The 60,101-nt window shown below is 34.5% G+C and overlaps 5 protein-coding genes and 1 pseudogene across 5 annotated transcripts; 4 read left to right on the top strand and 2 right to left on the bottom strand.

Annotated features, from left to right (window-relative positions):
* The first annotated feature begins 11,267 nt into the window (after positions 1-11,267).
* On the top strand, positions 11,268-15,373 carry LOC100817360 (disease resistance protein RPV1). The gene is made up of 6 exons (XM_041010426.1): positions 11,268-11,615; positions 11,712-12,801; positions 12,969-13,244; positions 13,371-14,159; positions 14,657-15,123; positions 15,251-15,373. Exons 1-6 carry the CDS (start codon positions 11,296-11,298, stop codon positions 15,297-15,299), a joined length of 2,991 nt encoding a protein of 996 aa, XP_040866360.1. The 5' UTR covers positions 11,268-11,295; the 3' UTR covers positions 15,300-15,373.
* Positions 15,374-16,943: 1,570 nt separating this feature from the next.
* Positions 16,944-18,191, bottom strand: LOC100798587 (E3 ubiquitin-protein ligase CHIP). Its single transcript, XM_041010427.1, has 4 exons — positions 18,004-18,191; positions 17,648-17,801; positions 17,428-17,538; positions 16,944-17,340 (listed from the first exon to the last, which is right to left on the bottom strand). Exons 1-4 carry the CDS (start codon positions 18,174-18,176, stop codon positions 17,215-17,217), a joined length of 564 nt encoding a protein of 187 aa, XP_040866361.1. The 5' UTR covers positions 18,177-18,191; the 3' UTR covers positions 16,944-17,214.
* Positions 18,192-24,674: 6,483 nt separating this feature from the next.
* On the top strand, positions 24,675-30,382 carry LOC100804080 (disease resistance protein RUN1-like; annotated as a pseudogene).
* A 1,066-nt stretch (positions 30,383-31,448) lies between these two features.
* Positions 31,449-33,656, top strand: LOC100818429 (uncharacterized). Its single transcript, XM_003556984.5, has 3 exons — positions 31,449-33,234; positions 33,327-33,445; positions 33,558-33,656. The coding sequence occupies exons 1-3, from the start codon at positions 31,449-31,451 to the stop codon at positions 33,654-33,656; spliced, it is 2,004 nt and encodes a 667-aa protein (XP_003557032.2).
* Positions 33,657-33,660: 4 nt separating this feature from the next.
* On the top strand, positions 33,661-34,256 carry LOC113001038 (uncharacterized). Its single transcript, XM_026127658.2, has one exon. It carries the CDS (start codon positions 33,720-33,722, stop codon positions 34,101-34,103), a length of 384 nt encoding a protein of 127 aa, XP_025983443.1. The 5' UTR covers positions 33,661-33,719; the 3' UTR covers positions 34,104-34,256.
* A 2,344-nt stretch (positions 34,257-36,600) lies between these two features.
* LOC106796555 (E3 ubiquitin-protein ligase CHIP) lies at positions 36,601-37,299 on the bottom strand. Its single transcript, XM_041010340.1, has 4 exons — positions 37,192-37,299; positions 37,018-37,085; positions 36,799-36,862; positions 36,601-36,705 (listed from the first exon to the last, which is right to left on the bottom strand). The coding sequence occupies exons 1-4, from the start codon at positions 37,297-37,299 to the stop codon at positions 36,601-36,603; spliced, it is 345 nt and encodes a 114-aa protein (XP_040866274.1).
* Between the last annotated feature and the right edge of the window lie 22,802 nt (positions 37,300-60,101).

Below are 60,101 nucleotides of genomic sequence, written 5' to 3'. Positions count from 1 at the left end.
TGAACTGAATGAATTTGCCCTGTACGTCACGTTACTTGGAATCATCTATGTCCCTTTTGCTCTCCCTCAACTCTTTCTTCAATTTCGTGCTCCCCCCTCTCTCATTCTCTCTCTCTCTCTTTTCCTCCATTAAAGCATCCTCTTCAAGCTTCTTATCCAAGGCACATTCTTGGTGGTGAAGCTCATTCTTCCTTGTCTTATTCCCTTGTGGATGGTGCCTCCTCTCTCCTCTTCTCCTTTTCCTTTCGCTGCATCTCCATGGTGGAAAATCACCATTGAAGGACCTCATTGAAGTTCAAAGATCCGGCCTCCATAGAAGCTCTATAAGCAAGCTTCCATCAAGTGGTAATCATGGCACAAGAACTTCAAGTAGGTGCTCCTTAAACCTCCATTAATTTTTAGCTTTACCTTCTCTTCCATTGTTGTTTCTTCATTTTTCTCCATGTATCTCCTCACATGTCTTGTGCTAAATGTTTTTAACATGATTCTTTAGAGTTTTCACCGATTAAACTTTCTATAGAAGCTAGATTTGATTTTCTATGGTTCAAATTTCTTGTTCTTGTTCTTGAACCATGAATTGTGTTGAGTTTAGGTTCCTTTGAGTTTTGTCTTGTTATTTTTTGTGGCTGAAACCTAAACCATAAAATTCTTACAAAAACATTAAAGTAGAAGAAAACCTCAAAAATCTAAAGTGACTTGTTCACCTATTGTAGTTTTGTCATAGAAGTCATGTCTAGTCATGAAACTTGTCACATAAGATTTCTTATGTTGTGCTGAATTTTATTTTTCTTGTTTCTTTGTCTAACTCATTTGTTCATGAGTGTATGAAATTCTTTTAGCCTATTATTTGATTTGAGTCAAATCTTTCATGTAAATTAGTCCTTAACATGTCCATGCAAAATTCTTAGAGAGTCTTTGATTGTGAACTTTTTCTTGAACTTTTAGGTTTCCTTATAATTGTGTCTATTGTGAATTTGAGTTTTGGTGATTGAATTGCTGCCTGAAATTTTGATCCTAAGTGAATATTAAACTCCTAAAACTGTGATAAACAAGCCTAGTGAGTTCAACATACATAGGAAGGTTGAAAGTAACCCCAAGGCAATCAATATTCCATGCTAAAAAAATCAAAATCTGAAATCGCTGGTGGTGGCAGCTTGAACATATGAACTTGTAAAAACTACAAAGAATTGGTCACTGTGAATTTTGAGCTGAAATTTTTACTGAATTTTCCAGACATCTAGAAAAAAGTTATAAAAAGGAACCAAGTGATTTGGATAAAATAAAAAAATACGAAAAATCACTCAAGTAGGCAGAAAAATCAGTATTCAAGAAAAATAAATAAGGTGAAAGGGAAGTGTGCTTGTTGTTTTGGCTCACAATTTATTCTATAATTGGTGCCTATTTTATACCAATCTTAGTTCTGAAATTTAAATTGAAAATTAGTGTGAAAACAAGTGCCAAAGCTAGAGGTTTGTTGAGTCTTTTTTTGTTTTTTTACTCTACTCTAAAACCATTCTAAGTTTCTTTTGAGTCCTAGCTTGCTTCTATATGCTTTTCATTGCTTTAATTGTTGAATAATCCTTGAAAAATTGTCTTGTTATAAATCCATAAGTTTCACTTTCATTTCATTTTTTTCTTTGGTTATTGCTTGTCTCTTTGTTTCCTTGTTTGTGAGTTGCCATATAGGGAATTTGAAAAGAGGATTGGTGCCATCCCTTGAAGAATTTGACTCAAGAAGCAAGGGAAAAACCACCTTAAGAGCTATTGGACTAAGAAGCACTCCAATTTGAGTGAATCACCAAAGAGAGAACAACCACCAAAATTGAGGACCTTGTTGTAATTTTGTAATTGACAATTACTTACTTTCATTGCTTTCAAATTTTGTAACAAAAAAGCCTTTCATTGGAAGTAAGTTGGGAGCCTCCAATAGGTCACCCTACTTCCATTTGTGTGTAACAATTTTAGGCAATTTTCTCTTAGGATTCTGAGTGTTTTGTTGGGAACCTTAAATGTGGTCATCCAAACACTCTTAGGATTCGCCTAGTTTACATTTCTTGCTTACTTTCATACCTTATTTCCTTTACCTTCCATTGTCAAACCACCTAGATAGCTTGCAATTTACCAATTAGTTTTTTCCTTATCTTTCACACCTCTTTTAGTGTTTATTTTGGCTAGTTTCAACCATAGTTTCCTTTACCTTTTGTTTTCAAACCCCCAACAAGAAAGAACCATAACTTAGGAACCAACATGAGTCTTCATTCTTCATCTAGTGTTAATGGTGAGGGTTCTACTCCTAAGGACCCCTTGTATAAGATATTAGATGAGTTGAGATCCCTTAAGTTATGGAAAGAATAACAAGAGAGAAAAGAAAAAGGTAAAAAAAGAATGGAAGAAATAAGTCAAGATGAAAGAGAGAAAATAAGAGAGGAAGAAAGAAGAAAAATAATGAAAAAAATGAAAAGAGAAAAATATGCCTCCTATAGTAGTCATGACTCTTGCAAGAGTTTAAGTGAAGAACTAAGAGAATATTATAGAGGGCGCCATAGTTCACATACTAAACATCACTCCCAAAGAAGAGAAAAGGATATAAGGCCTAAAGAGGTTAACATTAGCCTCCCATATTTTCGTGGAAAAAATAATGTTGAGGCCTACTTAGATTGGGAAATGAAGATTGAACAACTCTTTTGTTAGTGCTTAGCTTTACTGAGTTTTAAAAGATTGGCTAAAATTTTGTTAAAACATAAGCACTTAGACAATGAAGGAAAGCTGGAGTTGCTGCACATGATGTCAAGGAATCAGATCGGGCTGCACAATGCACAAGGCAAGATAAAATGTCAAATGAAGAATTGAAGCTGCAGGATCCACGATGTCGGATACAATGTCCAGGACATCCTGCCCGAAAATACTGGACACATAAATCTGTTAACAGATTGTGCAGGATCCACGATGTCGGATACAATGTCCAGGACATCCTGCCCGAAAATACTGGACACATAAATCTGTTATCTCTTTAACAGATTATTGTGCAGTTAGCAACAGATTAGACGATCTATCTCTAGGAACGAATTAAAAGATAATTAAAGTTCGAATTACAAACTTGAAGAGTTCGTTCAGGGATTAAAAGATTAAAGATAAAAACTAGAAGATCAAACTTTATCTTTTAGATCTTTAAGTGCAGATTTTCAGGAGAATGATAGATCTCATCCAGCGCAAGTAGTTGCAGCCCAGATACGCACACTGCTATATAAACATGAAGGCTGCACGAGTTTTCTACCAAGTCCGAGATTGAAGAGTTATTTTGTGAGTTTTTGGAACTTGAGTGTTTTGTGAGCCACCTTGATGTCACCCTAACATCAAGTGTTGGACCTGAGTGTGTAGAGTTGATCTCTATAGTGTGTAGAGTTGATCTCTTTTGTTCAGAGAGCAATCTCTGGTGTGTCTTTGATTTAATTGTAAACACGGGAGAGTGATTGAGAGGGAGTGAGAGGGGTTCTCATATCTAAGAGTGGCTCTTAGGTAGAGGTTGCACGGGTAGTGGTTAGGTGAGAAGGTTGTAAACAGTGGCTGTTAGATCTTCGAACTAACTCTATTTTAGTGGATTTCCTCCCTGGCTTGGTAGCCCCCAGATGTAGGTGACGTTGCACCGAACTGGGTTAACAATTCTCTTGTGTTATTTACTTGTGTAATCTGTTCATACTGTCAAATATAATCTGCATGTTCTGAAGCGTGATGTCGTGACATCCGGTACGACATCTGTCATTGATATCAGAATTTCATCTTTGCTTGCCATCATATTAGCGAAGAGGGAAAACTTCCATTGGCTACCCTTAGCTTTCAAGGGTATACCCTCTTTTGGTGGACTTCCCTTGTTAGGGAACGAAGGATTCATAAGGATCCTCCAGTAGAGTATTGGAATGATCTTAAGAGTGCCCTTAGGAAGAGGCACATTCCCTCCTACTATGAAAGGGAGCTTATGGACAAGCTCCAAAGGCTTAAACAAGGGAGTGTGAGTGTTGAAGAATATAGGCAACAAATGAAACTACTCTTTTTAAGAGCTAGACTTAGGGAGGAGGAAGGAACAAGCATAGCTAGGTTCCTTAGTGGGCTTAATATGGAAATGAGGGACAAGGTTGAACTCCTTCCATATAGGGACCTAGATGAGCTAGTCCAACTTTGTATAAGAGTCGAGCAACAACTTAAAAGAAAGCCTTCTTCAAAATCTTATGGCTCTCACTCTTATCCAAGGAAGGACCAAGCCCAGCGAATTTTGGCGACTAGACCTTCAAAACCCAAGGAAGATAAGGGTAAGACCATAGATAAATACACCCCTAAGACTAGTTCCCAGGAAAGGACTAGCAACATTAAATGCTTCAAAAGTCTTGGGAGAGGTCACATTGCCTCTCAATGCCCCACAAAGAAAACCATGATCATGAGGGGTCAAGACATTTATAGTAGTCAAGAGGAGACTACTTGTTGCCCTTCCTCTAGTGGAAGTGAAGATGAAGTAAGGGGTGAAGAGTCTAGTGAGGAAGTCTACCCCCATGAAGAAGGTGACCTCTTAATGGTTAGAAGGCTCCTTGTAGGTCAATATTGTGATCTATCTCAATCCCAAAGAGAGAACATCTTTCATACAAGATGAAAAATTTTATATAAAACTTGTTCTCCCATTATGGATAGTGGATCTTGTTGCAATTGTTGTAGCACAAGATTAGTTTCCAAGTTGAACCTCACTATCATTCCCCACCCAAAACCTTATAAACTTCAATGGCTCAATGAGCAAGGGGAAATGATAGTTAACCAACTAGTGAAGGTACCTTTCTCTATTGGGACATATAAGGATGAAGTTAATTGTGATATAGTTCCCATGGAGGAAGGACATATCCTTTTAGGAAGGCCGTGGCAATTTGATTGGAAGATCATTTACAATGGCCTAACAAATGATATTACCCTCACCCATCTTGGCACTAAATTTGTGTTGCATCCTCAAACACCTTCACAGATGGCCAAAGATCAACTAACTATGAAAGATAAGAGGGATGAGGAAGAAAAACTAGAAAAAACAAAAGAAAAAGAAAGATAGTAAGGCCTTGTCTTCAAAGGCCAAGGGGAAGGAAAAAGAGGAAAAGGATTCCTCCAAGAAGATTGTTAAGAAGGAAAATCATTTTGCAACAAAAGGTGATATTAAAAGAGCATTCCTTCTTAAACAATCTTTCTACCTTCTCCTATCAAGGAAAACATTCCTTAGCACTGTCACAATTCCTACATTTGAGACCTTACCCCCGAAGGTCCAAGAACTCTTACATGAATTTGGTGATATATCTCTCAAAGAGATACCCCCTGGGCTACCTCCTTTAAGGGGAATAGAGCACCAAATAGATTTAGTCCCAGGAGCAAGCCTTCCTAATAGGCCAACCTATAGGACTAACCCTCAGGAGACTAAGGAGATAAATTCTCAGGTTAAAGAATAGTTGGAGAAAGGCTGGGTCCAAGAGAGCCTAAGCTCATGTGCTGTGCCAGTGTTGTTGGTGCCCAAAAAGGATGGTACATGGAGAATGTGTATAGATTGCAGGGCCATCAACAATATTACTGTAAAGTATAGGCACCCCATTCCTAGACTTAATGATTTTCTTGATGAGTTGCATGGTGCCAGCATCTTTTCGAAAATTGATCTTAAAAGTGGTTATCACCAAATCAGAATGAAAGAGAGGGATGAGTGGAAAACCGCTTTCAAGACCAAGTTTGGTTTGTATGAATGGCTTGTGATGCCTTTTGGGCTCACAAATTAACCAATCACCTTTATGAGGCTTGTGCATCATGTCTTTAGGGATTTCATAGGTAGATTTGTAGTCAAATCAATTTGGGCTCACTAATTAACCAAGCATCTTTATGAGGCTTATGCATCATATGTTATCAAATCCTAAAATTTGAGCTCCTAGGGAGCAAAGCAATGTGTGTCTCCTAGAGAGGGCATCAGCTACCATATTTTTTTTTACCTTTTTTGTATTTGATAACATATGGAAATTGCTCTAGGTACTCTACCCATTTTGCATGCCTTTTGTTTAACTTTCTTTGCCCTCTAATGTACTTAAGTGATTGATGATCACTATGAATGACAAATTCCTTGGAAACTAGGTAATGTTCCCAAGTTTGGAGGGCTCTAATTAAGGCATAAAGCTCTTTATCATAGGTGGAGTAGTTGAGGGTGGCACCATGAAGTTTTTCACTAAAATAAGCAATAGGGTTCCCACCTTGTAACAATACAGCTCCAACTCCCACTCTAGAGGCATCACATTCTAGCTCAAAAGTTTTAGAAAAGTCAGGAAGAGCTAGAACATGTGCCTTAGTAAGCTTTTCTTTAAGCAAAGCAAAGGCTTGCTCTTGTTTTTCACCCCAGGTAAATGCCACATTCTTCTTCACCAACTCATTGAGAGGTGAGGCAATTGTAGAGAAATTAGGAACGAACATTCTATAGAAGCTTGCTAACCCATGGAAGCTCTTAATATCTCTGACACTTTTTGGGGTGGGCCATTCTTGGATGGCCATGATTTTCTCAGGCTCCACTTGGACTCCATTTCTACCAACAACAAACCCTAAGAAAACTATATTATCTTCACAAAAGGTATTATTCTCTATATTTGCATAGAGGGTGTTTTTCATAAGGACTAAAAGAACTTTCCTGAGATGTCCTAAGTGATCATCTAGGCTCCTACTGTACACTAAAATATCATCAAAATAAACAACTACAAATCTACCTGTGAAATCCCTTAAGACATGATGCATAAGCCTCATAAAGGTTCTTGGTGCATTAGTGAGCTCAAAAGGCATCACTAGCCATTCATACAAACCAAACTTGGTCTTGAAAGTGGTTTTCCACTCATCACCCTTTTTCATCCTGATTTGGTGATAACCACTTTTAAGATCAATTTTGGAAAAGATGTTGGCACCATGCAACTCATCAAGCAAATCATCAAGTCTAGGAATAGGGTGCCTATACTTTACAGTAATGTTGTTGATGGCCCTACAATCTGCATACATTCTCCGTGTACCATCCTTTTTGGGCACCAACAACACTAGCACAGCACAAGGGCTTAGTCTCTCTTGGACCCAGCCCTTCTCCAACAATTTTTTAATCTGAGACTCTATCTCCTTAGTCACTTGAGGTTTAGTCCAATAGGCAGGCCTATTAGGAAGGCTTGCTCCTGGGACTAAATCTATTTGGTGTTCTATTCCCCTTAAAGGAGGTAGCCCAGGGGGTATCTCTTTGGGAAATATATCACCAAATTCATGTAAGAGTTCTCAGACCTTTGGGGGTAAGGTCCCAAATGTAGAAATTGTGGCAGTGCTAAGGGATGTTTCCCTTGATAGGAGAAGGTAGAAAGATTGTTTAAGAAGGAGTGCTCTTTTAATATCACCTTTTGTTGCAAAATGATTTTCCTTCTTAACAATCTTTTTGGAAGAATCCTTTTCCTCTTTTTCCTTCTCCTTGGCCTGTGAAGACAAGGTCTTACTATCCTTCTTTTTCTTTTGTTTTTCTAGTTTTTCTTCCTCGTCCCTCTTATCTTTCATAGTTAGTTGATCTTTGGCCACCTGTGAAGGTGTTTGAGGATGCAACACAAATTTAGTGCCAAGATGGGTGAGGGTAATCTCATTATTTAGGCCATTGTAAATGATCTTCCTATCAAATTGACATGGCCTTCCTAAAAGAATATGTCCTGCCTCCATGGGAACTATATCACAATTAACTTCATCCTTATATGTCCCAATGGAGAAAGGTACCTTCACTTGTTGGTTAACTATCATTTTCCCTTGCTCATTGAGCCATTGAAGTTTATAAGGTTACGGGTGGGGAATGATAGTGAGGTTCAACTTGGAAACTAATCTTGTGCTACAACAATTGCAACAAGATCCACTATCCACAATGGGAGAACAAGTTTTATCTAAAATTTTGCATCTTGTATGAAAGATGTTCTCTCTTTAGGATTGAGATAGATCACAAGATTGACCTCCAAGGAGCCTTCTAACCATTAAGAGATCACCTTCTTCATGGGGGTAAACTTCCTCACAAGATTCTTCACCCCTTACTTCATCTTCACTTCCCCTAGAGGAAGGGCAAGAAGTAGTCTCCTCTTGACTACTATAAATGTCTTGACCCCTCATGATCATGGTTTTCTTTGTGGGGCATTGAGAGGCAATGTGACCTCTCCCAAGACATTTGAAGCATTTAATGTTGCTAGTCCTTTCTTGGGAACTAATCTTAGGGATGTATTTCTCTATGGTCTTACCCTTATCTTCCTTGGGTTTTGAAGGTACAGCCCCCAAAATTCCATGGGCTTGGTCCTTCCTTGGATAAGAGTGAGAGTCATAAGATTTTGAAGAAGGCTTTCTTTTAAGTTATTGCTCGACTCTTATACAAAGTAGGACTAGCTCATCTAGGTCCCTATATGGAAGGAGTTCAACCTTGTCCCTCATTTCCTTATTAAGCCCACTAAGGAACCTAGCTATACTTGTTCTTTCCTCCTCCCTAAGTCCAGCTCTTAAAAAGAGTAGTTCCATTTGTTGTCTATATTCTTCAACAGTCATACTCCCTTGTCTAAGTCTTTGGATCTTGTCCATAAGCTCCCTTTCATAGTAGGAGGGAATGTACCTCTTCCTAAGGTCACTCTTAGCATCATTCCAATACTCTACTGGAGGATCCCCATGAATCCTTCGTTCCCTAACAAGGGAAGTCCACCAATAAAGGGCATACCCTTGAAAGCTAAGGGTATCCAATGGAACTTTTCCTTCTTCGCTAATATGATGGCAAGCAAAGAGTTGTTCAACTTTCATTTCCCAATCTAAGTAGGCTTCAACATTATCTTTTCTACGGAAATATGGGAGGCTAATGTTAACCTCTTGATGCCTTCTATCCTTTTCTCTTCTTTGGGAGTGATGTTTAGTATGTGAACTATGGCGCCCTCTATAATAGTCGCTAAGTTCTTCACTTAAACTCTTGCAAGAGTCATGACTACTATAGGAGGCATGTTTTTATCTTTTCATTTCTTTCATTATTTTTTTTTTCTTCCTCTCTTATTTTCTCTCTTTCATCTTGACTTATTTCTTCCAATCTTTTTTTCCTTTTTATTTTCTCTCTTTTTTTCTTTCCATAACTTACGGGATCTCAACTCATCTAATATCTTATACAAGGGGTTCTTAGGAGTAGGACCCTTACCATTAACACTAGATGAAGAATGAAGACTCATGTTGGTTCCTAAGTTATGGTTCTTTCTTGTTGGGGGTTTGAAAACAAAAGGTAAAGGAAACTATGGTTGAAACTAGCCAAAATAAACACTAAAAGAGGTGTGAAAGATAAGGTAACAACTAATTGGTAAAAGTCAAGCTATCTAGGCAATTTGACAATGGAAGGTAAAGGAAATAAGCTATGAAAGTAAGCAAGAAATGTAAACTAGGTGAATCCTAAGAGTGTTTGGATGACCATATTTAAGGTTCCTAACAAAACACTCACAATCCTAAGGGAAAATTGCCTAAAATTATTACACACAAATGAAAGTAGGGTGACCTATTGGAGGCTCCCAAGTTACTTCCAATGAAAGGCCTTTTTGTTACAAAATTTGAAAGCAATGAAAGTAAGTAAATTGTTAATTACAAAATTACAAAAAGGTCCTCAATTTTGGTGGTTGTTCTCTCTTTGGTCATTCACTCAATTTGGAGTATTTCTTAGTCCAATAGCTCTTAAGGTGGTTTTCCCCTTGCTTCTTGACTCAAATTCTTCAAGGGATAGAACCAATCCTCCTTTCCAATTCCCTATATGGCAACTCACAAACATGGAAACAAAGAGATAAACAATAACCAAAGACCAAAAAAATGAAATGAAAGCTAGACCAATATATTTTTAACAAGACAAATTTTCGAGGATTATTCAACAATTAAAGAAATTAAAAGCACATAAAAGCAAGCTAGGACTCAAAGAGAAACTTAGAATGGCTCTAGAGTAGAGTAAAAAAATCTAAAAAAAAGACTCAAGAAAACTCTAGTTTTGGAACTTGTTTTCTCACTAATTTTCAATTGAAATTTCAGAACTAATATTGGTATAAAATAGGCACCAATTATAGAACAAATTTCGAGCCAAAACAACAAGCATACTTCCCTTTCACTTTTTTTTCCTGGACACTAATTTTTCTGCCAACTTGTGTGATTTTTCTTATTTTTTCCTATAATATAAATCGCTTGGTTCTTTTTTTATAATTTTGATCTAGATGTCTTGAAAATTTAGAAAAAATTTCAGCTCAAAATTTGTAGTTATCAATTCCCAGTAATTTATACAAGTTCGTATGATCAAGCTGCCAGCACCAGCGATTTCAACCTAGAAATCAAGAGTAGTGTTTATGTTGCTTAAGGCTTGGATAGTTACAATTTGTATTTGCTTATACTCAATTATCTTGAATAACATAATTCAAGAGAGCTTAAGACTTATTGTGATTAACAAATCCAGCCACAACTCAGCACCACAACTCAACTTTATCATAGGCATCATGTAGGAAACTTAGAAAACAAAAAAAAAAGTTCAACAACAGGACTACTTCTGGGAATTGATTTAGAACATGTTAAGAACACAAAAACATGATTCAAGAGTATATCTATTAAATTTGAACCATAGAAATGCAAGAACAAGTGTGGATCTAAGATTTAATCAATTTATTTTTTGAATCTACTCTAAACAGCACCAAACCACAAGACAATGGAGGATATACATGGAGAATAAGATGAATAAAAAGGAATTAAAGTGAATTGACCAAACAAAAAGATAGAGGAAGCAAAAGAACATCACCTAGATGAAGATGCTCTTGATACCACATGAAGTAGCTCCTGTAGAGCTTGTTTGCCTTGGATCTTCTTCATCAATGGAGTCCTTTGCTTTGTAAAGTTTGATGGCAGCGGAATGGAGAAGGGGAAGGATGATTGGAGATGCCACTTTAAGGACAAGATGAGTCTAGAAGAAGCTCACCACCATAGGAAGCCATGGATAAGAGCTTGAAGATAAGAGAAGATGAATGGAGGGAGAGGGAGAGAAGGAGCATGAAATTTGGTGCCTCAAAAAAGGTTTGAAGTTTGAAGTTTAATTCTCAAATGATCAAAGTTAAAAAAAATACATACACATGGCCTCTATTTATAGCCTTAGTGTCACACAAAATTGGAGGGAAATTTAAATTTCTATTCAAATTTCACTTGAATTGAAATTTAATTTGTGGAGCCAAATTTTTTAGCCAAGATGAAAAGCTTGAAAGGGGAGAAAGCATAATGCCCTCACTATTGCGAGCCATAGAAGGGTCTAAGATACACATCATCCTTTTTTCCAATAACTATGCTTCATCTAAATGGTGTCTTGATGAGCTGGTCAAAATCATGGAATGCCATAGAACTTACGGCAAAGAGGTTTTACCCGTATTTTACAATGTTGATCCATCGGATGTACGTCATCAAAGGGGTGATTTTGGACAAGGCTTGGAAGCACTTGCACAAAGATATTTATTGCAAAGGGAGAACGATGTGTTGAAGAGTTGGAAGAGTGCACTCAATGAGGCAGCAAATTTGGCTGGTTGGGTTTCAAGGAATTACAGGTATATCTATGCTTTATAGTTTCATGATTCTTATTGTTTTAGAACGAATGTAAATCACCTTTCCTAATTTATGCACTTTTTTTCATATTATTGAAGGACTGATGCTGACCTAGTGAAAGATATTGTTGAGGACATCATTGTAAAACTTGACATGCACTTATTGTCAATTACCGATTTTCCAGTTGGATTAGAATCCCGTGTGCAAAAACTGATTAAGTTTCTTGATGATCAATCAGGCAGAGGTTGTGTTATAGGGATCTGGGGAATGGGAGGATTGGGTAAAACAACCATGGCCAAATCCATCTACAATAAATTTCGTCGTCAGAAATTCAGGCGAAGTTTCATTGAAACAAATAATAAAGGGCATACTGATTTGCAAGTAAAACTTCTTTCAGATGTCCTACAAACAAAGGTTAAGATACATAGCGTTGCCATGGGGATATCTATGATCGAGAGAAAACTTTTTGGAGAAAGGGCTCTCATTATACTTGATGATGTGACTGAGTTTGAACAATTGAAAACCCTATGTGGAAATTGTAAATGGATTGATCATGGAAGTGTACTCATCATCACAACCAGAGATTTACGCCTGCTTGAAGAACTTAAAGATCACCATGCAGTCTATATATGGAAAATAATGGAAATGGACGAAAATGAGTCCCTTGAGCTTTTTAGTAAGCATGCTTTTAGAGAAGCAAGTCCAACAGAAAACTGGAAGAAACTCTCAATTGATGTAGTTTCTTATTGTGCAGGACTACCACTAGCTCTTGAAGTCCTTGGATCTTTCTTACGTTGGAGGAGTAAAGAAGAATGGGAAGATGTATTGTCAACACTAAAGAAAATTCCCGATCATCTTGTTCAAAAAAAATTAAGAATAAGCTTTGATGGTTTACGTAATCACATGGAAAAGGATATATTCCTTGATGTATGTTGTTTCTTTATTGGTAAAGACAGAGCCTATGTTACAGAGATACTAAAGGGCTGTGGACTATGTGCCAGTTTTGGAATAACAGTTCTCATAGAGCGTAGCCTCATAAAAGTTGAAAAGAACAACAAACTTGGAATGCACCCTTTGCTCCGAGATATGGGAAGAGATATAGTTAGTGAAAGATCAACAATTGAACCTGGGAAGCGCCATCGATTATGGTTTCAAAAGGATGTACTTGATGTATTAACAAACAATACTGTAAGTGAATTCTATGTATACATTTTCTTTTAACACTTGGTAGTATTTGCAATTTTTTCATGAGCAATACATGTGTGGTCGGGCTGAGCTTTAAATGAGTTTCTTGTGAGCTAATAATAGAGATTTCCTAATCTTTTTATTTATTTATTTTGCTCTTATCATCACAGGGAACAGAAACTATTCAGGGATTGGCTATGAAATTACATTTCACCAGCAGAGATTGCTTCGAAGCTTATTCGTTTGAGAAAATGAAGGAATTGAGACTGTTGCAACTTGATCATGTACAACTCTCTGGAAATTATGGGTATCTTTCTAAGCAACTGAAATGGATCTGTTGGCGAGGGTTTCCTTTAAAATACATACCTAACAACTTTCATCTGAAAGGTGTAATTGCGATTGATTTTAAATACAGTAAACTTAGACTACTCTGGAAAACACCCCAGGTATATGTTACATGCCATGTTCATCTAAAACTCATAGGTTATTTAAAGTAGTATTAGTTTCCACTTACCACTATTTCCCTTTTTATTTTCTTCTATTATTCTTTTATCAAAAACTATTTGTTGTAGGTTTTGCCGTGGCTAAAATTCCTCAATCTTAGTCACTCCAAGAACTTGACAGAAACCCCTGACTTTTCTAAACTGACAAGTCTTGAAAAGCTCATTCTCAAAAATTGTCCAAGTTTGTGCAAGGTACACCAATCCATCGGAGATCTCCACAATCTTATTTTGATAAATTTGAAGGGCTGTACAAGCTTAAGAAATCTCCCAAGAGAGGTATATAAGTTGAAATCTGTGAAAATTCTGATCCTATCTGGTTGTTCAAAAATTGACAAGTTGGAAGAAGATATAGTGCAGATGGAATCCTTGACAACTCTAATTGCTGACAATACTGTTGTGAAACAAGTGCCCTTTTCAATAGTAAGCTCAAAAAGCATTGGATATATATCCCTTTGTGGATTTGAAGGATTATCACGTAATGTTTTTCCTTCTATCATTTGGTCTTGGATGTCACCAACAATGAATCCGCTATCTTATATTGGTCATTTCTATGGCACATCATCATCTCTAGTTTCCATGGATATACGTAATAATAATTTTGGTGATCTTGCACCAACGTTTACAAGCCTATCAAATCTTCGCAGTGTTTTGGTGCAATGTGACACGCAAATTGAACTATCTAAACTATGCAGAACAATTCTGGATGATATAAATGGTTCAGATTTTACTGAATTACGAATGACACCATATATATCACAATTTTCAAAGCATTCCTTGAGGTCATATTTGATTGGAATTGGAACTGGAACAGGAACTTACCAAGAAGTCTTCACTACTCTCAACAATAGCATATCTAAGGTTCCTTCTATTTATCTTTATTATCTTGACTTCTATATTCATTTTGGCTGTTAATTAAGAGAACATTAAATAACCCGAATGAAATATCTGAAGGAAACTTCAACACCTTTTTTTTTTAATATTGTTTCCCCTCTGTACACATTGCTGTATTTTAAAATACCTTATTTTAATACTCAAAAAGCCAAGTGACAATGGTCATATTAAGCGCTAGGGAATTGATATCCACTCTCTGCTATACTTGCTTCATATTTGTTATATTCCCATTGATCATAAAAGAATTACTGGAATGTAAAAGACCTCTATGTCATACAGCGAATGTATAGTAATGATCTACCGTTGATTGATACTCTATAGTAATGTTTAAATTTTTGCAATACGTTGTTATTTTCTTAAAAGATCCCATTTATGATGATTTGGAATGACAAGATAATGATTGAAGAAGTCCATTTATATATTACAATAGCATAAATGACTAAGCTTTTTAGCTCATGCTACAGGAATTGGCAACCAACGTGGCTTGTGATGTTTCTCTGCCAGCTGACAATTATCCCTACTGGTTGGCCCATACAAGTGAGGGACATTCCGTGTATTTCACTGTGCCTGAGGATTGTCGCTTGAAGGGAATGATTCTATGTGTTGTATATTTATCAACCCCTGAAATCATGGCAACCGAATGTCTAATTAGTGTCTTGATAGTTAATTACACAAAGTGCACCATCCAGATACACAAGCGAGACACAGTAATTTCCTTTAATGATGAAGATTGGCAGGGCATAATATCACATTTGGGACCTGGAGACGAAGTGGAGATTTTTGTGACTTTTGGGCACAGATTGGTGGTGAAGAACACAGCTGTCTATTTGACGTACGGTGAATCAATTGACATGGAAATAGAGCCTTCGTCCGAGCAAAAGGAAAATGCCCTCATTAGATTCATAAAGAAAATTGTAATGTGTGACTTCTGGTAAGTCATCTCTCTTTTTTAGGAACAAGTCGGGATCCCTTGTGTTATTGAATTAAATCCTAGTGTCCTTGATTTCAATTTATTTCTTTCCATCTTTCCCTTGTTTCTGAAATATTTTTGCCTTCAGTGAATTCTGTCAACATAGTTTTCAGTGCTCTCAACTGAACTCAAGGTAGATGCTCGAATCCCCGAAACGATGGCAAATTAAGACACGAGTAGAAAAATGTTCTCAGTAATAACAAAGCACTCTGAACAAGATGATTATGCCTTCCATATGCATATATATTGCAATCAAAAGTCAAGGTTGCCAATGTTCGGATGTTATGATTCATGTTTTGCATTGTTAACCAATTTTATGGTAGTTTTATAGTCAGAAGTATTAAAAAGTACATATTGCCGGATTGAAATATAAGAAAAAAAAATTGAATCACATCCACTTAGAAAATTAGTTAATATCACTTAATTTTGATAGTTTCAATAGAAAAGTTAGTTTCCTAAAATATCCTCTACATTAATTGCATAGGACAAAAAAATAGAATGTTGTTGAAAATACAAATGGCTGACTTTAAGAATTCGATAACTAAGTAAAAATTAAATACAAATGGTAGATAAGGAGCTCTTTTAAGAAATTGATTAGTTGTCGAGGGTATAGAAGGTGTCGATATTGGGATGAGTATTAGGTCTATTGACAGAATGACAGACGAAGCCCAACTATTTAGAAAAGATTGTTAGTAACTGAAGATAGGGGGATTAATGAGGTCAAAGCTAGGTGGAAGGAGCAAGGAAGAGTAGTGGATCAAACCATTTTCAATGATAAGATCCCAATTTATGTGAATCAATACATTAGTCTATAAATATTTGAAATTGTAACTGGAAAAAGACCTTCAACTCAAATTCAAATGAATTTATTTTATTTCCAGATATTATCTTTTCACAATTTATTAGCTTTCTATTATTTTCAGCTTTTCAAGTCCCTTTACCGTTTTTGAGTTAGTTTCTTGATGAACTACTTCACCAACACTAAGTCCTTTTTTGAGTGACTTGGGAATTCCATTGTTAGGAAGCAGATCTCATTTTCTAACGTCAATCGCTTAAACATTATTTTGGAATCGTGTTGAAGCTTTTAGCTGGTACATCGATTTGTTTTCACTGACAACACAATGATGCTAGTCTTAATTAACATGCTCCTCAATAATCACATTGTTTCTATTAAAACATTTTAATTTTTCTCAACTACTGTGACTGGCTTAGAGACAACCAAAGTTGGGTTGCAATTTCATGCCTTTGTTTTAGGCATTGCCTCTGTTTCATTTTGACTTGTCTTTCAGACCTTTCAATTTTAAGGGATGTGAAGCAATTGATTTGTTCATTACGAATTTGATTAGCAATTACAAATCAAATTTCAACTTAAAGGCATGAATTAAGTCAAAATCTCAATTCGGTATCTTTGATCAACTATTTGATTAGTAAGAATTTGATTCGTTTAAATTGAACTTCGCAGAAATGTCAACTTTTAAGATTTTGGACAAATGTTTGAACTTGTACACGAAGTATTGTTAGATTTTGTATGAATCGAATTTTATATGAATTTAACATTAAAAAAAATTCCTGGTTAACATTCAATAAATTTTTCTTTAACCTGAAATGCAATCTTCGAATGTAAAAGACTATGAAATAAGAAATATAAATACATAAATGAAAATAACGTATATATATAGTGCAGTAAGTAAAATAAATTTATCTTCCATGTATGAAGTAATTTTGTTTTTAGGGAAAAGTATGAAATACTTTAAACTGTCAAAAATGCCAAAAAAATCTTATGATGGGTTAAATAATTTTGATTTTATGAGACAAATGAAACTAGTCTCATCAGGCATTGGTATGTATACTACTATATTTACACAATGTATGACAGTCAACCATGCATATATATACTTCATAATAAGATGTTCAAAAGTCAGGCCCCCAGGAAACTGCATACATAATTAACAATTAAAGCAAACAACTTTGGCCACACTTGTAGAACACAATATCCTGCTGCTTTGCTCAACAGACAAACCTACCAAGACATTGTTGCAACGTGATCTTTCGTTAATCTATCTTGTAGGCCCATCCATGTTTGTCCAAGAATGCCTCCACCGCTTCCTTAATGGCCAAGTTTGGCACTAACTGTGATGGATCAAGGGGTTCTCGTGTGATTGGGTCGAATTTACCAACCTGTTTAAGAAGTTGAATTATTGCACATTGACTTCATTGAAGTGGAAAACATTCAATAAAGAAGATGAAACATACAAATCAGGTTACCTTCTGAAGATGTTCAAGAATCACAGCTCTCTCATATGTAAGTCCACTTGGAGTGATAACAGGATCATGAAAAATGTCGAGTGTGATTCTACAGCACAAATAATCTGGCACCTATAAACTCAACAACCCAATCTGTGTGATTAATAAGATGGGAATCTCCCGGGCACCACTAAAAAAGATTTGATGAAGATAGAATTAAAAAAACAAGCCATATGCACACCTCGGTAGGTGTGTCAGCCTCTGCAGTTGTATTGAAGACTTTTTCTAAAGCCTCTAATTGTTCTGAATGGGAAGTAGTAGCGTCATCCACAAATCCTTCCATTTGGGAGTAATCAAGAAAATGTTTTTCCTTCAAAGCCGACTCACAAGCTTCTCTGAGACATTTAACACATTTTATGACGACACTTGCCACAGGACACTATAAATAATAATCACTGAACAAAAAATAATAGATAGGAGGAAAACATAAAACAAATCATGCATTAGGTAATAACAAATATGATACGGACAAAAGAATTGCAATCATTGATAAAGAACCCTCTAATAATAGGTCTGACAATCACCAAAAAAACATACTTCAAGCTCTGCAATTCCCATGATCGTTTGGACGATGATCGTTCCCACTCAAGGTGTTTTGCCTTTGCAAGCTCTTGCCATATTTCTTCTACCATATAGCCCTTGGGATTGGCACCTCTTCCAAGATCCAAAGCCTTATTATGATCACAAACAATACGAGAATCATCAAACATTTTTGAAATGAAATTAAGAAAAAGAAGATAAAATCACTGTTAATATCTTAGAAAAGATCATCAGCTCGGAAGGTAGAACAATTTTATTTTTCCTTCACTTCTTCCCAAGTGTTGAGACTTTTTTTTGGATGTGATTGGAGCCATGCCTTTACTTTACCTGTCAAGGAGAATGAGAAAGCTCTGAGGTAGACAACTTCAACATCTTCATCAAAAGCTCCCATGGTACTACATAACTCCATGAAGGTAGACAAATATATGTATGGATCTTCATGATCCATTCCAGCAAAAGGGTGTGAACCAATCCAACCGAGCAATGTTGGCTTCAACTCCAAAACCTTGTTACCAAAAGGAGGAATGACTGTTGTTTTAATGTTTTGGTTCTTATTGATAAGCATAGTCACCAAGAGTCCTCCTTGGTGTTCTATTTCTTTCCCCTCCTCTATTAGCCATAATATCAATTACAAGTGGCCTTTCTGGTAAAGGAGAACCAATAGCGGAAGATTCACCAGATGGCTTAGTGGTTGCTTTTTTCTTTTTTGTCATGTTCTTCCTTTTAGTCTTGACAATTTTTGGATCAAATAACAATTTATCTGCAGAAAATTTGCCTTGGATAAAGAAAAAGGAACAAACTACAATAAGTCGTAAGCACCAAGGTTAGGGAAAATAAAATATAACATGAGAGAATTTATAGAAAATCAAAATTAAATAAATAACTGAAATAAGGAAAATGACCTATTAAAATGAAAAATTAAATCTTAACTAAGTGAGCAACTCAAGTCCCCAACAACGAAGCCAGAAACTTGTTAGACTATTGGCAAACATACCAATGTCGTCATAGGTTATAGATTTTATAAAAGAGGTCATCTCCACGGGACTTGAGTTACTCGATTTCTCAAAATAAAAGTAAACAATTCAATAGTTATGTACAACAAATTCAATCGAAACCTCATGGGTTTAATAGAAATAATGAAAGTAGCAGAAATAACAGAATTAGTGCGTCGGAAATATGTAAAATTACAAAAACAAGTAAAATGAAATTAATTAATTCAAAATAAACGTAGGATTGAACTTCATTGTTCATACCCTCAATATCCAAATAGTATCAATACATATGAATCATTTTCTAACAATGCTGATGTACACATTAAATCACCCCTGAATCGATCCCTCACATTTAAGAATCCTAAGAATATTAACTGAATATCGATTCCTCACATGTGAAATAAAAATCTCAGCATTACACTCATAATCTCATGTTATTTACAATCAAAATGTTATACTCTATTCCTAGTAACGTAACGTAAAGAGTAAATTCATTCAATTCAAATTCTAAGAGTAATTTCGAGTCAAACTTGAAATTCAATTTCATGAAACTAGTGATCAAATAGAATCAAGCATTATGAACATAATGAAATCACCACTAATGAGTAGAAAAGATTCATATATATTATATAGAATATCAAAAAAGATACATAAATGTACAAAAATTACATCCAATCCTTCGGAGAAACTAGTCGATCATTGTGTAGAGCACAAGATCAACAGAAGAAATGATGAAGGATGCGACCCACATCCACTTCTTTGCAGCTCCAGCTCTGCCTTTTCTCTTTTCTCTCTCTTTGTTTGTGCTTCTTCCTTTGGTTTCTACACTACATAGCTACTGGTTTCTCCTTTTTCATGGCTATTTAAACAAAATGGTCCAAAATGTGTCAGACCAACTCGCCCAAGCAAGTTGGTTCCTTCAAGTTGAAGTAATCTCACTAGCCCAAGCGAGTCGATTGCTAGCCCGAGCGAGTGGCACTCTAAAATTCTTCAAAAATGACCCTTTTACTCTTCATCTCGGCATGATTTTTGGATCCAACATACAACCATTAGAACATAAGAAATTACGGATGAATCTTCCATATTTAAACAAAAACATTTATAAATATACAATATATAAAACAACTAGAAATTAAGGTAAGTTTATAAGAAAAGTATTAAAATCAAAAGATAAGTGCTAACATTCTAATCCCAAAACTAACTAAAATATGGCACTTGTCAATCTCTCCATGGCAAATGGTCATCTTAGTCTCAAGATACCCACAATAAGCCATTTTGCTTTGGCAGAGAGGGATCTCACCATAGCGAAATTGACTCATAGAGGTGAAGCACTCTTTGCCTGTAAGCTCGCTCTGGCAGAGAGGGATCTTGCACAAGCGAGAGCTTTGTAATTGTAAACAAAATAAAAAATTAATAAAAAAACAAAATAAATATAAATATGTGGTATTTGACCTGAGTATTTCTACCCATTTTTGCCAAAGCAAATTGACAACTTGTTGAAGTGAAAATTGTATGAAATTTATTTGGCCAATTGGATCACATTTGGTCCAATTGAATTTATGCACCCATTTTTGCCAAAGAAAAGTGACAATTCACTGTAGCAAAAGTGGACATGAGTTTATTGGATTAGATGTACCACAATCATTGTGGAGAATTAACATTTCGCTGCAATGAAAATTTAGAAAGTGAGGGTAACTAAAATATTTTTCCCTCTTTTAATCTTTCATTTTTACTCACACACATAATTTGGCTCAAGAGCTTTCTCAAAGGAGAACCCTAATCCCTGATCCATTCTCATCATTTCCTTACTCAAATCACCTCACTACGCTCACACCTTTCACCACTTTTTGTCATTTCATTTCACTTTCCATTTTCATTTTCATTCAATCGCTATTCAAGTAAGTTCTCTATTAGTTGTTTTGGTTTATTTTGCTATTTCTTTAGTTGGTAAACAATGAATATTTGAGAAATAGCAAAAAACAATTATACATAAAGTGCTTTTTACATTGCTTAGATTTAGGTTTTAGGATTTTTCCTGAATTCTACGATAGGAATTAGGGATCTTAAACCCTAGATTTGTAGATAGGTTAGTTTAGGAAGTTCTGTAGTTGATGCTTGTTGGTGTTTGTGTTGGAATTTTTGTGATTGGTTCTGCATAACCATGTCAGAAGTGATTTTTCCAAGGCGAGGATTCTAGTCGCCATGGTGAAATTAAACAAAAATAGTTTAAGTGTGTGTGTGTGTGTGTATAAATAAATAAAAGAAATAAGAGATCAAATTTAATTAAAAGTTTTTTTGAAATACATTTAAATACAAGCCTTTTAAAAGGGTAAAAGGCTTACATTCACTTTTCTAACACCATAATAAAACTTGTTCAAATAATTAATAATTCATTTCGGCTCAAAACAAGGTTGTCCAAGAGCTCATACAATCAATATAGAACCTTATACCCTAATGTCACATCCTATCAGAACATTGTGTCCCGACGTCCTTCAGCTTAAGGTTCCTTAAAACAATTCACCTAGTCATCTGCTCCCCCGAACACAAAGTTCAAGATCATCACAGGATCCAAACACAAACAACACACAGAGAGTGAGTTATCACATTCCTAAATAATAGAGAAAAATAAGACAACATATAGGTATAAATATTATATAACAAAATACAATTTACTTGAGCATAACACACGTTATTTCATCACACGTCTCACTCGTTTTCACAACATTCGCATACTCAATAATCAAAACACAATATCATCAAATCTATCAATATAGAACAATACACAAGCATTATGCAGCAGATACACTAAGACTCAATCCTATATGCAATGTGGTACAATGTCAGTGAAAAACCTCGTCGAGCGCCTAGGAGTACATGACAAGACAAACCACACACTAGCAAGTCAAGTCACTCTCACTAGGTAATATCATAGTGAGACCAGTCAAGGTCACAGTGTTTTGCGAGAATGCTCCAACCATGTGTGATCGGCACATGCTTAAAGGAGCACTCAAACCGGGTAACCCCCAAGGCCTACACTCCGAAGAGTCCGTCAGGGCCTCTCCCTCCTGATTCAGGTCCAACCTAGAAAACATTTTAGCACACAAACTCTATCTATGAACTGTACAAAACACACAACTCCTCAATTGTTCTCAAATATTTTTAACTCGTCGCCCTTTAAGGGTCTTAGCGTTAACTCGTTGCCCTTAAAGGGTCTTAGCATTAACTCATCGTCCTTAAAAGGACTTAACATTAACTCGTCTCCCTTAAAGGGTCTTATAGTCGTGTAATTGTACAATCCACAGTTTACAACTCAATGCACACAACATCTCAATCACATGCATACTCAATTTATCACAAACACTCGATCTCAATTCATGAATCATACGCACTTTACCTATGAACTATGCAACACACACAACTACTCAATTATTTTCAAAATCATTTTAACTCGTTGCGATTGTGATTAAACTCGTCGGGTTCTCACAATGGATCTCATCACAATACTCGTCGCGCAAAACTCGTCGCCCTTAAAAGGTCTTATAGTTGTGTGATTGCACAATTCATAGCTCACAACACAATACACATCTCAATATACATGTATTTTATCATTCATCACATGTTCAATTCATCACATACTCACAATTTGAATCACCATTTCATATCCTCAATATAACAATTTATACAAAAGACTATCACAACCTGGGGAGTAAAATCCCTCAAATAATATTACACAATTATATCAAAATCATAGGTCAAAATATACAAATATCAAGAGCACAAATTATCAAGCAATTCTCATCAGAACATCGATATTTTATTTACAATCATAAAGGAAAAATTGCAATTTAATAAATATCCCAAAATAAAACCCCAATTCAATCCTCTAAGGATCCCTACACATGTTCTCACTAATCCCCAATTGTGAATAACACATCCTTACCTCTAAGCGGGCTCATGTGTCTTCCGACAGTGATAGTGGCATCTCTAGCGGTTCCCTGAGATTCCTCCAATTTTTTCTCTGACTGCTCTGATAGAGTTCCCAAACGTCGGAGGGACAGAGAAAGGATTCAAGTCTTCATTTGTACTGTCTTTGCGCGATTACTATTTCTATCTCCATGAACAAAATCTCGCAAATCCCAATGGTAAAGGTGTGCGGAAATAAATTCCAAACAACATATCAAAATTTCAATAAAATCCAACGGTTAACAAATCCGGAATTGTAACTTTACCGAGACAGCTCTGGGTTTCTGCGGGAAAAGAAAAAGTCACAATGCGAACAATATTTCTCTCAGCTCCGACATAATTTCGTAATTCCTAACGGTGAGAATGCTCATAATTGAGTTTCGAACTTGGTGATTACATTTCATGACAATCCAACGATAAATGAATCCGAGATTGTCATTTTTATTAGACAGGTTTAGTGGTCTGTGAGAAAAAGAAAGGATTTTGGGAAGAGAAGAGAGAAAAACGAAAATGAGAAAAAGATGAGGCATCGTCAGTCTAAAAAACTGACTTAACATGTCTCTACTTATACTTAGGGTACTTACAACTTATTATTTACTTTATTTATTTATTTTTATTATTTTATAAAAAAAACTTTATTTTATTCTCTATCAAATGAATAAATAAAATACCTTTTTTTTATTTTCTCTCAAACCATTATTTTATTATAATTATTTTTCTTTATTTATTTAATTATGAAACATCATCATTCTCTGAAATTTTATTTACGAAAATGGGATGTTACAGTTTTGTTTTAAAAAAAGAGAGGATAGTATAGAAGACTTACCACATTGCCTTCTTTCCAGTACTTTCATTGTTTATTTCTACAGTTCATAGTCTGATCTTAAGTTTGCGGTCACCATGGAAACCCATGCTTTCGCTTTAGCAAAATGAATCGCAGAGACTGATAAATCTATAGAGGTCATTTTTGCTATGGTTAGAATTCATTTCGCCAAGGTGAAAGGACTTCCAAAGATTTTCTTTGCTTTCAAGATCCATTTAGCTACAATGAGACTATCATTTGCCAAAGTGAAATGATTTCTAGGGGCTATTTTAACTTCAGGGGTCCAAATCACCATGGCAAGTGTATGTTTTGCTTTGCCGAATGCAGTTCCACAGGCTTGAAGAGTTTCAGGGTCAATTTTTCAATGGCAAGATTTTATTTTATTATAGCAAAATGACCAACTAATGCAAAAAATGCTCTTTATAACTTCTCTTGGTTTAAATTTTTCAATGCTCATTCTTTACTAACAAGCTAGAAATTGTGTATCCTTTGTTTGTGTTGTAATTTTGCAAATGGCAAAGACAAAGAGTCAGTCATACAAGGAGTCAACTTCCTCTAAGAAGAGGAAGCAACCAGATGAAGGTACTCCTTCAAGGAAAGCTCCTGAAACTTCAACTCTCAACAATCTCAAGTGTGATATGAACATGCTAACGATGATGAGAGGTTGTTCAACAAGTATGTTGAGGCTAGATATTATGTGAGTCTCAAGAGGAGGATCTATACTGAGAGTACTCTCTCTAGAAAAATATATCTTTTATGTTTTGTTTTGATTAGTTTTAGTTTTAGGTAGTTTAAAATATAAAAACACAAAAATATTTTTATCCGAAAGGTTTTAATTTAAATATTCATTCTTGTAATATTCCCTTGGGAGATGACCTGAGTTTCGGTTCAGTATTACAATTGGAATTCGGTTACACTTGGCTGACCGTAAATCCTAATGTAATTAAAACATTAATAGATTTTTTGCTTTTTCTTCAAAATTTTAAAAGTAGAGGGTGTAAATAGCAGTATTTTGGTTGAGAATAGCAATCTCCCAATAAAAATGTTCAAGTAATTGGTATCTTTACGCATTTTGGTGGTTATTGTTGATTTATTTTTATCTAAATAAGCATCCTTACCGCGTTTCTGATGCACCATTGCTGACTTTATTAGTAGAACATTTTTTCTGAGAATACGCAGTGAAATAATTAACAAACCTCAGAACCTAAAAGCATCACTCTCTCACTCAGTCAACGCCCCCACACACAGCCTCAGAACCGCAGCACACATATATTCTCAGGTTTGATCTGCTGCCACTGGCGTCGGATCTGCTCCGTCACAGATTTCTGCCGCCTGCGATCCTCTACTCAAATAGGTACGACCTCTCTTCCTTTTTTTTCTCTGTATAATGCTCCGACACTCGGTTCTAGCTGCCATAATCTTCGAATTCCCTCCCAGCAATTGACACTCTGCTGTGGCTTTTTCTTGTTTGCATTCTTAGTCTCTTTCCACGAAATTGCAATTCAAAGTTGGTGGTGCCAAAACTTGTCATTAGTACTGTGGAGAAACCAGGGAAGCGACATGCCATTTTACGTGACCTGTGTCTGAAGGTATCAACAAAATATAACACTACTCATAGCAAAGCAAAAGTGTACTGTAATTGTTGAAGGCCGATGAAGAATTTTTTAATTGATCGTAAAATCGCCATCGAAGAACAAAAGCGCTTTAGTAATAAAATTACTGAGAGAATGAGGACAGCAAGAGCTGTAAGCCAAGCCGCCAAACAATTCAATGACCTGGTATCTATTTTTGTTCAACATATTTCGATGCTCTAATGATATATTTTAGATAAAGGATAGACTTCCATTTCGGTGGGAAAAAAAAGGATATTTCCTATTAATTGCACTTTTTATTCGCCTGATTATGCTGTATCTGTCGGGTGCTATATGTTGATGCCCAGCTACATCGATCTTACTCCCATGTGTTTAAACGAAACTGTTACTAAAAATTAATGGGCATTAAATAATTCTGCTTTTCATCGTTCTTAATTTTGTTTTTCTTGTTTTTTTTTTTTTGTGTTGTTCTTCAAGTGTTTAAATACATGACATAGCACACTAAATAACTAATTAAATGTCTAGGAGATATTTGTTGGACTCTTCAGCTATGTCTTCCTTTCATAGCCTCATACTTGTAATTGGTTTTCTTTCTTCCTCTGAACATAGAGTCATAAACTATATAGTCAGTTTTTATAGTCAAGCTGATAGTACCTTGTACGCAAAAGTTGAATGGTAAATGCTCCTCACCAATTGATCCAACCTTATTGTTGGCATTAACTAATTTCGTTAATCCCGGTAAATTAGTAATTAAATATATTTATTGCATTTTTATTGGATGGAATACAAGTCAACATGTGACTTAACCTAGTACAAATTGAAAAATATTAACGTAATTAACCTGATACAAATTGAAAAATGATTGAAGCAAATGGATGGTTGCATTGTGATTTCTAAGCTAAGCATTGTTTCGAATTCGTTTCCGGGACTCAATGTCGTCTTCATCCTCCCAGATCATGCAGTACGACGTGTTCTTGAGCTTTAGAGGAACAGACATTCGTAGTGGTGTCCTCTCACACCTTATAGACGATCTCTCAAAAGCGGGAGTCAACACTTTCGTGGATGAAAGCTTGAAAGGGGAGAAAGCATAATGCCCTCACTATTGCGAGCCATAGAAGGGTCTAAGATACACATCATCCTTTTTTTCCAATAACTATGCTTCATCTAAATGGTGTCTTGATGAGCTGGTCAAAATCATGGAATGCCATAGAACTTACGGCAATGTGGTTATACCCATATTTTACAATGTTGATCCATCGGATGTACGTCATCAAAGGGGTGATTTTGGACAAGGCTTGGAAGCACTTGCACAAAGATATTTATTGCAAGGGGAGAACGATGTGTTGAAGAGTTGGAAGAGTGCACTCAATGAGGCAGCAAATTTGCCTGGTTGGGTTTCAGGGAATTACAGGTATATCTATGTTTTATAGTTTCATGGTTCTTATTATTTTAGAACGAATGTAAATCACCTTTCCTAATTTATGCACTTTTTTTCATATTATTGAAGGACTGATGCTGACGTAGTGAAATATATTGTTGAGGACATCATTGAATGACTTGACATGCACTTATTGTCAATTACCGATTTTCCAGTTGCATTAGAATCCCGTGTGCAAAAACTGATTAAGTTTGTTGATGATCAATCAGGCAGAGGTTGTGTTATAGGGATCTGGGGAATGGGAGGATTGGGTAAAACAACCATGGCCAAATCCATCTACAATAAATTTCGTCGTCAGAAATTCAGGCGAAGTTTCATTGAAACAAATAATAAAGGGCATACTGATTTGCAAGAAAAACTTCTTTCAGATGTCCTACAAACAAAGGTTAAGATACATAGCGTTGCCATGGGGATATCTATGATCGAGAGAAAACTTTTTGGAGAAAGGGCTCTCATTATACTTGATGATGTGACTGAGCCTGAACAATTGAAAGCCCTATGTGGAAATTGTAAATGGATTGATCATGGAAGTGTACTCATCATCACAACCAGAGATTTACGCCTGCTTGAAGAACTTAAAGATCACCATGCAGTCTATATATGGAAAATAATGGAAATGGACGAAAATGAGTCCCTTGAGCTTTTTAGTAAGCATGCTTTTAGAGAAGCAAGTCCAACAGAAAACTGGAAGAAACTCTCAATTGATGTAGTTTCTTATTGTGCAGGACTACCACTAGCTCTTGAAGTCCTTGGATCTTTCTTACGTTGGAGAAGTAAAGAAGAATGGGAAGATGTATTGTCAACACTAAAGAAAATTCCCAATTATAAAGTTCAAGAAAAATTAAGAATAAGCTTTGATGGTTTACGTGATCACATGGAAAAGGATATATTCCTTGATGTATGTTGTTTCTTTATTGGTAAAGACAGAGCCTATGTTACAGAGATACTAAAGGGCTGTGGACTATGTGCCAGTATTGGAATAACAGTTCTCATAGAGCGTAGCCTCATAAAAGTTGAAAAGAACAACAAACTTGGAATGCACCCTTTGCTCCGAGATATGGGAAGAGATATAGTTAGTGAAAGATCAACAATTGAACCTGGGAAGCGCCATCGATTATGGTTTCAAAAGGATGTACTTGATGTATTAACAAACAATACTGTAAGTGAATTCTATGTATACATTTTCTTTTAACACTTGGTAGTATTTGCAATTTTTTCATGAGCAATACATGTGTGGTCGGGCTGAGCTTTAAATGAGTTTCTTGTGAGCTAATAATAGAGATTTCCTAATCTTTTTATTTATTTATTTTGCTCTTATCATCACAGGGAACAGAAACTATTCAGGGATTGGCTATGAAATTACATTTCACCAGCAGAGATTGCTTCGAAGCTTATTCGTTTGAGAAAATGAAGGAATTGAGACTGTTGCAACTTGATCATGTACAACTCTCTGGAAATTATGGGTATCTTTCTAAGCAACTGAAATGGATCTGTTGGCGAGGGTTTCCTTTAAAATACATACCTAACAACTTTCATCTGAAAGGTGTAATTGCGATTGATTTTAAATACAGTAAACTTAGACTACTCTGGAAAACACCCCAGGTATATGTTACATGCCATGTTCATTTAAAACTCATAGGTTATTTAAAGTAGTATTAGTTTCCACTTACCACTATTTCCCTTTTTATTTTCTTCTATTATTCTTTTATCAAAAACTATTTGTTGTAGGTTTTGCCGTGGCTAAAATTCCTCAATCTTAGTCACTCCAAGAACTTGACAGAAACCCCTGACTTTTCTAAACTGACAAGTCTTGAAAAGCTCATTCTCAAAAATTGTCCAAGTTTGTGCAAGGTACACCAATCCATCGGAGATCTCCACAATCTTATTTTGATAAATTTGAAGGGCTGTACAAGCTTAAGAAATCTCCCAAGAGAGGTATATAAGTTGAAATCTGTGAAAATTCTGATCCTATCTGGTTGTTCAAAAATTGACAAGTTGGAAGAAGATATAGTGCAGATGGAATCCTTGACAACTCTAATTGCTGACAATACTGTTGTGAAACAAGTGCCCTTTTCAATAGTAAGCTCAAAAAGCATTGGATATATATCCCTTTGTGGATTTGAAGGATGATCACGTAATGTTTTTCCTTCTATCATTTGGTCTTGGATGTCACCAACAATGAATCCGCTATCTTATATTGGTCATTTCTATGGCACATCATCATCTCTAGTTTCCATGGATATACGTAATAATTATTTTGGTGATCTTGCACCAACGTTTAGAAGCCTCTCAAATCTTCGCAGTGTTTTGGTGCAATGTGACACACAAATTGAACTATCTAAACTATGCAGAACAATTCTGGATGATATAAATGGTTCAGATTTTACTGAATTACGAATGACACCATATATATCACAATTTTCAAAGCATTCCTTGAGGTCATATTCATATTTGATTGGAATTGGAACTGGAACTTACAAGAAAGTCTTCACTACTCTCAACAATAGCATATCTAAGGTTCCTTCTATTTATCTTTATTATCTTGACTTCTATATTCATTTTGGCTGTTAATTAAGAGAACATTAAATAACCCGAATGAAATATCTGAAGGAAACTTCAACACCTTTTTTTTTTAATATTGTTTCCCCTCTGTACACATTGCTGTATTTTAAAATACCTTATTTTAATACTCAAAAAGCCAATTGACAATGGTCATATTAAGCGCTAGGGAATTGATATCCACTCTCTGCTATACTTGCTCCATGTTTGTTATATTCCCATTGATCATAAAAGAATTACTGGAATGTAAATTGAAAGACCTCTATGTCCTACAGCGAATGTATAGTAATGATCTACCGTTGATTGATACACTATAGTAATGTTTAAATTTTTGCAATACGTTGTTATTTTCTTAAAAGATCCCATTTATGATGATTTGGAATGACAAGATAATGATTGAAGAAGTCCATTTATATATTACAATAGCATAAATGACTAAGCTTTTTAGCTCATGCTACAGGAATTGGCAACCAACGTGGCTTGTGATGTTTGTCTCCCAGCTGACAATTATCCCTACTGGTTGGCCCATATAAGTGAGGGACATTCCGTGTATTTCACTGTGCCTGAGGATTGTCGCTTGAAGGGAATGATTCTATGTGTTGTATATTTATCAACCCCTGAAATCATGGCATCCGAATGTCTAATTAGTGTCTTGATAGTTAATTACACAAAGTGCACCATCCAGATACACAAGCGAGACTCAGTAATTTCCTTTAATGATGAAGATTGGCAGGGCATAATATCACATTTGGGACCTGGAGACGAAGTGGAGATTTTTGTGACTTTTGGGCAAAGATTGGTGGTGAAGAAGACAGCTGTCTATATGACGTACGGTGAATCAATTGACATGGAAATAGAGCCTTCGCCCGAGCAAAAGGAAAATGCCCTCATTAGATTCATAAAGAAAATTGTAACGTGTGACTTCTGGTAAGTCATCTCTCTTTTTTAGGAACAAATCGGGATCCCTTGTGTTGTTGAATTAAATCCCAGTGTACTTGATTTCAATTTATTTCATTCCATCTTTCCCTTGTTTCTGAAATTTTTTTGCCTTCAGTGAATTCTGTCAACATAGTGTTCAGTGCTCTCAAATGGTTGACTTTAAGAATTCGATAACTAAGTAAAAGTTAAATACAAATGGTAGATAAGGAGCTCTTTTAAGAAATTGATTGGTTGTGGAGGGTATAGAAGGTGTCGATATTGGGATGAGTATTAGGCCTATTGACAGACGAAGTCCAACTATTTAGAAAAGATTGTTAGTAACTGAAGATAAGGGGATTAATGAGGTCAAAGATAGGTGGAAGGAGCAAGGAAGAGTAGTGGATCAAACCATTTTCAATGATAAGATCCAGTGTTGTTAAATGGCGGCCATGGCGGCGCCATGGCGGTTTTCCGTGGCGGAATTTCGAAAAAACGCCACCGAATAGCGGTGGCGTTGCGGGTTTGGGATGGCGGCGCCATGGCGGCCGCCATAGCCATGGCGGTCGTGGCGGGGTGGCGGAAATGGCGGAAATGGCGGATTTCGTGGGTTTTTGTCCGCGGTAGGAGTTGGGCCGACCCGACCCAACCCTACCCGGCTATTCTTTAAATAAAAAACTTCATCCTTACCTGCCTTCAGCCTACCCACGAATGAACCGCACGCGACTTCTACAGCTTACCCAGCCGCACGCACGAGAACCGCCGTGACGAGCCTACCTGCAGCCGCGACGACACCACCCAACAGCCTACCTGCAGCCGCGACACCACCCAGCCGCCGCGACACCACCCAGCCGCCGCCGCGACACCACCCCCTGCAGCACGCACGAACGGCGGCGACGAGCGAAGAAGAAGACCCCGGCAACGCACGAAGAAGAAGAAGACAGGAAGAAGACGAACGAAGAAGAAGAAGACGCGGTCTGCTTCTTTTTTTTTTTTAATTTTTTTTGGGCTTTTTGCTGTTTGACACCCCATTTTTCTGTCTACAGCTTTTTTTTTTCCTTTTGCTATTTGACACCCCTTTTTACTGTCAACAGTCTGTTTTTTTTTTTTTTTCGTATTTGACACCACAATTTTTTTTTTTCTGTTCAGACCTCTTTTAAATGGCTGAACCATCATCCGATGCTGCTACTGCAAGTGCAACGAGGAAAAATAAGGCAGACCCAGGCTGGAAATATTGCCATTCACTAGTGGAAGGAGATACAAACACCATTGTTTGTAATTTTTGTGGAAAAATCACTAAGGGAGGAATAACCCGAGCCAAACAACACCTGATTGGGAAGTCGGGCAACGTTGCAGCTTGCAAGAAAACTCCCCCAAATGTAATCGAAGAGTTGAAGGAATATATGGCTACAAAAAAAAGTGGGACCACTTACAGTACTTCTGGCAGTGGTAATATGGCAAATATAAGAGATTTTGAATTTGGTGAACCGATTGGATGTGATGGAAGTGAAGAAGATGAGTTTGCGGACTCTTGTAATGCTGCTGCAAGTGCAAAGACAAAGTGTGGGACTAAAAAAGGACCAATGGACAAATTCTGTAAGAATCCAGAAAATGCAATCAATCGGAGAAAAATGGAGATGCTGAGGCAAATGAACATAAGAGAGTCAATGGATAAGAATGAAGTATTGAAGGTGCATCAACATATTGCTCGCTTTTGGTACCAAGCAGGTTTGTCATTCAACCTCATTAAATTGAAAAGCTTTGAGAACATGGTTGCAGCCATTGGTCAATATGGGCCACATTTGCCCATTCCTAGCTATCATGACATCAGAGTTCCACTCTTGAAGAAGGAAGTTGAATATACTGAAAATTTGATGAAAGGCCATAGGGAGCAATGGGTCAAGTATGGTTGTACTATTATGTCCGATGCATGGACTGATCGGAAACAAAGATGCATCATTAATTTTTTGATTAACTCTCAAGCTGGTACCATGTTTTTGAAGTCTGTTGATGGCTCTGATTTTGTGAAGACAGATGAAAAGCTTTTTGAGTTGCTTGATGCCATTGTGGAGGAAGTTGGAGAAGAGAATGTTGTTCAAGTTGTAACCGATAATGGGAGCAACTATGTTTTAGCGGGTAAGTTGTTGGAGGAGAAAAGGAAACATATTTATTGGACTCCTTGTGCAGCTCATTGTATTGATTTGATGCTTGAAGATATTGGGAAGCTTCCCTTGATAAGGAAGACCATTAGAAGGGCAATTAATCTAGTTGGGTTTATCTATGCCCATTCTAGTACCTTAAGTTTGTTGAGAAATTTTACAAACAAGAGGGAATTGGTGAGACATGCTATTACTAGATTTGCCACTTCTTATCTAACCTTGGAAAGGCTTCACAAAGAGAAAGCCAATATTAGAAAAATGTTTACTTCTGATGAATGGACCTTGAACAAGCTATCTAAGGAGCCTAAGGGAAAAGAAGCTGCAAAGGTAGTGCTCATGCCTTCTTTTTGGAATAGTGTGGTTTACACTCTTAAAGTCATGGCTCCACTTGTGAAAGTGCTTCGTCTTGTGGATGGTGAAAGGAAACCAGCCATGGGCTATATTTATGAAGCAATGGACAAGGCAAAAGAAACAATTATGAAGTCTTTCAACAACAATGAAAGCAAGTACAAAGATGTGTTTGAAATCATTGATAAAAGATGGAATTGTCAGCTTCATAGGCCATTGCATGCAGCTGCCCACTTCTTAAATCCAGAGTTCTTTTATGACAACACTGACTTAGAGTTTGATTTTGAGGTCACCAATGGTTTGTTTGAGTGCATTAAGAAGTTGATTCCACAATTTGATGTGCAACAGAAAATTCTAACCGAGTTGCATCTTTACAAGATTGGTGCTGACCACTTTGGTTCCGACTTTGCAATGGCTCAAAGGAAAACCCATTCTCCTAGTAAGAAACTTTTATCATACTATTTTTTTTATGTATTAGTGTTAGAATTCAGAATTCTAAGTTATGCTCTTGGTTGGTAATTGGTATTGCAGCATATTGGTGGCGAATGTTTGGGTCACAAACTCCAAATTTGCAGAAGCTGGCTATTAAGATTTTGAGTTTGACTTGCAGTGCTTCAGGATGTGAAAGAAATTGGAGTGTGTTTGAGCAAGTAATTGTGACAAAACTCTAACTATACTTTTTAATTTTATTTAATTTTGATGATCAAGTTATATTTGGAGTATATTTGAGATTGAAATCAACATTTATTTGTTATGTTGTAGATTCATTCCAAAAAAAGAAATAGGCTTGAGCACAAGAGGTTGCATGATTTGGTGTTTGTCAAATACAACCAACAATTGAAGCAAAGATATAATGCATGAGATGAAATTGATCCAATTTCTCTTAATGATATTGATGTATGCAATGAATGGCTCGTGGGAGAGATGGATCAAGATGATGATAATGATGCTGGAAATGATTTGGTATTTGAAGATGATGATGCTCTAAATTGGGCAACTGTGTATCAGGCTTCGGGGGTTGGAGAGTGTAGGATGTATACTAGGCGGAAAAAGCAAAAAACAAGTGTTGCTGCTGCCCAAACTTCTAAAAAACAGGCAATGGTTGTTGGATCTTCATCAAGGAAGCAAAAAGCAGTCCAAGAAAATGATGAGGATCTAGATGTTGAGGAGAATATTGATGTTGAATCTGAAGAAGAAGAAATCATGGTCAATTTTGAGGCGTCTGATGGGGAAGAGGGAGAGGGAGATGCTCCATTACCATATGATAACAACGAAGATGATTATGTTGGGATTGGAGAAGATGATTAGAGCCTCAACCTTCACTTTGCACTTTGCATTATGTTTTTATCATTTTCTTATTTTGAACTCTTTAATGAGTTTATTTGGTGTTGGTACTTGATTATTGTATGAACTCATGAAACTTTTTTAGTTTATTTGAATGCAATCCTTTGTTTTTTTCAATTTCAATGAGTTTATATATATGTTTTTTTTTTTTTTTTGTGTCCGCCATGACATCCGCCATTTTCCGCTACGCCATCCGCCATATTTTTATGGCGGATTTTTGACTTTCCGCCATGAACCGCCATCCGCCATTAACAACATTGCTATAGATTTAAAGATATAAAGGAAAAGGCATTCAAATTAACAAACTACCAAAGTCATGTCCCAGATGCACCTGTTGAAAATCAGAATTAATATTCTGATTCTAGTATTAATTACAGTTTATAGGAATATCATCTTTGATTTAGAGAAAACAAAATATCCTCTATTTATGTATAATTAATGTAATTATCCTATATAACCAAACATTTGTTGTGTACTCTAACAAAAGTATTCACTTTATTTCCCTTTATTTTCTTCAATTTTACATGGTATCTAGAGCTAGGTTGAAGGAATAAGGAAAAACCATCCCTCACCAAGGACAGTGGGTCCTTGATGAGCCCTTTTGCTCGCTACCCTCTTCCGATAAACCCTATCTCCTTTTCTAGCAACTTCTTTCACATTTCTCCCAGCTTCTCTATACCCGCGACCTTTTTCCTTTTTCCGCATTCCAGTGGACCCTTCTACTAGTAGCCCCTTATCTCGTCCCCTGTTCCAGCGACCTTTTTCTCTGTTTTCCAGTGTTTCTTTTTCTGCCAACCACCGCTGCTCCGATCACCACTTCGGTCGGTGACCCCACCATCAGCATCACCATCCACCAATCTATACGATGGTGGTCACGGTGTCATGAACGGTCCAGCGACACTCCTGCGCACGCTCTCTCTTTGCCAGCCAAACAACAGCCGCATGTCACTGTTCTCCAATGCCTGACAGTACCTTTGTCGGCATACTTCCACCTCCCTCGACGTCCCTTCCTCTTGCACCTACCCCTGCAGTTTCAGGCCATTCCGACCTCTTTCGACATGGTCTCTCTTTTGTAACCCATTCATTTTTCCAGCTTCTTTCTTTTGTTGCAGATACTGTTTGTTTGTCCTTTTTGCTGCACTCTCATGGCTGCTTTGAGTTCCTGTGAGAGTTTTAGCCAATGGTTTGCCGCCGCCTCCTACTTGCCGTTCATTTTCAGGCGAAGAACTTCAATCGCCTATTCTGCAGCGGACTTTTTCAATGTGTTTTCCGGCCACCACCTTCAGCTTGCCGCTTATTTTCCGAGAAAGAACTTTTCGGTTGCCTATTCTGACATTGTTCCTTTCCGGCGTGTTTTTCAGTGACTTCTCTCACTTCCCTGGCTATTTATAACAATTTCGTCTCTTCAATTTGAATAACTTTGGGTCTCCACGCTTCGTTTAAAGCTTTCAAATCTTGGTGTTAAGAAGATTGGAACTTGCTTTGGATTTTTTTATGCTGATGGGTATTCCAGCTCTCTCTTCCTAGCAATATTCCCGGATTTCACCAAGATCCCTGATTTTGTTATGTTTTTTATTTATTAGTGGGAATAAATTTTCTTGTAACAAGTTGATTGCTTAGAGCATCTACAATGCATGATTGCTTAAATGAGTTGATTCTGTTATTTGTGAGCCCTACTATGCCACATAGATTTAAAAACTCTACACAAAAATTTACTCCAATGCTAAAGTTGCTAGAGTGAGTGCTTAACTTGAGCCACATTAAATTTTGTAATTGAAAAATGGTTCTTTAATTGGTAAGAATGAATTAAGGAACTGTTGCTTATATAAACAACTCACTTAAGCATCACATTATTAATCAACTCATGAAGCACCCACGTTGGAGATGCTCTTAGTAAGCTTCAGCTAGAGGGGGAATGTTGAAAATCAGAATTAATATTCTGATTCTAGTATTAATTACAGTTTATAGGGATATTATCTTTGATTTAGAGAAAGTAGAATATCCTCTATTTATGTATAACTGATGTAATTATCCTATATAACCATGCATTCACTGTGTACCCTAACACAGTTTTTAGACCAAATATCCCTCAGTTTCTTCTATTTTACAGCACCGATCAATAAAAGTTCAGGAAAAAAAAGGAAATGGAAAATACTATCGTGCGCATATTGCTATCAAAGTATCAAAGTCATATCCCAATTGCATCAATCAATAAAAGTTCAAAAATATGGACAATATTACCACACATGTATTGCTATCAAATATGAGTCCGGCACCAATCTTAGCCATTTTTTAAGAATCCAGGCTTCTTACATCATATTTCAAGAATCTATGGCCGTCATGAAGTTTTGCAAGCCACAAACCACCAAGCACAAGTACATCTATCCCAAGGTGAAGACACAGTCACACAACTAAACGTGCAGCACACTCAATTCAAAAGAAAATCCCACATCTTAAACCATCAAATGAGCCTATACTCAAAACCAATCATAGAAGCTAACTTATTAGCCAATGCGTATACAACAAAAGGAACTACAATATCACAAGGAGATTGGTCACAATGAGCCTATACTCAAACCAACCATAGAAGCTAAATTATTAGCGATCGCATATACGACAGCAGGAACTACAAAATCACTAGGAGATTGGTCACAAAAACCTTAACTGAATTGCTGTCCAACTGAATTGCCTTCCGAGAATCTTCCTCTACTCTCTCCCAATCACTACAACCAAACCAAACACATTTAAAAAGCATTCTGAATCGCACCACAACCACTAAATTTCCGGAAAATTGCACACAAATGCAACCACAATAAATCAAATTAATACCATAAACAAAACAAAGAACTGCAGAATTAAACGCTCACACATTACATACTTGCGCTTGAGATGGCACAGCGCGCGATTCGTCCAATAAACCGGAACATTAGGGCACAGCGTAATCGCCTTCAAACCCAAACAAAAAACATACAGAGAAAAAAAAAACAAAGGGTTAATTAATCACTCAATTTCTCGGTAACGGTAACGATAAAGGGAACGAGAAGAGTAATACCTCGGTGTAAGCGTCGATGGCGGCACCGAAACGGTCTTTTTTGAAGTAAGTGTTGCCGTCAATTCGGAGTTTCTCCGCTTGTTTCGCCGCCGCCGCGTTTGGACCCATTACGCCGAAATCTCTCGCTCTAGAAAATTCTATCGCACGCGAATGGGTACATGAAAAAACTAAAATGTGTGTGTATTTATTTAATGTGGAAATGTGTGGATATTAGACCGATACAAAGAAATAATAAAAAAATGTTGAATGAAAATGTTTGTGTGTGTATTTATGGATGGATTGGTGAGTTACGGAGGGAGAAGGGGCATTGTTCGAGAATTTTCCCAGGGTTTGAAGGGAGAAGGGGTATGAAAACGACGAAGACGAAGAGAGTAACACAACGTGTTGGGGAAGTTGTCGTTGACCCACTCGGGTTGGGCACATAATTGTTATAAGTTTAATTACCTTTTTATCCCCCATAGGTGTAACCATTGGTTTGAAGGAAGGCTTCTGTGGACACAAACCTAAAACTAAAAGTGATATGTTAGACACAACCAATGAAAAAAACTGCCAACACATTAATTATTTTTTTGAGATTATTCGTTTTTTAACCATTGGACCCTTTCTTTTTCCTCCTCTCACCACTTCTTCCCACCGTGTTCTGCTATTAGGTTGTCGTAGCCCACACCGCACACCTCACTCCTTTGTAAACTGGGTGACGTGTCTTCTTTAAAAATCTATCTTGTGTTAATGGATCAGGTTGAAATACGCAACAGTGTTTGATTAGGTGCTTTTATTATGGTTTTGTAAGAGAAATAAGTGAGTGGAGTACGTGACACGACTACTTAAGTGGCGCGCGGTTGACACAAATGATGCAAAAGCAGTGCGAGAAGGCGCGGTTGACACAAATGATGCAAAAGCAGCGCGAGAAGGCGCGGTATTTGACTTTGACCATTGATCGTCGTTCCCTGTTATTCCTTAATCGCTAACGACCCTTCCGTTATTATCAAAATGTCTTCACCGACCAGGAGGAAGAAGCCGGTTGTTGCGGTGAGAAGAAAGGATTTCGGTGCTTAAAAAAACTTTATTATTTCTTTATTTAAATTTAATTCAATATATTGATATAATGTATTTTAATTTTTATTGGTTGTGTCTAACACGTCACTTTTAGGTTTGTGTCCATGCAGGCCTTCTTCTTCTTCTTTTAAGTAAATTACAAAGACTTGTATTGTTTTTTGCTTTAATTACATCCTATATTCTTTCCCTTTAACATTACTTTAAGCCCTTTTGTCCTAGATGACATCAGGTTCCATTAAAATTATTTAATAATAAATAATAAAATTTTATTTTTTGATAATCCAAAATTGCCCCTTTCATTTAGGGTTGGGGGATGGCTTTTGTTCAACTCTCTCTTAAAGCCTCTCCTTTGCATTCACCATTGATTTGAAAAAATCCATATCTATGACAAGAAAACTCAAAATTGGGAAAATATCTAATGGTGAAGGGAGCACAAGGGAGATGAAGAGGTTACACCCAAAGTTAAAGACGAAGACTTACTAGTTGATTTGTGAACTGACACAAGGACAACATCGCGGTGGTGGTCGAAGGACTTGGTTTTAGTTCAAAGTCATAGTGGTGGTGTTGCTGGTTTGACACGACTAAATCATTGTTAGCACAAACTCTTATTGTTGCTTCTCCTACAAGAACATGCTTGTTACATTCATTGGCTCTAGCATGGCTTTCGTTGTGGAATCCACTACTATTTCAATCTCCTCTATTATTGTGATTTGTAACCTATCCATGCATTATGAGATTAACTAAAAGGTCTTTGTTGATTTTGATTTTTATTTCAATCTTTGTCATTTTGGAAGATTGAAATTTCTCTAATTTTCATTGAACCAAATTAGTGAGTTTGTGGAACTGCTTTTGCAATTTTCATGTATTGAATTTTTTATAATTTTTATTGAACCAATTTTCCAATTGGGATTCGCGGTCTATGGGGTATTGTTCTTTGTTTAGGATTCCTTGGTATTGTTCTATTGTTTAGGATACTTTGGTTTTGATTATTTGATGTGCCCTTTGAAAGTAAATTGAAAGGTATTGATTTTTTTATATTCCTACTATATCACCACCCATATTTCGAGTCCCTATTTCATCCAATTCTTTTCAAATCCTTGAACTTTCTACCATCAATGTTTTGCTGCCTTTTCTTTTTATGTTTATTTTTTTATGTTGGTATTACTTCGTAAAGAGATTCATAGTCATGGTTGGGTTCTTATGGATTTGTGTTTGACATATTAAAGATTATATTCTTGTCTATTTCTTTGGTTGTGCATGCTAGCTCTCTCTTATTTGTTTTGCACAACAATAAAGGTCTCAATTTTGAACTAGCATGTGCAAACTTCCCTTATCATCTTTGTTTATGAATTAAATATTGTTTTGTATTTGATGCAATCCACCCTAGGAAGGGACCAGTTACCAGAGCCATGAGTAAGAAGTTCCAAGAGGATTGGGCTAGAGCTGTTGAAGAAGACCCTAGGGTTCTCATGAACCTCAGGGTAGATTTTTGAGCCCATGGGACAAGGTTGGATCCACTTATCTTTGTACATATTAGATTAGGATTTCATTATTTTTTATCCTTGTATTTAGGGTTCCATAATGTACGTAAGGTACCCTAGAAATGTAGGATTTTTTTAGCCCTTGTATTTTAGGGCACCTAGACTAGTTTTTGTATTAGGGGTAGTTTTGTAATTTCACATGCATTAAGTGAATATTTGTAATTTCACATGTATTAGGGGTAGTTTTGTAATTTCTCATTACCACATCATATAGTCACACTTTGTGCATGTCCTTCATGCTTTACATGCCTCATGATAGCTAAGCACACTTAGTGGATAATCTTGGATTAGTGGGCTGAATCATAACTGAAATTCACTAATCATAATTAGTGAAATTTTGGCTCTACAAATTCAATTTCAAATTCAAGTGAAATTTGAATAGAAATTCAAATTTTCCTCCAATTTTGTGTGACGTTTAGGCTATAAATAGAGGTCATGTGTGTGCATTTTTTAAACTTTGATCATTTAAGAATTAAACTTCAAAGTTCATACATCTCTTGAGGCACAAAATTTTGTGCTCCTTCTCTCTCTCTCCCTCCATTCATCTTCTCCTACCTTCAAGCTCTTATCCATGGCTTCCTATGGTGGTGAGCTTCTTCTAGACTCATCTTCTCCTTGAAGTAGTGTCTCCTCTTAACTCTTCTTCTTCTTCATTCTGTTGCCATTAAAATTAAAGAAGCAAAGGACTCCATTGATGAAGAAGATCCAAGGCCTACAAGCTCCACATGGAGCTACATTAGTACTTTATCACAAGTACATGTGCTCCAATACCAAAATGACAAATTGACATCAATAACATGACTGCTTGAAGAGGAGTCTTACTTCCATTCTTCTCCTTGCTCTCTTCTAGGTATCTCTCATGACTTGCTTGCTCTGGATAGAGCATCTTGAGGGGCATAGTCATATCATATAACTCCATGAACTCGTGTTATTTTTGCAACTTTAAGCTCATGGTAGCAAGCATGAGATATCAAATATCAATGATGCCGTCTAAGTGCTTCTGATAAGCATCTTTGTCAAACTATGATGGATTAGCCACATGTGGCATAGGGGTTTTCTCATTGAGCATGTATAGCTTACATACTTGTTTGAGGATAATCTTCAAGTTTTTATACCAATCTAGAAAGTTATTTCAAGATAACTTGTCCTTCTCATGGATCAATCAAAATGATAATGTTTTTGCATTCATGGTTATTTTAAAACATTTAAATATGCAGATTTTAGTATCACGATTTAAAACATATTTAACAAGGACTTCTGTTAAATATGCTTCCATTATTTTACTCAAATCAATAATCCTCAATATTGACTCAAAAAATCTCATTGAAAGATTTTCTAGTGGACCAAGATCCATATATAATTCATCTTGAGTCAACTTTGACTAATCACCCAAACCTTAGTTAATTAGGTAGGAAACTCTTTTCCAATTGCATTCATATGCAACTTATGAATCAATTAGGTGAATAACTCCTTATTCCAATTGATCTTATAAATTGAAACCCAACTCATGCCTCCAAGCCATTACAACCCTATTGAAAATCGTGGTTAAGTCAAACCCAATGGTTAGCAATTTATTTGTTTAGCATTTGACTTATTTTACAATATCAATATGATGATAAAATGGATTACTATGATGTTTTTACCTCTTTGTCTTATTTGACCTTACAACAATCTTGTTATGCAGGTGTATCTTGACTACCATATGGATTGAATAGCATGGTTGTTGATAAGTAACCCATCAAGCCTACTCAAGGAAATTGATCATATATCTCATGGTCATTAAAGTACAAACTATCATAATATCCATGAGAAGAATGGAATTTTGATCAACCAAGCTCTTCCATACTAATAAATCAAGCAGTGGATGTGCATTCAGGTTGTAGAGGCATTCTTATTCTTTATGAGTAGCTTTGTATAATTGGTTGTTGTAGCTTCCATTAGAGGTATAAATTATTATTGCTCTCCAGGTAAGGGAAAAGTTTATGTAATTGATAAACAACATTGATGTTCAATGGTATATTCTCAAACAACTTTTTTTATTGTTAATATCTAGTCATTTACCATAATCTCAAAATTAAAAACATATGAGTTATCGTCTAAACTTGTTTGTCTTGCTTGCCTCTTTTGTGTTGAAGTTCTTGTTGGTGTGTATAAATGGATGTTTCCTATTGCATATATTTTTTTTGTGTGTTGTCAAATTGAGTTTGATATGGCTTTCTAAGTGGGAGACAACTACCTTATTGTATTTGGTTTTGTGAGAACTAGTGTTTTGTAGGTTAGAACTAGTTCAAGGTTACCAATCTACTTGTTGATATAAAAAAAGGTACCAATCTACTTTTTTGGGGGCCATGGGGGTTAAGCAAGAGTTAGTTGCTTGCAAAATCCTTAGAGTATTTAGGACACTTCATGGGTGGGGCGCTTCTTTCTTTTGTAGTAATTAATCATGTTTGTGATAACAAGTTGAATAGGTAAGATGTACTTTAAAGAGGACATTGGCACAACTATTGATCACTTTCTATGATACTATTTTGGTTGAGTTGTTACCAACAAAACAACTAATGCACTAGCAGTTATATGCAAGCTCATTTACTAGTCCAAATCAAAGCCATGAATCATACTAATACTTATATTTTTAAATTTAGGCTTCAGTGGATGTGTTATTTAGTTGAATTATAATTGTATCTTTTCAAAGTTGATTTGCTTGAAAGGGCAACATTACCTCTTGCTAAGGAATTTGTTATTTATAGTGATCATGAATCACTAAGTACTTGAAAAGGAAAGGTAAACTCAATAAAAGGCATGCCAAGTGGGTATAATACCTTGAATAGTTTCCTTATGTGATCAAACACAAGCAAGGAAAGGTAAATGCAATGGTTCATGCACTTTCTAGAAGGCATACTTTATTAGCTACTCTTGAGACTAATATGCATGCTTTTGAATACATCAAGGAATTCTATGTGCATGATGGCAACTTCTCTAAAATGTATGTTGCATGTGAGAATATGGCACATGGAGGGTTCTTTAGGCAAGATGGTTACTTATTTAGAGGAAAATGTTTGTGTGTGCCTAAGAGCTCTTTGTGTGAATTATTGATTAAGGAAACTCACAAGGGAGAGTTAATGGGGCATTTTAGGGTACAAAAGACTTTAGATATGTTGCATGAGCATTTTTATTGGCTTAGCATAAATCATGATGCTCATAAACTTTGTGAGAGATGCATTGTTTGTAAAAGAGTCAAACCTAAGGTAATGCCTCATGGACTCTATACTCCCCTTGGAATGAGTTGTCTATGAATTTTGTGTTAGGGTTGCCTCACATTAAGAAGAGAAGGGACTCCATTTTTGTGGTTGTTGATAGATTCTCTAAAATGACCTATTTCATCCCTTGTGGCAAGGTAGATGATGCCCTTCATATGCCAGACTTGTTCTTCAAAGAAGTGGTAAGGCTTCATGGGATGCCCATGAGCATAGTTTCGGATTGTGACTCCAAGTTTTTAAGTCATTTTTGGAGGACCTAGTAGAGGGAAACTTAGAACAAATCTTCTCTTCTCTACCACTTGTAACCCACAAATAGATAGGTAAATCGAGGTGGTTAATAAGATCCTTTCAACCATGCTTTGGTCGACCATAAAAACGAACATCAAAACATGGGAAGAATATTTACCTCTTGTTGAATTTGCTTATAGTATGGTTGTGCACGCTACTAATAAATTATCTCCTTTTGAAATTGTGTATGGTTTTAATGTAAACATAAAGATATTGAAGATGATATGAGGCCATTTATATTATGCTGATGAGTTGTAATAATGAATGCTAGTATTCTATTAGAATCTTTTGTTATTGATTTAATGCTTAATTGTATGTGAAAATCTTGTATCCATGCATCCTAGACTAGGATATGTATTTCAACATGCTTAATTGATTGACATAGCATTAATCCATGAAAGTTAGTTAAACAGAATTGAAACTTTCGTAACTTAGCTTATAAAATCTCTTAAGTTTCAATTTTGCATCATAATAATCAACTATATGTTGATATAATTGACTATATCGAGGCTTTGTATCTTAGGATTGAGATTAATTCACATTTAATCAATTATCATTAGTACATAATCAACTATTTGGGTCTAAAGTGTTGGACAAGTGGCCTCAATAACTTAAGAGGGGGTGAATTAAGTTTTAAAAATTTTCCACTAACAAACTTTAACCCCCTTTTAAATGATAGGCTCAGAATGCAGAAGAAGAAACAACAATCAATTTAATCGATGTTCTTTAAATGTGCAAGACAAAATTGATTGCAATAAAATAAATGAGATAAGGTAAGAGAGAAAATGCAAACTCGATTTATACTGGTTCGGCTACTTCCCGTGCCTACATCTAGTCCTCAAGCAACCCACTTAGAGTGGATGATACAAATTGAATACAAGATGATGAGGCTCTGAGTGCAGTTCCTTTATTATTTTTGTCATTCTCTTCATGTTGATGGAGTCTCATAAGTTCCATTTCATGTTCCTGAAGCTTTCCAAAAAGAGTTTCAAGAGACATGTTAATAAGATCTCTTGATTCTGCAATTGCTGTTACTTTTGGTTGTCATTGTCTACTTAAACATCTCAGCACTTTGTTAATGAGATCTTCATTAGGAAATATGTTTCCCTATGATACAAGATGATTAACTATATGTGTAAATCTCTTTTCCATATCTTGTATGGTCTCATTTTGATTCATTCTAAACAGTTCATATTCATGTGTGAGAGTGTTTATTCTAGATCTCTTGACATTAGTTGTGCCTTCATGGGTTATGTTCAGCTTCCGGCAAGTGCACCGGATCACACAAGTAGTATAAAACGGTAAGAACCGAGTATCGAACACTCGGGGAACTTGTGTTATTTGGTAAGCTATTTCAGCAAATAGGCGTCTAGTGTGTAAAAGTAAGTGTGAATATGAACAAGTGTATAAACTATCAAAAAGAAAGAAAATCACGCGAGAGAAATGATGTGTAAAAACAAGTAGAGAACACGTTGGTCATCCTAATAGGTGCTTGATGCTAAAAAGATATTCTCTATCTAACAATGCTCATGTGTTCTTATGGTGTCTCCTGAGATACTAAACCCCGATTCCTCATGATAGTTTAGCCTAATCCTGATCAAGCATCATCCACATATTCCTCTTGTAAGACTAAACTCAACCAGGACCGCATTAAGACACACATACTCAACTAACTTATCGCACCCCGATTCCTCGTGAAAGCACGACAACTCAGCCCAACACTATCAAGGACTTTAGAGTTAGACCAGTTTCCACTGTTGAATGACCCTAACAAAGCATGTATCTACGTGATCAAGGTAAAGGCATACTGGAATGAAAAGCAGATAGCACAAAGAACACACAAAACATCATTAAATAGATAGAAATATATTTACATCAGGTACCTACAGGGAAGATCCAACAAAGGATTTAGCTTTCCATACCAGGAAGCCTTCTTAACAACAAAGAGAAGAACAAGATGAAAGATTGAAAAAATACAAGTGGTGAGGATGTCTCCTTCACCTCTAGAATCTCACAATCACTCACAAACTCATCTCAAGCTCTCAAACCGGCTCTTGCTTCAAGCTCTGGTCTCTATAGATCTTCACACAACAAAATCTCTCAAAACTCTCTGGAACTTGGACATTTCTCTCTCTAGAAACCCTAGACATGCAAAGCTCTGAATCCCAGTCCAAACTCCCTTCACAAAATTTGATTTCAGGCTTAAATAGGTGGCCTTGTTCATGCTCGTGCACTTAGCGCGCGTATGGACCGCTTAGCGCACGTTAGTGATTTTTGGCTTAGCGTGCCTTTCTCGGTTAGCGGATGAACTCAAACAGTGCACTTAGCGAACCTGTACAACTCATATTCTTCTGGATTCTTCCTCGCGCTTAGCCCAGGAGTGTTGTGCTTAGCGGATGCTCACTAAGCCAAGAGATTGGCTTAGTGAGAAAGTGAAAACAGCCTTTTCCAAAGCCTGCCTAATTAACCTGAAATTGAGAGAAAATGATTATTAAACATACAAAATGAAAATACTAAGCATTTATTACCTATACTTAACAGAAAATACTTATAACATTACAAAATAATCATAAATTGAGAGAGTTTGATACAATTTATACAAGTTTTATACACAAAAGTTAGTCGTTTTCACCGATTAACAAGTTACTTGTAATGTATCCCACATTTCTTTTGCATTTTTTCAATTTAAGACTCTAAAATATTCATCCATGCTTAATGAAGAAGTGTTTATATTTTTTGCCTTTAAATTGTATTTAACCCTTCTTCTTTCATCATCATCCTATTCTTCTCTAATTTTTTTATAGTTTCATTTCCCACTGAAATTGTAGGAATCAAGGGACCAATTTCAATGGCTTCCCATATATTTAAATATATGGCTTCTATAAAGATCTGCATTTGGGTTTTCCAATAATGACAATCCTCGCCATTGAAAACAAGAGGCTTATTAATAGAATTTCCCTCAAGAAATGGAAAGTTAGATGAAGCCATAATTATTCTTGAAGTTTTTAAACTTTAAACAATAATCCTGCTCTGATAACACTTGTTGGACAAGTGGCCTCTTTTAAATGATAGGCTCAGAATGCAGAAGGGGGGTGAATTATGTTTTAAAATTTTCCCACTAGCGAACTTTAACCCCCTTTTAAATGATAGGCTCAGAATGCAGAAGAAGAAGTAACAATCAATTTAATCGATGTTCTATATACGTGTAAGACAAAATTGATTGCAATAAAATAAATGAGATAAGGGAAGAGAGAAATGCAAACTCGATTTATACTGGTTCGGCTACTTCTCGTGCCTACGTTCAGTTCTCAAGCAACCCACTTGAGATTTTCCACTATCTTTGTAGATCTTTTATAGACTTTGAACACACCTTGGGATCCTCACCCTTGTGTTCAAGATTCTCCAAGAGATAACCCGTCTCTTGATTACAATTCTCACAATCCAAGAGACAATCAATCTCTTGATTACAACTGACTTTCTGAGATGAACAAAAAGATTTCTCTCCTTTAAAGTGGATGATACAAATTGAAGATCCTAGAGGAATTTCTCTCTTTTAGAGATGATAATACAATTTGAAGTTCCTAGATGAATTCTCAATAGATTTGTAAGTGTTTACCCAAGAGTTGTTGAGAGAGCATTTGACAATTAAGTTCTTTTAAAATCTCTCTTATTTTTTGAAGTTAGACACACATATAAATAGACCCTTCGTGCCTTTACAAAATGGTTTGAAGATATGTGTCTTTTCAAAAAGCTTTTTGTAAAATTCTTCACTGGTAATCGAATACAGATTTCTGGTAATCGATTACATAGTTATATTTTGAAGGGTCATGTCTTTTCAAAGTATTTTCTAAAGTGTCATTGTTGGTAATTGATTACAAATATCTGGTAATCGATTACATGATTCAAAATTCAAATTCAAAACCCTTTTTTAAAAGTTTTTTTCAAAATTGTCTTCTGGTAATTGATTACATTGCCTGGTAATCGATTATTAGAGCCTTGGATGTTGGAAACAATGTGTTTTAAGGAAAAAGCTTGATCAACCAATTATATTGCTTGAGGCCTTATCTTTTTCTTGATCTTATTTTCTTTGACCTTGAATTATTCTTGAAGCAATGCTTAACCTTTGAATGTTTGTTGAAGCTACCTTGTATTAATCTTAAAGCAATGCTTAATCTTTGAATGTTTATTGAAACAACCTTGTTGTTTAATTCTACTTTGGCATCATCAAAACCTTGTATTCATACATTCACATGAAGGTTATTTCATTGCCATAGTTAATCAATTATATGAGAATATGATTGACTTTATGTTCTTCAGGAAACCCAAGTATTGTGTGTTGGACAAGTGGCCTTAGATATCTTAAGAAGGGGGGGTTGAATTAAGATATCACAAACTATTTCCCTTATTAAAATTTTATTTCACTTTCTATTCAAGTTATAAATTCCCTTAAAAATGAACTTCTTAAATATTGATTCAAATAGAGCAATTTCAATATGAATATAAAACAATAATAAATAAAGGAGTTTAAGGGAAGAGAGATTGCAAACTCAGATTTATACTGGTTCGGTCACACCCTTGTGCCTACGTCCAGTCCCCAAGCAACCTGCTTGAGAGTTCCACTATCTTGTAAAAGCCTATTACAAGATCTGAACCACACAAGGACAACCCTTCCTTTGTGTTCATATTTCTTTACAACAAGAGACCCTCGGTCTCTTAATCCTTTTTCAGAATAAAGAAGAAGAAAAGAAGTAATCTCCCTTGAAAGAGATAGATTGAACAATTTGAGCACTCAAATAATTCCTTATTGAATCACAAGTGTTTTGGCCAAGGAATTTGTAAGAGGATAAAATGATTTTGCTTTTTAAGAGGATAAGACCTTTTTGTTCTGAAAAACTCTTAGCAAATTCGTGTCTCAAGTCACATATATATAAGCCTTTGATGGCCATTCAAGAACCAAGTAAAAACATGTGACTATTGAGAATTTTTTTTTTTAAATCTTCTCTGGTAATCGATTACAGTATATGTGTAATCGATTACAAGCTTTAAAATTTGAATTAAAACGTTCAATAACTGCTGGTAATCGATTACCATATATGTGTAATCGATTACACAATGCAAATTTTGAATTCAAATTTTAATAGCTGTTGTAAATCAGTTTTGGCCACTGGTAATCGATTACATCCTCTGGTAATCGATTACCAGAGAGTAAATCTCTTGAAAAAGACTTTTTAACTTAAATTTCTTGGCCAAACCTTTTGCTACTTCAATAGGAATTCCCTTCCTATTTTAATATACTCTTTCTAAGACTCTAGAAACTGTCTTGATCGTCCATCTTGAATATCTTTGTCTTGAATAAAGCTTTGAGAAACATGTAACCCTTTGGCAAGCTTTCCCTTTGGCATCATCAAAACATTCAGCTTGATCATTTGTCTACATTGTGAACAACAATTTAATCAATTCTATCCGATTATTTTTGTTATGAAACTATAAAATGAGTTTTTCGGTGGAGCTCCTGTATGGCACTCATTCTCTCATATTTTCACTTTGTTTTCCATTGAGAGAAACTCAAAAAATCTGTGTCGATTCCTTTTAGGTCCTTTGATGAAAGAATTATTTTTACATAGAGACTAAATGGATATTTGCATGGAATCATGAAGAGATAGATATTGGTATTGCAAAAAAAGTGTTTTCAACTTTCATATCTTTCACTAATAAGGTGAAATCTTTCCTTAATTTGTGATTAATTTTTGTCTATATTGAGTGGGTTACTCAATTGTGTTCATGTAGTGAGTTTCTACATGTAGGTTTGTAATTCTTGATAAGTTTTTCAAGGGTTATTGCATGTGTGGTTGTAGGTGCATGTTAATTTTGATCTAAAACTCTAGTTATAGTAGAAACTCTAGTTTAATATTTTTCTATTCTTCTTAGCTTATTTGACCTCTCTTTGACTCTTATTTTCTCACCTTAACTCAGTTTTGGTCTTAGGCAAATAATTGGGCTTAATTGATAATTGTTGCTTATTTTTTGATTTTGTGTTTACTTGACCTATCTTCCTTGAGCAAGATCTATAGGAAGCTATAGAACTCCAAGTGGAGCATATAAGTAGTCCTTGGAAAGATAAGGAAAAAAACTACAATTTTGTCAGAAATGAGCTTAGGTCAGTTATGCCGTTTTAAGATTTATTTTAGGCTTGGAAGTCAGAACCTCTACACTTGGATTTTGGGCCACAAAATTAGACCTTTGCATTATGTAATTAGCTTAATTAGAAAGATTACTTGGTCTTAATCAAGGCTCATCCTTTCCTTCTAATTATTTACAGTATATATTAGTCTACTTAGTGCATTTTAGAGTTAACTAATTAGTTAAAATCATTTGTGTACAAAACAAAATTTAGAAACTTCTATTGCAAGTTTTGAGATCAATATCTTTTCTCTCTTTTTCTCTCAATTGTTCTTCATCTCTTCAACTTTATTTTTCTCTTCTCTTGCTCGATTTTCGTTGTTCTTCTATAGGTGATGACTATGGAAGGCTAAAAAACAAATCAATTCAAGGATCCAGTCCAGGGAATGAGGAATTTGAGTTCAGGTTAAGTATTTTGAATTTTGTGTGAATGTTAATCTTCTTCTCAAATTCTATTTTTGATTTCATGATTCTAAATGTGTTTAGGAATGGAAATGAATTAGGTTATTGATTAATTTTTTAATTCGAATCTAATCTCAAATTGATTGGATTATATTTTAACCTAATTTGTGATCTCAATGAATTTAGAGATTAATTCGATTGAATTACCTCTAATGACAATGACTAGACTTTCATAATATGATCATCATCTATAGTAAATTATGATAATTCGAACTGCTTGGATTTGGTGAATTGGGTTGATACTATTAAATTTGTCTCATATTTTCCTTCAAAACTCTATTTGTGTGATAATTCTGCATTTATGTTTTGTGTTTATGTACTTTTTTTCTATTGTCTACAAACTATTTGTTAAAATGTGTTGCTATATATAAGTGAATTGAAGTCAGAACCAAAATTAATTGTATCTCTAAGTCGACCTAAGTTATTCTTGTGCTTTAGAATTAATCCTAGTTTTTTTTTTTTTGAACGATTCAAAAATCGTTGTCATGAATCAAATTGGATGTAGATTTCTTTGAAATTGAACCAATATAAATTATATTTGCATTTTTTTCTCTAACCTTTCATCTTATAATTTCTTCTTTCTTAAGTTTCTTAACAATTGAGTTTTGATATTTGTTTGGTATCTTTGGGTAAACCTTTAATTGTATTAAGAATCAAAAAAGGATTTACAATGAATCTCAAACTCTTGGTTCAATTGGAGTGAAAAGGAAACATATTTTGAAAATCATTAAAAAGGGTCAATATCTTTTATATACTCAATTCACTCCCCTCTTGGTTTATGTTTCTATTGTCATTATTTCTAACATATAATCCTCATACTCCCCTTGATTTATTGCCTCTACCTAACATGTCTTCTTTGATTCATAAGGATGGGAAAACTAAAGCAACATATTGTTAAGTCTAGATGGTCCAATATTTCATGACTGGACGATCCATCCTTACCCATATATTTTGATGATTACAAAGATATAAATTGTTGATGGAGTAATGATCTATTCTTAAGGGTAACATGACTGACTATATATGGGCACACGTAGTAATGTTACTCCAACTTTATGCTCTTATTGGTTTGCATTCGTTCACATTGGAACTTGTTTATTAAGTGAGTTATACCCATCATCCAATGTATTGTTTTAAACACACATCAAATATGTTGTGAAAACCAGTGTCTACACACTATGCCTTTTAAGTCGCGCCCAATGGACTTAATCACTTACACAAGACATTTTATATTAAGTATAAGTGACGTCCAATCTCACACTAGATTCAAGTTGGCTGTATAGAGAAGTGCTTGTACCGACTCTATTCTACATTCTATTTGTATCTCTCATTTGGTATGCTAACATTTGAATTTCAAGTATGTAAGGACAAACTCGAAGAAAATAGAAAAAATCACAAAGAATCTTCCTAAGGTCATTATTGTTGGAGTAGAGGCACACATGTTGTTGTCTGTACTTTTATTCCTTCTCTCTCCTCAAGCAAGTGACACGTTGCACAAGCCTCCAATTGTGAGACAATGGTCAAATCAAGGAAGACTCTAATCCCACAACGGATACCTTCTTTGAAGTCTATAAAAAGCAAATCAAACTCTATCGTCAAGCACAAACATGAAGAGAATATCGATAAAGTGAAATTTGAAGTGTTGAGATTTAAGTGACTAGACGATACTACGCGGGGCTTAAATAGTCATCATTTGCATTGCAATGCTTTCTTATTGCATTCACGCTTAATTATTTATCTACTCTTTGAGTGTTTCAAATTTTTTATTCATTCAAACCTGTACTATTTGTGAAAGGCAGGAGTGACTAAGTGTTAAATACTACTTGAATGTTCTTGGATTAAAGGGACTCTAAGTGGTGTGCCAGAAGTGGCCTAGAGAATATTGTTGTAGCAAGAAGTGGTAGGACAAAATATTTGTTGTACTTATGTTTTGATTAGTGAAACCGTTTATTGGTTTGTAAAGGAGAATAAGATGTAGCTTTGTTTGATTGAACTAGTATAAACCTGAGTGTTTCCATTGCTTTCCAAAGCTATTGATTGGTATTCTCTTATGCTGATTTTGATACACTTTGTCACACGCACAAGCCTGCACTTGAAAACTCTGTTTTACTAGCATTGAACAACAATCCACATTTGGTTTTAAACAAGTTGGTTTTTTCACTCATTGGACAATACATTCAAAGTCCAACATTTAAACATATTTGTTTGTGAAAATCATATCCATTGCAAAAACCATTTAGTTTTATCTAACTCTATTCAACCTTTCTTCTAGTATGATTTTTGTTATTTCAGTTAGCATCAGAGCTAAGCCTTTCAGGTTGACTATTTTAACAATATAGAAGAAAAGATACAGAAAAAGAAAGAAATGGAAGAAGGATATGTTACCAATAATCCACCTTTGTTCAAAGGAGTCAAGTATGACTATTGGAAGGAAATGATGATTACACACTTTGAGTCCATACACATTGATGTATGGGATGCCATAGAAAATGGAAATTATATTCCATATGATGCCGAGTTAAATGACATCCCTAGAATCCAATGAATGGATGAGCAAAATAGAGATCTAAATTCCAAAGCGTTCGTAGCTTAAGAAGTGAAAAACAAATGTGGGACACACTGGTTGATGTAAAAAGTCACTTTTCTATATTGGTTATAATTACAACCGATGTCAAAAGTTAAAATCACTCATCTTTGGTAAATAGTTTTTGAAACCACCAAGTTTGGTAAAAAAGTCCCAAGGAGGCCCAAAAAGAGCAAAGCTTGGAGATGCACTACAAGGACTTGGGGAACCCATGACAAGGTCAAGAGCAAAAAAAGTCAAGGAAGGATTGTCTAAAGAAGTTACTAACCTTCTTTTCTTCCAGCTAAATCTAGAAGGAGAAGCATTCAAGATGGTCCAAATGATTCAGGTTGATGAAGGACCCATTGTGGGGGCATGACTTTTATTATATTTAATTATGCATCTTATTTTTTAGTTTCATTCTTTTATTTTATTTATGGAATAATTTGTAATTGGGCCTATTGTTTTGGGCATAAATATGCGCGTAGAGAATCTAAGGTTAGGTGATATCTCCTTATTAGGCTTGGGCCAAATTTCGCTAGGTTAAGCACAAGCTACTGCTTTCCCTAGTTGTTACTTAAAGTAGAGGAAGAGAGACATTACTTTTTCCTAAAAATAAGGATGCATTTCCTTTGTTTTTCTCACCATTTAATAAGATCAAAATTCCACTAACTTTTGTGAGTTGTGCCTCTTGTGGGTTCTACGATTGAACCTTTATTGGTTTTCATCAAAGGCTTTCATACCTTTGTGAGTTGTACCTCTTCATTTGACTTATCACTCTCTATAGAGTGTGGCGTCTTTCCTTACACTTTTGTTTTTCTCCATATTTTCATTTTTGTTTTTATTTGTTGGTTCTTAGTTTCATCTACTTAATGATTTAAAGTTTTCATCCTTGCACATATTTCTTCATTCCTTTTTTTACATGTGTGTTATTTGTGACACCCTTGATTATTGACGTCTTGATGATAATCCACTACGACACTTCACACGATAACACTTCACTCAACTTCCTTGTTCGTCAAAACCCTTCACTGGTCAAAACCCTCTATAGGCATTCCTTTCTAAGACCTTAACAATTTTGCTTCATCTGCTTTTAGGATCAGTGTTGTCTTCACAAACTAACATGAAACTTTTCATAATGTTCTCACTCACTTGCTTTTTGAAAAATCTCAAAAGGTCACCCATCTCATAACTATTCTAAGTTAAGCATGCTTAACTATGGAATTCTTAAGTAATAGACTACCAAAAAGTAGTTGCATCTCATTGGTATAGGTAGTGTCAAATAATTCCTTTAAGTCATTCTCAATCGTATAGTTTCACACCTGTACAACCTCTGGATCCATCTCATTGCAATGTGATTTATCCAAGGTGTTACACCATTTCCAAAAAGCTTTGAGCTTTCTTTGATTGAATGTGCCATTGTTATAAGGATGAATCAAGTTTGTTTCAACTTATATTTCTTTTCCTTGTAATTCTATTAAACATGAATCCACTTAAAGACAACCCGTAAAAACAATATGATTCTTAACTAGGATCATATCAAAATGTTGAGGAGCATGCGATGCTATTGTAGGCATGTGTATCATTCCAACTTGAAATGGCAATGTATCAATTTTAATGCCTTTTCCTTTTCTATTTATTTTCATCTCTCGACCTTTCTTTTCTCATTTCCCAATTTAGGATTATTGCTTAGGGGTGGGTTTTTGTAAATAGACAATGCTTTATCATTTTTAATGGCTGATTAATTATTTTTGACCCATCTTGTGAGAATTATATTTCTAATAGGTAGTCTTGTTTTTAAATGAAATAACTTTTCATTTTCCAATTATTTAGAGATAAATGGAGGCACATGTGATGAGTATAAGGTAGTTAATATCATGATTGATTGGGATATTCGTACTCCGCTAACCTTAGTGAAAATTGAATGAGTTTTTATAACTACCATATGACTTGACAAATTTTTGTTTTATTTCATATTTTATTCTTTATTATTCAAAAGGCTAAAATATGCTTATGATCCCTGATAAATACTCGCATTTTGTGTTTATTCACTAATAAATTTTTTCTTTATTTTTGCTTTCTGATAAAACAAAAATTTTGATTTTTGTTCTTAGTACTTTTTTTAGTTCTTGATAAATTAGCAAATTTTATGTTTGCTTCCTAATAAAAAAAATCATTTGTTAAAAAGACTAATAACAAATGATTTTTTTTATTAAGGAACAAACACAAAATTTGCTTATTTATCATGGACTAAAAAAGTGTGAAGGACCAAAAACAAAATTGTTATTTTATATGAGACTCAATGCAAAGAAAAAATTTCTCAAGGAGCAATTACAAAATCCGAATATCTATTAGGGATCAAAAATATATTTTAATCTTATTGAAATTTCAATATTATCATATTTGGGAAGATATTTAATTTCATACTTCCTACTCCGTTAATGAATAATAATTTGTGGCCTTGCAATTTTTAAACGTTTTAGTGTAAACTAGAGATAACATCATATGCTTCTTCTTCTCAGACTGAGATGTGTACATAGGCACGTTTGTTAAGTTGTCATAATCGTTGTCTCATATATGCATACAAGATCTTACTATACAATATATGAAGAAAACACTTGCAACTCCTAAGCAGCTAACTATATGATCTTTATTGGTCATGAGAGGATTCATTTGATTGAGAAATTGTTTGAGATGGGTAAGGAGATGGGTAATACTCAATGTCCCATCCCACTTTTTTAGGTGGATGTGGGTAGAAAGAAAAGAGAGATAAGAAGAAAAAGAAAAAAATGAGAGAAAAATAATATATGAGATAAATGATGTGAAAATAATAAATCTATATACTACAAGAAATAATTGAATCCATAGAGACTTTTTTGCATCAACAATTAAGTTGTTGACAAAGATGAATATTTGATAACATTATTTGACTGTCGTTTGGATTAGATTTATCTTTTGATAACAAAACAAGTATCGTGAGAAAAATTATACTTATCCCAATGACAAAAATTATTACTCCAATGTTACAGAAAATATTTTTCGATGCCAATGTATTTGTTGTCATTGGGAAAAAACACAACTTAATGCCAACAACATTTAGAGTAGTTTCAAAAAGTTGTTTTTCTATGACAATGCATGTGTTGTCAATTGAAAAAATGATTTTCTTCTATGCCAACAATGTTTGTAGTTATTCCAAAAAGTTGTTTTTCTATGCCAACACACTTCTTCTAGCTAGGAAAATTGATTTTTCTATTCTAGCGCATCTAACATCAATGGGAAAATATGATTTTCTATGCCAATGACGTTTAGTGTTGTTGCAAAATATTAATTTTTTATATTTCTTTGAACCAATTCAATATATATCCCAATAATAACTAAGCATGTGAATCAACAAACATGAAATCGTTCTAACTTAACTAGAGGTTTATATCCTAATAACATTATTTCCTGGATGATAAGCTAAAATAAATTTATACCAACAATGAACTTAATCAAGTGTTTTCTTATCACATATATATCAAAAATTAAAATTTCAACTATTTTAGTGTATTAAATAAGCAAATTTCTCAAGTATTTTTAAATTTAAATAAAAGTAAATTAATAATCTATTATTTGTTTTTTATACATATATATCTATCATTAATTAATGTACATTTTTCTTAAATTAAATTTTAATATTTTATTATTGTTCAAATAAAAATATTAATAAGTTATTATTTAAATTTTATATTTGTTACTTCAATAGAAAAAAAATTAATTAATTTTTTTTCAAAAGATTCTATTTTTTTATAGATACTTAAAAGATTTTATTGATAATAAGTTTTAAATTTGGTATATTGATGTTGCATGATTTTTTTTAATTTGATCTTGATGTGAAATTTTAGGGGAATTTTTTTGGTAAATATTTTAGGGGTAGTTAATTTGAATTTAAATTATTTTTAATAAAAAATTCATTTATATGTTAATAATACATAAATTTTAAAATTTGAATAGTTGGCAAAAAAAAATTAGTGCTAAAAATTAAGTTAGAAATTGTCCTTCCAATTTTTTCTCCATTTGCATTACCCCACTCTTTCCATCAACATGGCATCACAAATAAATATATTATCCTTATTAGTTATTTTAATTTTTGTTATTCTTATTTTTCATTATAACTTCTAAACATTTTCCTCATCATGTGAAAAATTTTAACCAATATTTTTTAAAATCAGTCTTGTGATGGAACTGAAGTGAAAATATTATAAGCCATTTTATTATGTACATGACAAAGTTATTTTAAATTATACTTTAATATGATAAATAATTATTTAATATATGAAATGACCAAATAGCTTTTAGGTTTAATCAAGAATTAGCATATAAGAACTAAATAGAAGAGTTTACACTCCAGCAAATTTTTTTTGAAGAGTTTACATACATTTATAGATATCATATAAGTATAACAGTTGTATTTATTAGTTTTTTTTTTAATTATAATTGTCATGTGATTTTTTATTTATTTTATATGTGCATATTTTTTTAAAAATGAAGAAAATGAAAAAAAAATATCCATTGGAAGTCAAAGCTACGGTGGTGACATGTTGATATTTAAAAATAGAGATACACCTCACGATTTTTTTAGAGAAGATGCAAGTTACATTTATTGGAGAGAAATCATGGATTATGATTATTATTTTAAATGTTATTTATTTTTATTTTACAGGTTGAATTTATTTGTTTTTCATTTTATTAGTTATAAAATTTTAATTGATTGTATATAATGATGATGTATTGGATCTGTGTCCATTCAAGAATTTCCTCTCATTTTTAATTAAAAATCATTTAGTTAAAATTTTAACTTCATATAACAAAAAATAAATAAGAAAGGATGTTGGAAAAAGAAAGAAAGACGTGTAAATCATTGTTAGTTAAGTTAGAAGATTTTAGCTTCATAATTGTTTTTTCTAATAATCGTAAATTTAATTGTTTAGATTTTCAAATCAAATTGATAATAATTAATCTAATTATTCAACATTTCAAATATTTATCATAATTACTTTTTAATAATTTTTTTAATTATAAAAAATTATCTAAAAATAAATTATCTAAAGATTTGGCCCTCAAAATGTATAAGGCAATGTTATTAAAATTGGATCGATGATCAACCCACTTAATGCATTAGGTTGATGGATCGGTGAACCGGTGAATCACTAGTTCAACCACATGAATCAGCACATTATGAACTTTATTTTATATATATATATATATATAATTTCTCATCATTTAAATAAGTAAAAATATTAACATAAAGGTAACGATTCTTTTTAATTTCCAAAGGAATTTAGGTTCAGACCTACCCAATACACATTTGGGGTATTACTATTTTATTTATTTTTAATGACATTTTCAAACTTTTGAATTGATAATAATTAATCTAATTATCCAATATTTCAAATAATTATCATAATTACTCAATAGTGATTAATTTATAATTAAATAAAGTTATATAAAGATTTCTTATTCAGATGTATAAGGATTTCCTTTATAACTTCTTTTTTTATTAATATATAAAGATAAAGATATGTATGAGGTTTGTTTTTGAAAAATTAAATATCTATGAGATAAACCTTATCAATGGATAAAAGATTATAATTCCACATCTATAAATAGAAGAACTCATCCCATCTTCACTATCCAATATTTTTCTTAACTTTAATGTTCACTTGCTTTCTTTAGTTTAATACTTATGTTATTCTCATCCCCAGCAATATAAAAACAATAATTCATTCAAGCGACAACATGTGCACATAATTTCTTATGTTCAGTTGAATGAATTTGTTATTATGCAATCACTACTCAAGGATATTTAATGTATGTTATAAGAAGTGTTTGGCGGTGGTGAATTAAAATTGTGCAAAGATTAATGCATCAACTTACGTTTACTCAAAGATCATTGCTCAAGTTCAATCACATCCTCATAGTGTTTCTTGCCGCATAGGTACCTTCTTTTTTTTATTTTCCTTTTTTATAATATATATTATATTATACTTCAAATTTTGGTATATATAAAGCTTGCTAGCTAGTCTAAGTTAATTAACTAGATAATTTGCTAGTATTATCAATACTATGAAAGGGATGATTAATGATCCAACTTTAATCAATCGGTTTATTATCAAACCAAATAAATGTGGTTAAATTTTACAACCTTAGTTAGTATGTGTAACCCCATGTACTGAATTATATTATGTATATAAGTAGCAAAAAGAGAATGTATGGCTTATATTAATTTGATTTTTCTTTTTTCCTCTTCTATGTACAAGTGGAAATATAGACAATATCGCATCTATATGTCCATATTTCTATTTTGCTATTGTGTTTCGTTACACTAGGATCCAATTTTTTTTATCTCCTTCTCAAAACATGGGAGTTTTTTAAAAACACAATTTTTAGTTCTTATTTTTTCAATCTTAAGTTTGGTTTTTTAAAAAAATTCTATCAACATGAACGTGTAACCACACTACTACTCCCACATTATTAGCAAAACTACCCATTAAACTTTATCTATCTCAATAGAATTGTTAATAAATAAATATCAACAAAATTTTGAGAAAAAGTATCATTTTCAAAATATAGCAAGTGGGACCAATTTTAGCCTAAAATCGAAGGATTTAAAACATATTTTAGTTTTTTATCTTCAAAATCTTATCTTCTAACATATCATATATGTATCTTGTCTTTATTCAATATTAATACTTTATCTTTATTAAATATTGATTTTTTTACTTAAATAACATTTTTATTTTTATAATATATGGATATTTTTATTTTTTTTCTTTTTTTTTATTTTGGTATCCATTAAATTTTTATTTTGTTTTTATTTTTTACAACAAAATTTTCTATTTATGTGATGACATAATTATCACAGATTGGGAAATAAGTTTGTTAATTAAATAATAAAGATGGAATTAATGAACATATTAAGTATACTTTCCTGTTTTTTTAATTTTTACAAATTGACCATATTAAGTTTCATTTTTTCAAATTATAGGAATTGTTATAATGAACAAGCAAAATAAAGGGTGGATAAAACTTAATATTCAAGCTTCCATAGAGTATTTAAAGGGCATTAATGATTTCTTAGAATTTTCTTTTTCCTATTCCAAGAATAAAAACACAATTAGGTGTCCATGTTGTAGATGCAACGCTATTTACTATAAGACAAGAGACGAAGTGATTGGTGATTTATTGAAATCTAGATTTCAACAAAATTATGAGCATTGGGAATCTCATGGAGAGAGCTCAAGTGATTCAAAATGTCACAATGATGATGATTTTGAAGATGATGCTAATGTCTTAGGTGCTAATGTTGAAACGGGTGATGATGCTTAAACATACTTCATGCTTCATGGCATGCATTAGTCACTTTATATGGATGGAGATGATGTTTTGATAATTATATGCCTAGTCATGCTAATATCAATGAGGAGCCAAATAAGGAAGCTAAAAAATTTTATAATTTGTTGAAAGACGTTGAACAAAAATTATATATGGGTTGCCTTCCAAATTATCTTTTATCATATGTAT

This window comes from Glycine max, chromosome 16, assembly GCF_000004515.6.
Source record: "Glycine max cultivar Williams 82 chromosome 16, Glycine_max_v4.0, whole genome shotgun sequence".
NCBI lineage: Eukaryota > Viridiplantae > Streptophyta > Magnoliopsida > Fabales > Fabaceae > Glycine > Glycine max.
Note: the sequence above shows the minus strand (reverse complement) of the source record. Positions and strands in the feature narration are given on the sequence as shown.

What these genes read in the sequence shown, in the direction of transcription:
- LOC100817360 (XM_041010426.1), top strand. Translation starts at nt 11,296, where the DNA reads ATGCCCTCACTATTGCGAGCCATAGAAGGGTCTAAGATACACATCATC. An exon ending in ATGTATTAACAAACAATACT is followed by an intron (nt 12,802 to 12,968) that starts GTAAGTGAATTC and finishes TTATCATCACAG; the next exon opens with GGAACAGAAACTATTCAGGG. An exon ending in ATTGTAATGTGTGACTTCTG is followed by an intron (nt 15,124 to 15,250) that starts GTAAGTCATCTC and finishes TTTTGCCTTCAG; the next exon opens with TGAATTCTGTCAACATAGTT.
- LOC100798587 (XM_041010427.1), bottom strand. Translation starts at nt 18,176, where the DNA reads ATGTTTGATGATTCTCGTATTGTTTGTGATCATAATAAGGCTTTGGAT. An exon ending in AGGCTGACACACCTACCGAG is followed by an intron (nt 17,539 to 17,647) that starts GTGTGCATATGG and finishes TTGAGTTTATAG; the next exon opens with GTGCCAGATTATTTGTGCTG. An exon ending in TTCTTGAACATCTTCAGAAG is followed by an intron (nt 17,341 to 17,427) that starts GTAACCTGATTT and finishes CTTCTTAAACAG; the next exon opens with GTTGGTAAATTCGACCCAAT.
- LOC100818429 (XM_003556984.5), top strand. Translation starts at nt 31,449, where the DNA reads ATGGCTGAACCATCATCCGATGCTGCTACTGCAAGTGCAACGAGGAAA. An exon ending in AAGGAAAACCCATTCTCCTA is followed by an intron (nt 33,235 to 33,326) that starts GTAAGAAACTTT and finishes TTGGTATTGCAG; the next exon opens with CATATTGGTGGCGAATGTTT. An exon ending in ATTGGAGTGTGTTTGAGCAA is followed by an intron (nt 33,446 to 33,557) that starts GTAATTGTGACA and finishes GTTATGTTGTAG; the next exon opens with ATTCATTCCAAAAAAAGAAA.
- LOC113001038 (XM_026127658.2), top strand. Translation starts at nt 33,720, where the DNA reads ATGGATCAAGATGATGATAATGATGCTGGAAATGATTTGGTATTTGAA.
- LOC106796555 (XM_041010340.1), bottom strand. Translation starts at nt 37,299, where the DNA reads ATGGGTCCAAACGCGGCGGCGGCGAAACAAGCGGAGAAACTCCGAATT. An exon ending in CCATCGACGCTTACACCGAG is followed by an intron (nt 37,086 to 37,191) that starts GTATTACTCTTC and finishes TTGGGTTTGAAG; the next exon opens with GCGATTACGCTGTGCCCTAA. An exon ending in TGGACAGCAATTCAGTTAAG is followed by an intron (nt 36,706 to 36,798) that starts GTTTTTGTGACC and finishes GTTTGAGTATAG; the next exon opens with GCTCATTGTGACCAATCTCC.